Source organism: Ranitomeya variabilis, chromosome 4 (genome assembly GCF_051348905.1).
Source record: "Ranitomeya variabilis isolate aRanVar5 chromosome 4, aRanVar5.hap1, whole genome shotgun sequence".
Lineage (NCBI taxonomy): Eukaryota > Metazoa > Chordata > Amphibia > Anura > Dendrobatidae > Ranitomeya > Ranitomeya variabilis.
Window position 1 is genome coordinate 680,977,319 of NC_135235.1, and position 72,089 is coordinate 681,049,407.

At 46.8% G+C, this 72,089-nt stretch overlaps 1 protein-coding gene across 1 annotated transcript; it reads left to right on the top strand.

Moving 5' to 3' along the window:
• Positions 1-2,842: 2,842 nt before the first annotated feature.
• On the top strand, positions 2,843-36,458 carry LOC143766350 (uncharacterized). The gene is made up of 7 exons (XM_077253973.1): positions 2,843-2,896; positions 15,992-16,138; positions 16,268-16,447; positions 16,531-16,654; positions 16,738-16,835; positions 17,034-17,124; positions 33,845-36,458. Exons 2-7 carry the CDS (start codon positions 16,061-16,063, stop codon positions 35,200-35,202), a joined length of 1,929 nt encoding a protein of 642 aa, XP_077110088.1. The 5' UTR covers positions 2,843-2,896; positions 15,992-16,060; the 3' UTR covers positions 35,203-36,458.
• The last annotated feature ends 35,631 nt before the right edge of the window (positions 36,459-72,089 follow it).

The window sequence follows — 72,089 nt, forward strand, 5'->3', positions numbered from 1 at the left end:
AGAGAGGACCTGTCAGGGATGGGATCCTGACAGATTCCTAAGAAAGGACAAGAAGCGAGGTTTATTGTGCTGAGTGAGAAAAGCAGGAATACAGCAAAGAGGCAATAGGACCAGAAGGAGTTGTGCTGTAAGACCGAGGCAACATCCTTCTGAGGCGCAACAGTCGGTGGCCGGAACGCCGAGAAAGTAAGAGACTTTAAGTATTACTACAAACCACGGCAGGACAGCCAATTACAGGTTGGCTGTCTCACTTAAACACCTAAGCAGACAACGGAGGCAGCTGCGGGAGAGGGGCGACTCTAGAGTCCCGGAAGAACTCCAGGCCTACCCCGTCATACGGGTGCGTCCTGCCATATCATCTGGGGGACGGAGAGAGAACGAACATCAGAGACAGACAGAGTCAGTTGTGAGGACTATCCCGGGGTGCTCAGCAGGGAAGGACTACAACACATAGGCGCTAGCAGGTAGACACTGATTCCCACCTGTTAAGGGGACTCCTGATGTGCCTTCAGACCGGCCGGTCTCAGACAGCCCGGTTAACAGTGCCCTGGAGTGGACACCTCGAGACCTTCAGTAAAGAGGTAAAGAGACTGCAACCTGGTGTCCTCGTTATTTACTGTGACCAGTACTGCACCGCACTACCACCACCATCCACACCTTTCATTGGGCGCCCCTCAGCAGGGTCACGGGCCGGGTCTAGCCACCGTGACAACCCCAGAGCAGAGACTCAGAGGCCCGGTACTGGGTACCCCTCGGCCCTGCGGCAGTGGGGGCGCTGCAAACTTGCTTAACTGTTCACAATAACAGTAATTTTGACCAGGGGTGCACAAACTTTTACACACCACTATAAATGCTTCATCCAGTTGGTGCTCAATATTTAATAGGATCATGTATTAAACTCAAGCTCCATGAATTTCTTTGAGCTGTTATACCAAATATTTCCCAGTTATTGATGATCTCCTGGTCCTCAATAAGAGAAGAAGGTCTCACACGTATCCGCCGTCCTCTCAGGATTAATTGTTGGGGAAGATCATTTCCAGGAAAGCTTTGTTCCTCCAGGTTTTGTTTCGTCTAAAAAGTAAATAGTTTTATCAAAACTTTAAAATCCTTCATACTCTGAGCCCCAGAGCCGCCAGTTGTTGGTGCTTTCCTGGGCTTTGTAGTCCATGGCCTTTATCAAGACGCCCTGTGCGGAGCAGAGTGTAATATTAGGAGGAAGGAAAAGACACAGGACGATAATACACAGATGGGAATAATAGGAAATATTGGGGAACAAAACATGGAATATTCAGATGGATCCAATCATTGATTTATAAAAAATCTTATTAAACGAGCCAAAACATGGTGGAACAAAGCTCCGCTCCGTACACCTCGTACACACACGGCTCCGCTTCATACACCTTGTACACACACGGCTCCTCTCCATACACCTTGTACACACACGGCTCCACTCCGTACACCTCGTACACACACAGCTCTGCTCCGTACACCTCGTACACACACGGCTCCTCTCCATACACCTCGTACACATGTATAAACCTACAAAACTAAATATGGCTAAAGGACAATAGTAAGTGTCCAGAAGATCTAATCGTATAATGGTCACAGATAAACTATAACCAAAGATCCGCCTCCTGACGAAGCCACGACGGTGAAACGCGCGTCGAGGCTCCCCCCCCACTGCACAGCATGCCGGCACTTCTGCCACAGCATGTCTCAAGGTAATCTAGCACCCTTCTAAAGTGATGTACACATTTGCTGTGGCTGCTCGGATTTGTTACACCTATCGGAACTGCCTGGTTAAATCCTGGCTTAATATCTAAAATACCTTATGTTATACTCACTAATCACTACCTTCTGGATTGATCATATATGATGCAGTTTCCTGCCTTAATCAGGTTTATTTAGCCATGATCACATCCATTATGACTATGAGTATATAACATTTGCCGGTCTGTTGTCGTTGTAGCGGGGTTCTTTTACACGGACTCATTTGCGTCCTGTTTCAGTATCACCCTTTACCATCTGTTTATACTGGATGTCTTCTCTTGTTGTTCTCCATTCACCATTTTGTGTTCATATGTTGTTTTTGATATGTATTGATATCCTAATAAAGTTTGATATTGTTGATATAACCTCTATTTTCTGGCGCGGATCTTTGGTTATAGTTTATCTGTGACCATTATACGATTAGATCTTCTGGACACTTACTATTGTCCTTTAGCCATATTTAGTTTTGTAGGTTTATACGTTTAGGCCTAGAGGTATGCCCCCCGCTGGCCTAGAGGGCATTTTTTGTATAGGTGTTGTACCTCGTAGACACGTCTCTGCTCCGTACACCTCATATACACAAGGCTCAGCTTCATACACCTCGTACACACACGGCTCCGCTCCGTACACCTCGTACACACATGGCTCCGCTCCGTACACACTTGGCTCTGCTCCGTACACCTCATACACACACAGCTCCGCTCCGTACACCTCGTACACCCACAGCTCTGCTCCGTACACCTCATACACACACAGCTCCGCTCCGTACAGCTCGTACACACTCTGGCTCTGCTCCGTACACCTCGTACACACACAGCTCCGCTCCGTACACCTCGTACACACACGGCTCTGCTCCGTACACCTCGTACACACACGGCTCCTCTCCGTATACCTCATACACACATGGCTCTGCTCCGTACACCTCGTACAACTACATCCACACTGTAAACCCCTCCTGACCCCACACATAAACTTCCCCTCATCCAGCACCATGACAACCAGCACAGCAGAGTCCTGCATACACTGAGGCCCCTGATCATGTGACCCCTGACTCCTCCCCTCCTGTGACCTCATCACAGGTCCTGTGCGCACAGAACAGCCATATATGTGGGGTGCAGCTCTGCAGGTCAGTGATGGGCAGTCCGTCTCTTCTTGCAAATAACGCTACTTTCCCCACTGTTATCCCTCCAATCCCTTCACTATAAAGCCTGGGCCTCATTATACAGCTGTACAGGGGCCTAGTGGAGGCTTTTTAGCCATTTCTCAGACTGTAGCTCCTGGGATCAGGCCCTCGCTCCAGTCCCTTCACTATAAAGCCTGGGCCTCATTATACAGCTGTACAGGGGCCTAGTGGAGGCTTTTTAGCCATTTCTCAGACTGTAGCTCCTGGTAACAGGCCCTCGCTCCAGTCCCTTCACTATAAAGCCTGGGCCTCATTATACAGCTGTACAGGAGCCTAGTGGAGGCCTTTTAGCCATTTCTCAGACTGTAGCTTCTGGGAACAGGCCCTCTCTCTTCGTCTGTATTGTGACTTGTGTTATTCTCTAATATCTGATATTTGTGGTTTCTCCATTAGTCAGTGCTGTGACATCTGGAGAACATTCTTATCAGTAAATCCTTGGAGATGTGCTCCAGGCTCTTACAGATAACTCTGATCTCTGCACCGCACACATGCAGATTACAGGATGGAGGCAAAGCAGATTACATAGGAAAATGAGTTTATTTCACCTGAAATAAAAATGTCTAAATGCTCCCAACTTTCCCTGCTGGTTGTGCACAGCACTACAATTCCCAGCAAGTCATATGGCTGCAGCACTGGTTACATCCAGACTCTAGTGACAGTGAGGTTATAGTGATGGTCATTGAGGTAGTATTGTCTGTAGAGCAGGTTTACAGAGGTGTCCATGACTTCATCATTGATGGCCTTAGGGTCAGTGTCTGTTCTGTGGTGATGTGAAGCCTGGCAGCCGCCGATCAGCCGGAACTTTCATCTACAGTCACTGAGCTGCTCAGTCTACAGCGGCCGCGTACTGCACATCCAGGAGAGGGAGCAGCTCCATCACCAAGCAGTGCTGACTGCAGCAGACACAGGACAGCTGTTCAGTCGGGGATCGGGTGTCACAGTCCAGCCATTGATGACCTATTCTAAGGATAGACCAATGCTACAATTCTAGGACAACCAACTAAAGCCAGCTAGAGCCCTCATCAAAGCGGGGGTACTGCCATTAGACATACTATCCCGTCCAATGGCAGTAAGGGGTTAAAAAGTTTCTTGCTGGGGGCGTGGCCTGATGGTGAAGGAGAAAGGACGCACCTCACCGGAGCTCCGGACACCGAATGATCCCCAAAGAACCCAAATAGCCCCAAAGATTCTTAAAAGCCTCTATCATCTGGCAGAAGATATAGCAAGCACCTGGAGAGCAACAAGGGCTCGTTTCCCCAGCGGAGGACCAGCAATACCCCGTGTGGGGACGAAGAAGTGATACAGGAGCCGCCATCTTGAGGGCTCCGCAGGCCGGGAGGGCGGCGGTCTGCTGCGACGCTGAGAAGGTACACAGCGCCCCCTTCCTGAGCTGCCTCTCCGACGCCCTGTTCCCCCGCTCACACCTGTGCGAACTTTCACTCGCCGGCGCCGGTGCCGCTACAAGCCGGCGAGCGCTGCAGCCTCTCGCCCGGAGCGGGTCTGTGTGGCGCGAAACCCCGGCCGCTGCCCCCTGTGGACGGGGCCGGACGATGGAAGGATCGCGCACGCTGGATGAGAATCAGGCGAACTTACTGTGTCCCCCATCTGATCTAGCGACCCTCCGGCTGGGGCAGTGAGACTCTGCAGGCGGAGTGGGTCCTGAGGGGTTCCCGCCATACCCAGCGCCATCTTGTTGCTCCTGCTGGGGACCACAGAGAACATAAGCGTGCGCCTTGCTCCATTTATAGCCGCCTCTCCTTCACAACTCGGCGCTGCACCTGACTTGCTGCAGCCCTTCCTCCACCAGATTCTGAGCCAAGCCCGTGGAAGACTAATTACACACTTAACACCTTAAAGTACAACAAGCACTCGTATGGTATCCAGACTACGACCCCCTGTGTCACTAATAATCCCCTGGGACCTATATGTTGGCAGCATAATAGCCCCCTTTGCCACTTGGAGAGTCTGTTTTTCTATTTGACTTTTGAGCATCTTACTACTTCAGATTCATTTACATTGAGACAAAGAGGGTGCTTTGGAAGACAAACGTATAGTGACACCTAGTGCTCAATTCAAGAACTGGTGATATATTCTATAATACACAAAAAAGGCTAAACTGATTAACAGTCGTCTTCACTGATACAAGAGCGACACCTAGTGCCCGTACTGAGCTCTAATTCTGTGCACATTATGAAGGCTACTTAAAATAGCCCCCCTCTCAGAGGCGCATGTGCGGTCTTCGGCGGTGACAGTCATGTCTTGCTGATCTCCGCTACCCGACTTATCTATTTAGGCCCTAATTAGCACCTGAACTACACCAAACACACCATAATTGGACCCACTGTTCTACTAGGCGACCCTCTCCCTGGCGATGCCTAAGAAGGGAGGCGTGACACAACCACCAGGCCGTAACATCGTGGATCTTCTTCAGAGCGGCGGCACCTCTAAGATGGCTGCTGCGACTTCTTTCCCCTCGGCCTCTGCAGGGAGCGCGGGAGATATCATAGACCAGGACGAGACCGGTCCCCACATCGAGACAACGATCTCCACAGCAGCTCTTACCAAATCCTTGCAAGAGACTTTCCGGTCAGAGCTTACCTCAGCTATGCAGAAGATCTCCCAGATACAGGACATTATGCAGCGTACGGTGGCCCTGGAGGAAAAGATGGATGCTACTGCAGATGCCCTAGAAGAAGATCGTGAAACCCTCAAACTACATGCAGAGCGTGTCGCAGAGCTGGAACTCCGATGCGAAGACTATGAGAACAGATCACGTCGGGGTAATCTGCGGATTAGGGGACTCCCCGAAAATATTATAGCTCTCAAAGACACTGCTACCGCTCTTTTCACAGCGCTACTCCCTGACACAGATCAGTCTATGCTACATATCACCAGAATCCATAGAGCCCTGGGCAGGCCACGCAATAATGATATGCCCAGAGATGTGATCTTAAAACTACATTATGAGGAGGCACGAGATCTAATCCTGAATGCTGCACGTGATAATCCAGATCTACCGGGACTGCCGTCTTCAGTACATATCTATGCGGATATCGCATCAACCACCCTCGCCAGAAGGAGATCCCTCAAACCGGTGACATCAGCCTTGCAGACGGCACAGATTAAATACAGATGGAACTTCCCTTTCGCTCTCAGCTTTACATACAACTCTCAACTATACACCTGCCGTTCACTAGAAGAAGGGAAACAAGCCATGCTTAAAGCTGGGATCCCAATCTCTATAGAGACTTCAGCCATGCCACAGAGAAAACCAAGACCACCAAGAGAATGGCAAAACACCCCCAGAACGAGGAGCCAAAACGCACGGATCGTCTGATATGTCTAGCTTACAAATTTGTCTACCTTGTTTCCTGGGAGGCGGAGTAGGTTGATATTGTTCATCCTGATTGCTCCTGGAGTTGGGAGAAAGACGATAGTTCCTTGCCGTCTCTCCTCTCAGCCTCCCAGACTTAGTAATGAAATACTAATTGTTTATATAGATAATCTATTCTGACTTTAAATGCAAGAGGTCCATCAAATTCCTACATCTCTAATCGACCCTATTTCTTCCGTACCTCTCCCCTCTCTGATTCCCCCCTGCTTTTCCCCTCTTCCCCCAACAATTCCCTGTCTGCAATTTCCCCCTTCCCCTCTCCCTTTCCCCCTCCTTCCCCTTTTCCCCCTTTCTCCTCCTTCCCCTCCCCCTCTCTTCCCCCATCCCCCCCTCCTCCTCCTCCTTACTTTTCCTCCTTCCTTCCCTCCCTTTCTCCCTTTCCCCCCTCCTCCCCTCCCCCACACCTCTCCTCCCTCCCCTCCCCCCACCTCTCCCCCTTTTCCCTCTCCTCCCTCCCCCCCACCTCTCCCCCCCTCCCTCCCACCCCTTCCTTCTTCCCCTCCTTCCTTCTCCCCTTTTTTTTTTTTTTTTTTTTTCTCTCTCTTCTCTCTCCTCCTTCTCTTCTCCCTTTCTTTCTTTATTCCCCTTTACACCTAACTTTCTATCAAGGGCCTAAATGTCGGGTTTACAACATGCTGCCTAAACTTGGCGATACCTGGTACTCCACCTAATATGGTAAACCAGATCGCCATATTTTCCGGATTTGATATCCGTCTGTTCATATTAATTGTTATGTTTGTCCTTGTCTCCACCCAGTCTGTTTCCTTCCTACTGTTTTCCCACAGAGATCGTCACTGCACTTACCAATCACCTCAACAACTGCTAATCGGGAACACAATTCTGGACCCTGCTCGAGTCTCTTCATTCTTTAGCGTTAAATATTCAATGAAAAATGTGTAATGTTATTTCTCATAATGTCCGAGGATTCAATTCGCCCATTAAACGTAAGAAAGCCTTCCTTGATTACTCAAAGCACGCACCAGACATTATCTGTCTCCAGGAGACCCATTTTTCCACCTCTTCCCACCCTAAGTATTTTGACGCCAACTATTCACAACACTATATGTCAAGCTGGGATAAAAAAAACGAGAGGTGTCGCCACTTTCATTAGAAATAGCTTCCCATTTCAACTCATCAGCACACAGTCAGACCCTGAGGGCAGATTCCTCATTACTCTTGGAACATCACGAAACCAGACAATTTGCATTGTTAATAGCTATTTACCCGCAGCTTCCCAGAGGTCGGTTTTTCAGCTAATTACATCAAAACTAGCCACTCTTACGTATGACCACCTTATCTGGTGTGGCGACTTTAACTTCATCATTAATCCTAAATTAGATAGCAGTGCTCAGAAGCGCTCGGATATAACAAAGGCTGACAAAAAGAAAATCCAACACCTAATGAAAGTAAACTGCCTGGTCGATGTATGGAGGGAATTAAATGGTCCTGTAAAGGGTTACACATACTTCTCACCTGCACATCAGTCCTATTCGCGAATAGACCTACACCTAACTACAGCAGGAACGATCCCATCGGTCCTATTCTCCCGTCATATTCCATCATCATGGTCTGATCACGATGTTGTCCTATCAACATTTAAATTCAATGTCACCACCTCTAAATTATTCAAATGGAGACTGAACGAATCCTTACTTACTGACCCTACTACTCTCACTAAAATTAAAGAGGAGTTGGGACTGTACTTCCAGACCAATTCCACTGATGACACTTCCCCTGGACTAGTGTGGATGGCACATAAAAAATTTATTACCGGCTCACTAATCAAAATTGCATCTAATAAAAAGAAACAAAGATCTGAATTACAAACACGCTTAGAGACTAAACTTATGAAACTTGAACTTGCTAACCAAGCCACCACTACCCTCTTTTTGATTAAACAAATCAAAGACACTAAGCTACAATTAGACACTATTCTTACAAATAAAACAGAGAGAGCGTTAACATGGACTAAGTCAACTTTTTATAAATACGCAAATAAACCCTCTAACATGTTGGCGCGTAGACTCAGAAGCAAAGAATTTTTAAATAATGTCACCTCCATCAAAGATTCCAAAGGCAGAATCTCCGCACACCCGGATATAGTATACGAAACATTCCGAGACTACTATCAGAAACTATATTCCTCCCCACAGACACCCTCACCACAATCCTTATCCTCTTTCCTTGATGAACTGAATATACCTAAAATCCCCAACTCTACTGTAGACCAACTTCATACACCAATATCTGAAGACGAAATCTCTGCGGTAATTAAAAACCTAAAGAGAAATAAAGCCCCCGGACCTGATGGCCTCACGACATTATATTACAAGAAATTTACAAACATCCTCACACCGCACATTAAAAATTACTGTAATGCTCTACTAAATGGCACCCAGATGCCACCTGAATTCTATATAGCTCATGTGACGGTAATCCCAAAACCAAAGAAAGACCATCTCCTTCCCAAGAATTATAGACCTATATCGTTATTAAATGTTGATCTCAAACTCTTTACATCCATCATTACCACTAGACTCAACAAATTTCTACCTACCCTTATTCACCGTGATCAAGTGGGATTCATGCCCAATAGACAAGGCCCCGACAACATTAGGAGAAATTTAAATATTATACATTCAGCTAATTATCACAAACAACCCCTGCTATTATTAGCTTTAGATATAGAGAAAGCTTTCGACTCAGTCTCATGGTCCTACCTATTTGAAGTCCTATCCAGATTTGGCATCCCTCGCACCCTTATTTCATGCCTCCAACTACTGTACGACAGCCCTACAGCTTATCTGAAACTCCCGTCAACTAGACCTACTCCTATCAACATACAAAGGGGGACGAGACAGGGCTGCCCACTTTCTCCAGCTCTGTTCGCCATGGCCATGGAGCCACTGGCTGAGGCAATAAGGCTTAACCCGAACATACTTGGGCCTGCAGGATTTGGCGCACAATATAAGGCAAGTTTATTTGCGGATGACTTACTGCTGACTTTGTCCAGTCCACTTACCACTCTCCCAAATTTATTTTCAGTTCTACGTAGATTTGAGTCGATCTCAGGACTCAAAATTAATGTTGACAAATCCGAAGCTCTATTTCTTAACACCGCTAAGGACATGCAAACAAATATTATCTCCCAGTTCAAATTTGTTAAAAATGAACATTACATAACTTATCTCGGAGTCAATCTTACCTCTCATAAGTCGACCTTACTCAAATGGAACTACCTCCCGTTAATAAAAAACCTCCGAGCTGACTTAACCAGATGGTCTGCCATGAAGTTGACCTGGTTGGGCAGGTTGCATGCAATTAAAATGGTCTCTCTGCCTAGATTTCTGTACTTATTCCGCTCTCTCCCTATTCCGTTGCCTCATGAGACCTTACACGAAATTCATTCTATGATTTCAAAATTTATTTGGCAGGGGAAAAAACCCAGAATCCGTCAAAAAACTATGTTCATACATAGAAAGCTGGGAGGACTTTCCATGCCTAACTTCACACTGTATTACAAGTCGGCTCAGCTGGCCCAATTGACAAATGCCTGCGCTGCCACTCAGGCTCCGAGATGGGTTGACCTGGAATCGTCCCTCTTGCTACCATTTTCCTTGCCTGGCCTTATGTGGTCTACACAAAAACTACCCAAAGGCCTACACATTACAGCACCTTTCACAGCACATTCCCTGATCCTTTGGAGGAAGGAAAGGTTTAAATTTGAACTCCAATCTAAGTCCGCCCCACTGACCCCCCTCTTCTGTAACCCCATGTTCCCACCGGGTCTTGACTCGCGCTCTTTTGCTTGGTGGAAACTTAATGGAATTACCACACTAAAACACCTCTGCTCACCCTTTAATATAATTCTAACTAGACAAGAATTCCTACATAAATACAATCCACCCACTAATGAAACCTTTCGTATCTATCAGGTTTTCCATTTTGCGGAACAGCTTCTACAACATAAAATCCCTTTTCGCGCAACTAGCTTTGAACAGAGGTGTATGGATGACCCACTGGGAAGGGGAACCATTTCTCAGCTATACGGATCTCTCAATGCGGCACATGGAGTTGACAAACTACATTACATGAAACAGTGGGAGGAGGACTTGGGTATCCAATTAACCTTGGAAAATTGGAGGCGATGCTGCGACACAGTTTCCAGGGGTAGTCATCAAGCCTCCCTGGCAGAGACATCCATTAAGGTCCTGCACAGAACGTACCTAGTCCCAAGTAAACTCCACACTATATACCCCAACATTTCAGATAAATGTTTTAGAGGATGTGACGCAGTGGGAGATATGAAGCATATTTGGTGGGAGTGTCCGATAGCCTCGACCATGTGGCGGGAAGTAAGATTAATAATTGAAAAAATGTATGGCGGGACAATACAACCTGACCCGGCCACATTCCTCTTGGGAGCCAAATACCCAGGATTTTCTAACAAATTCCTCAGGCTGATAAGCCAGTTGCTTATGGCCGCTAAGCTGCATATAGCTACCAACTGGAGGACGCCATTACTCTCTTTCCAAGCAGTTAGAGACAAAATGAATTCAATCCTCTTATATGAACGTATACATGCAACTAGGGAAGATGTGTGGGAGGCCTTCTACCAGATTTGGAAACCATGGATGGATCTTAACACGAACTTGAATCTTACACAAACCTTGACTTTATCTATTTGAGACTACATTATCCTGTGAGAGATTTAGATGACACTGGGGTTGAGCCTGCGTTGGGTGGGGTGCGGGGAGGTGGGAGGCGGAACTCATAAAACGGAACAAAGTATAATCTTGTCTTGTAAATATACTGCAGTCTACCACGAAGTAAAGTGCAGAATCTCTTTTTCCTCCCCATTTTCCCTCTTTTATGTCTCCCCATGTTCTTGTCTCGTCATATCTGTATCTTTGAATTTGAGTTAATGTATGTATGTTTTTTTCTCTTTGTTTGGTTTGAAACCTACTGAACTCCCTTGTAAGGGAATCTGTTGTTTAATTGATATATTATTGAAAATAAAAATTATTGAAACTAAAAAGTTTCTTGCTATATGCAGCAAAAAGTTTTCTATTGGATGCAATCAGATGCAACTGGAATTGCAGAAAAAGTTTATTTTTTAGGGTTTTTTTAGTTGGTTCTCATTAATATTTTGACCTCATTTTGCCTTATCAAAAGAAAAAGTTTTTTTCCTACAAGAGTGTAATTACAGCAGGAGAGGCTGGGGCTAGTACAGGCTAATTTGCATATTAAACAACACTAAAAAAGACCCACCCACTATATACACAACAGCTAATTCACAAATAATTAAAAAGGGAGGCTTCTAAATGGTAGATCAGAGAGGAGACACATACAGGAGCAATAGGGGTACTGGCCCTACTTGTGACCTAGTGGTTACCCCACCTTGCCGTGATATGGCACGCCCACGTGATGTCAGCTTGCCCTCACTGACCCTAATAGACCCTGCAAAAATAAAGATAGCACCACTGTGACTGTAAGTAGCCATAATGATGGAGACACTAAATGGATGTAAATCTTATCTAGTAAGGTACTCAATTCACAAATATTTTAAATAGTTGGGATCAGGGGTATTAGTTGCTAAGAGCAAGCCATAATTGGGTCTAGTTTGTCAAACAGATATATCACATGCAGGGACACCTGGGAGACTGACCCTATTTTTTGTCTGGTAGTATCCCTACCATGCCGCAGAGGTTGGGGGTTGCTGAGATCACCAGCGGGGACCATGATGAGGGTAGTGTCAGCTCCCACAGTGTCCAACTGTAAAAATAAGAATAAAATAAAAAATCCATGTACTCACCTGTCCTAATCATCCCCCCTGTAATGCTCTTGACAGCTCATGTAGCGGAGCCGGGGAGAATGATGCAGCGAGCGGCCTCGGACCTCAGTGAGTGACAGGACATCGCTCGCTAAGCGCAGCAGAGGTCCAGAGCCACTCGCTGCAGGCGTCATTCTGCCCGGCTCCTCTGCATGATTGTTCGCAAGGATTACAGTGGGGGACAGTTAGGACAGGTGAGTATAAGGATATTTTTTATTTTATCCTTATTTTTACAGGTGGAGACAGTGGGAGCAGACTACTACTCTCATCATTATCCCCTGCTGGTGCTGGGAACCAGGCCCGGATTGCTAATCTGCCCTGCGGGCCGTGGTGTGCCACCTCTTGGGGTGCTGCCAGCCCATTTTCCAGCTGCCGGCCCCTTTAATTTTTCAATCACCTGGTGGTGGAGGTGGAGCATCATTGGGCGGGCAGGACGCACAGCGCCCACATGTGGCTGCAGCCAAGGTCGGCTTCAGCAATGTCCACGCAATGGTGAGAGGGGGCAGCTCCGCTACCTGGCACACAACTAAGTAGAGGAGAAGGAGGAGGGTGCATTACTTACATAGTGATCGCACGCAGCATCCTCCTCTTCTGCGTGCAGATCTGTCTCTGATGTCCGATCAGCCAGGAGGGGGAGGGGCGTCAGCGTGCGGAGCAGCAGCACAGGACAGCGAGACATGGTGAGATAACCATTTCCGGTGACTACCTCTTGAAGCTCATCAAGAGAATGCCAAGAGTGCAAAGCAGTCATCAAAGCAAAAGGTGGCTACTTTGAAGAACCTAGAATATAAGACATATTTTCAGTTGTTTCACACTTTTTTTTTAAGTATATAATTCCACCTGTGTTAATTCACAGTTTTCATGCCTTCAGTGTGAATGTACAACTTTCATAGTCATGAAAATACAGAAAAATCTTTAAATGAGAAGGTGTGTCCAAACTTTTGGTCTGTACTGTAGGTGCTGGAGGCTCCATTATTCTCTATGGAGTGCGGCTCTGCGGGTGGAGGTCGGTGCTGGAGGCTCAATTATCCTCTATGGAGTGCGGCTCTGTGGGTGGAGGTCGATGCTGGAGGCTCCGTTATTCTCTATGTGGAGTGTGGCTCTGTGAGTGGAGGTCGGTGCTGGAGGTTCCATTATTCTCTATGTGGAGTGTGGCTCTGCGGGTGGAGGTCGGTGCTGGAGGCTCCATTATTCTGTATGTGGTGTGCGGCTCTGCGGTTGGAGGTCGGTGCTCGAGGCTCCATTATTCTCTATGTGGAGTGTGGCTCTGCGGGTGGAGGTCGGTGCTGGAAGCTCCATTATTCTGTATGTGGTGTGCGGCTCTGCGGGTGGAGGTCGGTGCTGGAGGCTCCATTATTCTCTATGTGGAGTGTGGCTCTGCGGGTGGAGGTCGGTGCTGGAAGCTCCATTATTCTGTATGTGGTGTGCGGCTCTGCGGGTGGAGGTCGGTGCTCGAGGCTCCATTATTCTCTATGTGGAGTGTGGCTCTGCGGGTGGAGGTCGGTGCTGGAAGCTCCATTATTCTGTATGTGGTGTGCGGCTCTGCGGGTGGAGGTCGGTGCTGGAGGCTCCATTATCGTCTGTGTGGAGTGCTGCTCTGTGGGTGGAGGTCGGTGCTGGAGGCTCCATTATTCTCTATGTGGAGTGTGTCTCTGCGGGTGGAGGTCGGTGCTGGAGGCTCCATTATTCTCTATGTGGAGTGCGGCTCTGCGGGTGGAGGTCGGTGCTGGAGGCTCCATTATTCTCTATGTGGAGTGCGGCTCTGTGGGTGGAGGTCGGTGCTGGAGGCTCCTTTATTCTCTATGTGGAGTGTGGCTCTGCGGGTGGAGGTCGGTGCTGGAGGCTCCATTATTCTCTATGTGGAGTGCGGCTCTGCGGGTGGAGGTCGGTGCTGGAGGCTCCATTATTCTCTATGTGGAGTGCGGCTCTGCGGGTGGAGGTCGGTGCTGGAGGCTCCATTATTCTCTATGTGGAGTGTGGCTCTGCGGGTGGAGGTCGGTGCTGGAGGCTCCTTTATTCTCTATGTGGAGTGCGGCTCTGCGGGTGGAGGTCGGTGCTGGAGGCTCCATTATTCTCTATGTGGAGTGTGGCTCTGCGGGTGGAGGTCGGTGCTGGAGGCTCCTTTATTCTCTATGTGGAGTGCGGCTCTGCGGGTGGAGGTCGGTGCTGGAGGCTCCATTATTCTCTATGTGGAGTGCGGCTCTGTGGCTGGAGGTCCTTGCTGGAGGCTCCATTATTCTCTATGTGGAGTGCGGCTCTGCGGGTGGAGGTCGGTGCTGGAGGCTCCATTATTCTCTATGTGGACTGCGAGTGGAGGTCGGTGCTGGAGGCTCCATTATTCTCTATGTGGAGTGCGGCTCTGCGGGTGGAGGTCAGTGCTGGAGGCTCCATTATTCTCTATGTGGAGTGCGGCTCTGCGGGTGGAGGTCGGTGCTGGAGGCTCCATTATTCTCTATGTGGAGTGCGGCTCTGTGGCTGGAGGTCCTTGCTGGAGGCTCCATTATTCTCTATGTGGAGTGCGGCTCTGCGGGTGGAGGTCGGTGCTGGAGGCCCCATTATTCTCTATGTGGAGTGCGGTACCAGGGATCCAAGTTCTGCATTACAAGACCAGACCAAGGAAAGCCTGTAACGCCTTTGGAGATGATGGAGGAGTCATTTTCTCCACAGTTGCTGCTCCGCCAGGTAGTGTAGAAGGGACAAGGAATGGGCTGTGCAGGCAATCCTCGGACAGTTCTGACAAACACAGAAAAGTGCCCCTTTATGGAGGTGACAGAAAGTCTGTTTAGTCCCTTTAGCTCCATAGTATCAGCTCTAATCCAATGGTGAGAGAGCGATTTACCCTGAAGAGTCACAGATTGTGGGGTTGTTATCAAATGTTATATTTAGGGGGGTTTTGTGTTGTCTCCTTATAAGGCCGGGATCACACATGCGAGAAACACGTCCGTGTCTCGCATGTGAAACCCAAGCTCTGGCGCCGGCACTGTGGAGCGGAGCGTGCGGCCGCATAGGAACACATGGAGCTGCACGCTCCGCTCCCAAGTGCTGGCGCTAGAGCTTGGGTTTCACATGCGAGACACGGACGTGTTTCTCGCATGTGTGATCCCGGCCTAAGAATCACAATGGTTTTGTTCCTTTTCTGCTGATAGATACAAACGACCCAACTATGAAAGACGGGAACCAAGGAAACATGTATTACTCATAGTATAGTGCTCCTTTCTTGGCCCCCACACACAATGTTCCCACAGTACCTCCATTCCCCCACACAATATGCTTCCACCCAAGCCTCTAAATAAATCCTCACTTATCCCCATTCTTGATACCCTACAGTGCCAGTTTCCTGGTTCCCACACACAGTACAATGTTCTCACAGTACCTCCATCCCCATTTTTTGGGGGGTGTTTTTCATGTAATATATGGAAGCCTACAAGAAAGTGCTAAAAAAAAAACAACATAATATAAAGAGAAAATAAAATACTGTGCATGGAGACATTGTTATCAAATATCTCCTGTCTTGTTGTTCTTACAAAAAAGCTTTTATAAAAGTCTCAAAGTTCTGTGTGTGAATCAGTCATGTGATCTAACGTAATAGAAAATTACAGTGCGGGGAAGACGGGAAACCTTCATATAGACGGCCGGTGGTGATGGAGTCAGTGACGGACTCTGGACTAATATGTTTCTAGAGCCGTAGTAGAAGATGAAGATGTCACGTGTAATGAATATCTCCTCATATGTTTCCTTTAATATTCCCAATAATTGTATTATTACACAGGATTTTTATGACATTACTTCAGCTTATCTTCTTCTCATTCAGGTCTCTACAATATCGGATCCTCTCAGTGAAGATCTATAGAAGAGAATTTTCCTGATTTACCCATCAAAGATGGATATGGACAGAGACAAGATGGCGGAGAGAATATTACACCTCACCCTAGAGATCCTCTTCCGGCTTACTGGAGAGGTGAGAGATTCTAATGATGTCACATTACATCATTCCCATCTATGGGAATAACAGATGGACAGAACTGGAGAGGTGAGGACTCTGGAAATGTCTGTAGTGAGATTTATTAATGTGTCTCTCCATAACCAGGATTACACAATAGTGAAGAAGACCTCTAGTGAGCCCTGTCAGGACCCTGTGTCTGAGGGATGGGGAAGACCCCTGAGCCCAATCATGGGGCCTCCACCTCACCCCCTAATATATGAGAACATCAATGACCAGAAGATCCTAGAACTCACCTACAAGATGATTGAGCTGCTGACTGGAGAGGTGACACTGCTGGGAATGATGGGACATTACACAGTAATGCTATGAAGGGATCGGGGGGATGACGGTATCATTGTATGTGTCAGGTTCCTATAAGGTGTCAGGATGTCGCTGTCTATTTCTCCATGGAGGAGTGGGAGTATTTAGAAGGACACAAAGATCTGTACAAGGACATCATGATGGAGGTTCCCCAGCCCCTCACATCACTAGGTAATAGACCGGACTAAATACACATGGCCTATAATTATCTGTATGTAAAGAATGAATTCAGTCCCTGTATGTGTTTCCTCCAGATGTATCCAGTAAGAGGACAACACCAGAGAGATGTCCCCGTCCTCCTCTTCCACAGGACTGTAAACAAGAAGATCCCAGTATTCCTTTGGATCATCAGGTAGATGGAGAGAAGGTGTCATGAGATCTGTCCTATGATGTGTAGATGGCTGTGAAGGTCTTGTGCTCAGTCTTGTTTTATCCACCAGTATTATATGTTTTATACTTGTGTAGTGAGAACGGTGGAGATGACAGGATTAGAGCTGATCATAGATGTGACTTCTCCATCTGCCTATGACTTTTACAATATTTGTTTCAGGGTGAAGGTCTGACCCATATTAATACTACAGAGAAATATGTGAGGGGTGATGAGTGGTGTAAGGAAGAGATTCCTACATATGACTACCCAGGTGAGTAGTAGTAATAACAATAATAATCTTTATATAGTGCCAACATATTCCGCAGCGCTTTACAGTTTTACAGTTTCAAACGCAAGTCATAAGTAGCAACGTTAACAATACAATAATTAAAGCAAAATAAGATGACCCTACTCGTGAGAGCTTACCATCTACAATGAAATGGGGGAGATACAAAGTACAGGAGCATATTTACAATGTTGTATTTACAATGATGGTCCAGCCATCTTCAGGGGGTGGGGGATAGATGGAGATAGTGAATGGGCTACACACGCACACTTACACATAAAATTACTTTGATTAGGGAATTTGATTTTAGGACGTGCCTAAAACTATGCAAATTGTGGATGGTCCTAATTTCTTGGAGTAGAGCATTCCAGAGGATTTACGCAGCATGGGAGAAGTCTTGGAGACGGGAGTGGGAGGTGCGGATTAGTGCAGAGGTTAGTCGAAAGTCATTTTCAGAGCGCAGCGGTCCGTTAGGCCGATAGACAGAAATAAGGGAGGAGATGTAAGGGGGTGCTGCACTGTGAAGAGCTTTGCGGGTGAGAACAAGTACTTTGAATTGGATCCTATAATGAATGGGCAGCCAGTGTAATGGCTGGCGAAGAGCGGCTGCATCTGAATACCGATTAGCCAGGTTGGTGACCCTGGCTGCTGCATTAAGGGTAGACTGGAGAGGGGAAAGTCGAGTAAGGGGGAGGCCAATTAATAGAGCGTTACAGTAGTCCAGGCGGGAGTGGATCAGGACAACAGTGAGGGTTTTTGTTGTTTCCATGGTGAGAAAAGGGCAGATTCAAGAGATGTTCTTTAGGTGTAAGCGGCACGAGCGGGCAAGAGTTTGTATATGGGAAGTGAATGAGAGTTTCAACAGAGTTTCCCTTCATCCTGAGTTTTCAATTTCTTTTAAAACCAACTAAATTCAAGAAGGATTGTGATAAACTGCATTAAAAATATTACACTTTTCCAATAATATATCTCTAAGCTGTGCATGCCTGATGGCTGAAATACAGGGATTTTTGTGTACTCACGTAAAATCCTTTTCTCCGAGACACTCATTGGGGGACACAGGAACATGGGTGTATGCTGCTGACACTAGGAGGCTGACACTAAGTGAATACGAAAAAAAAATTAGCTCCCCCTCTTGCAGTATATACCCTCATGCTGGCTCCATAAGAACCAGTTTAGTGCAAAAGGAGTAGGAGAAAATAATATTTAATACAAGGCATAACACGTGTAAAAAAGATCCAAAATCTCAAAACGGAGCCATCAGGCCAAAGGGTGGGAGCTGTGTCCTCCAATGAGTGTCTCTGAGAAAAGGATTTTATGCTGAGTGCACAAAAATCCCTGTTTCTCCTTCACCTCATTGGGGGACACAGGACCATGGGACGTCCAAAAGCAGTCCCTGGGTGGGAAAATTGACCCAACTGAATAAGCTCCAAATGTCAACTGTCTACAGGTGTGCTACTGCCGCCTGCAAAAATGTTTTTCCCCCAGACTCGCCACAGCTGAGGCCTGAGTGTGGGCATTGTAATGTTTTGAAAATGTATGCAGACTAGACCAGGTTGCAGCCTTGTAAATCTGTTCTGCCGACGCCTGGTGCCAAAGGGCCAAGAGGCGCTCACCGACCGTGTGGAGTGCGCTCTGATCCCTGCTGGAATAGGTTTGCCTCTGACGCGATAGGATTCCTAAATTGCTGACCTAATCCACCTGGCTACTGTTGACTTTGATGCCACACATCCCTTCTTGTGACCTTCGGGGAGCACGAACAAGGTCATCTGTCTGGCGAAAAGGTGCTGTCCTTGACACATACCTCCTGAGAGCTCTCACTAGATCCAAAGTGTGAAGGGCCTTTTCCACCCGATGTACTGGTGCTAGTCAAAACGATGGCAAGACAATGTCCTCGTTAATGTGGAAGGAGGAAAAGACCTTTGGGAGAAACGGAGGGGCTGGCCTTAGAACCACCCTGTCCTGGAGAAAAATCAGAAACGGAGCTCGGCAGGAAAGAGCAGCCAACCCCGAAACCCGTCTGATAGACGTTATCGCGACAAGAACAACTACCTTCCATGAGAGGTAAGCTAACGAGACATCCTGTAGTGGCTCAAAGGGAGATTCCTGTAGAACACCTAGGACCAGGTTAAGGTCCCAGGTGCCCAGGGGAGCTCTATAGGGCGGTACCACGTGGGAGACCCCCTGAATGAAAGTCTTCACCTGCAGATTGGAAGCAATACTGCTCTGAAATAGAATGGACAAGGCTAAGATCTGTCCCTTGAGGAAACTTAGCGCTAGATCGGAGTCCAGGCCAGCCAAAATGTTAGGAATGGAAAAAGTAAGTGAAGGATGATCGTGGTCTCTGCACCACGCAAAAAAGACTTTCCAGATGCGGTGATAGATGTGCGCCAAAAGCGGACTTTCGAGCACTAATCATTGTGGTAACTACGTCCCGGGAGAACCCTGCCTGAGTCAGGGCCCAGCATTCAACGGCCAAGCCATTAAACACAGAGTCCCTGAGTTCGGGTGGTAGATCGGATTATGGCAAAGTAAATGCGGACGATCCGGTAGCAGACGGGATCTCGGCAACTAGTTGCATTAGCTCTGCATACCATGCCCAATGAGGCCAGTCCGGGTAGACCAGGATTACTGGGACCCCTTCTGCTTTGACCTTCCGGATGATTTTCGGAAGCAGCGGCAATGGGGGAAACGTATGGTAACCGGAACTGATTCCACGGAATGACCAAGGCGTCCACGCCGATGGCCTTTGGGTCTCATTATCGAGCGATGAACTCGGGGACCTTGGTGTTCAACCTGGAGGCCATCAGATCCACATACAGGGGTTCTCAAGCGTTGACAAATTTGCTGAAAAACCTCTGGATGTAGATACCATTCCCCTGATGAGAGACCCTGTCGGCTGAGAAAGTCCGCTGCCCAGTTCTCTACTCCTGGTATGTGAACTGCTGAGATTACTGAGGTGTTTTTCTCTGCCCAGCGAAGGACATGTTCTACATCACGCATGGTTGCTCTGCTGCGGGTGCCCCCTTGGTGATTTATATAAGCCACGGCTGTGGCATTGTCCAACTGAATTTGGACATGGCGCCCCACAAGAAGATGATGGAAGAGTCACAAAGCCCACTGAATTGCCTGTATTTCTAGGAGATTGATAGGAAGGCGTGACTCCCGAGGTGACCAACGCCCCTGAGCCGTGTGGTGATGGAAAACATCTCCCCAGCTGAGGAGACTGGTGTCAGTAGTGACCACCAGCCAATGGTCTGGGGGGAAAGGTTTCCCCTGAAGAAGGGAGGAGCTGGGCGGAGAGACGGCATGAGCGGTCAAGAGAAAAAGGACTCTTGTTCCAGGTTGCCAGCAGCGCATGCTGCAAGGAACAGAGGTGAAACTGGGCAAACGGAACAGCTTCCATTGCCGCCACCATTTTTCCTAGGACCCTCATGCCGAAACGAATGGAACGAGGAATAGGCCGACGGAGTTCCTGGATTCCCAGACGGATGGCTAGGACCTTGTCTCAAGGGAGAGTCACCAACCCTTGAGAGGTGTCCAAGAACATTCCTAAGAAGGAAATTTTCTGAGCTGGGACGGGAGAAGACTTCCGCATGTTTATGAGCCACTCCAGGTGAGACAGTGTATCCAAAGTGATGTGGACACATTCCCAAACAAAGCAGTGGGGGCACCACGATCAGTGGGACTCAACCCAGGTCTAAAACAACTGGGAATAATATGAAGAAAGAAAAGGTAGACCTGACAAAGTGGGAGTCACCACCATATAAATGTAAAATATAAGAAAACCACCTTTATTACACACTTATGCAAAAGACAGAACAATTAAAAACATTTAAAAAGGGATCACACATATCCCTGAACCAAACAGCCTATGATAAGGCCTAAGCACCGCACCCCCTAATGAAGGGTTAAATACACATGCCCAATAAAGTGAACAAAAAACGACCCTGCACACTAGCACAATGGCTACAAATCAATAGTCCCCCGGTCCAAGTAGTGGCTAGCGGTGCCTGTCTAATGACAAATGTATCAGCACCCCATGATGGCGTAAAACCTGAAAAACAGCAATAATTAGCACAATCCTAAATATTTAGAGTGTGTTCAACCAAACAGAAATGCTGTGACCATACATGGATAAAATACCCACCAAAGCGGAAAAGACCGGTGACCTGGAGTATAGGAGCAAGCAATGAATGACCCGTAAATGCCAGTCATGAGCACAATAGCATACAAGGGCATGTGTACCCTAGCACAGGTGAGTGCGGGCAGCAGACACCCAACGCGTGTCGCCACAAAGCGGTGGCTTCGTCAGGGGTGATGTCTGTGTGTGCTGCCTTCTGCTTAAATAAAGAAGCTGCAATAACTTACCAAATAGCAGCTGTGTGGGCGAACGGACCACATGGAAAAGCCAGAACGGAGTTCCTACCTGCCGGGCCCGGCGTGTAGTTACTGCGCATGCGCCGGCGTCCTAGAGCGGAAGTGAAAACTCCGCTCGTGGTTGCCGTAGCAGCGCATAAACAAAAGTGAACAGCGCTTGCGCGAAGGTAACGGAAGGGTTGCCGTAGCTGCGCATAAACAAAGATAAACCGCGCTTGCGCACAGATGACAGAAGGATTGCCATAGCAGCGCATAAACATAGTGAACAGCGCTCGCACATAGGTAAAGAGATGGGGGGGGGAAGAGGAAAAAAAGGGGATAAGCTGAAACAAAAAAAGAAAACCTGTGAAGGGTAAACCATGATAATTAAGGCAATGGACAAGTGCTGCTCCAAGATGCGAGATAATAACGCTGTGGCCCAAGTACATGAATAGATGAACTTAATCATTAAAGAGAGACAGTGGAAAACCCTGTCCTACATTAGTAATAAGCTTGTACCAATCTTTGGCCCCCAGGTGCCGGATGATAGTGCAAAAGCCAGAATCTATAAAGTGGGTAATCTATATCATTCAAGGAGGAAGAACATTAACCCTATCCAATACTTAAGAGGAGCTTACAACCGCCAAGGGCATTAATGCTATCAGCACACAATACAGTGGAGTATGGTATACGCTATCCTTAAAGGTGGCACATCCAGGAAGAGATAAACTCAAAAAATGCAAACAATACAGAAAAATGTATAACCCTTAACATGAGCTGTTAATCAAAAATCCATAGATACAAATCTACAACCATATAGAACATGAAAAAAAACAAAGCTGTATACACAGCTAATAATCCATATTATTGTTTATAGAAGCCAGTAAACAAAAGGTCTTCATTGATACCAAAAGGGACGACACAGTTCAGGTCAAAGATCCACTTGGATTCCCGTTTTAAAAGCTCAAGGATGACATTTCCACCTCTCATATTCATATTTACTGCTTCAAGTCCTAGAACCTTCGTGCCAGCCCACTGTGAATGATGTTCAGCCAAATAGTGTGTTGCCACTGATGTGAGGGTTTTCCCCTTGGCCTTGTCCCTTTGTGCTGTAGTCACATTGGAGAGATGTTGTTGTACACGTCTCCTGAGCTCCTGTGTGGTTTGGCCCACATAGACTTTTGGGCATGGGCATACCAACGCATAAATCAAGTTCCGGGACCTGCAATTGAAATGAGTCTTGGTAGGGGTCTGCGAAGACAAGAAAGGCACCATAATTTTCTCATTACGACTGGTGAGGGGGCAAATACTGCAGTTACCGCATGGGTAAGTACCCCTAAGCCTAACCCCTCTGCCCAGTCTGGTGACTGGTCGTTGGAAATGGCTATGGCTCAACTGGTCCCTAAGGCTCCTAGCCCTCCTAGCCACCAAACTAGGTTGGGGGGCAATGTGGGGAAGAAGTTTCGACTCACTTTGTAAGATACCCCAGTATTTAGACAAAATCCCTCGTAAGTCTTGCCACTGGTTATTGAAAGCTGTGATTATACCAAGCGGTTTGTCATTGGTCCTGTGTCTACCTTGTAGTAGACTGTCCCTATTGCTATTGTTGGCCACCGAAAAAGCCCGGGAAATAACCCGTTTAGGATAACCCCTCTCACGGAACCGTGTGGTAAGCTCACGAGAATGTCTAGTGAACTCCCCATGTTCACTACAGTTCCTCCTGACTCTTAGAAATTGTCCCTTAGGGATACCAGTTTTTAAATGTGTGGGGTGGAAGCTGTCAAAATGGAGGAGGCTATTTGTAGCCGTGGGCTTCCGATAAAGGGTTGTCTGAATTTGCCGACCCCTCACCTGCAGTTTCAAATCCAGGAAGTCAATCTCCGTCTGAGAATAGTTAGATGTGAGGCGGATATTCCAAGGATTGTCATTAAGGGTATTCACAAAGTCCTTGCAGAGTTCCTGAGTACCTGTCCAGATAAAGACAACGTCGTCAATATAACGGAACCACTTCATGACATGTTCTACAAAGTGTTCCGAACAGTATACCCTTGTGGCCTCCCACCAACCCAAAGCGAGGTTGGCATACGCAGGGGCACAGCGTGCCCCCATAGCAGTGCCCCTTACTTGCCTGTAGTAGACACGGTCAAAAGTGAAATAGTTTTGGTCCAAGACAAACAGTAATAGGTCCAAGATGAATGAGTCATGTCCTCTGTCTCCCGTGGTCCTCAGGTCCAGAAAATATGATACAGCACCAATGCCCCAGTCGTGTCCAATACACGTGTACAACGACTCAACATCAAGTGTGACGAGCCATGCCCCTGATGGGATCTCGAGGTCCTGAAGTTGTAGAATAAGAGATGTAGAATCCTTAACATAGGACTTGAGAGACAAAACTAAAGGCTGAAGGAAAAAGTCAATATACACACACGGCTTTTCAAGTAACCCACCTATCCCAGACACAATCGGCCTACCGGGAGGGGCCTGAATGGACTTGTGTACCTTGGGAAGCATGTAGAAGGTGGGAGTCCTGGGATATTGGTTGGTTAAAAAATCCCTTTCACGTTTGTTGATAATACCGTGTGTGTACGCAGCCTCCAGTAAACGATTCAGTTTGGCCTGAAAAACACAAGTAGGGTCTGAGGGCAGTACTTGATAGCATACTGTGTTGCCCAACTGGCGCCTGGCTTCTTGAACATATAGATCAACTGGCCAGATGACAAGGTTACCCCCCTTATCGGCTTCACGGATAACGAAGTCCCGGTTAGAACCCAATCTAGCCAAAATGGCCTGGTCCCGTTGACTAATGTTCCTCCCCCTAGTGGTATCCAACCTAAGATCATGTACCTCTCTGCAAACGGCATTGAAGAAACTTTGTACCGCAGGGGACAGAGTAAACGGGGGGGGTGGCCTGTGAAGGCAGCCTTCCAGTAAATTTTCTTCTGGGCTGGCACTCCTCACCCTCATCCAAGAGGTCCAGGAGGTCCCTCAAAACGAGTCTATCCGCCATGGGCAATTCATCCAGAACTGAGGGACGATGATATAACAATTTAAACGTAAGCTGTCTGCAGAATAAATAGACATCCTTGATGAAAGTAAATTTGTCAAGTCCACTGGTAGGACAAAAAGAAAGCCCTTTTTCCAGTAATATTTTTTCTCGTTCTGAGAGTACATAATCGGACAAATTGATAATATGTAACTTACCAGTGGGACAAGGCGGATCTAATATTGGTGTTTCCTTGTCTGCCGCGTTTCCCTCTTGTGTCTGGGTGACCATACTCTGCGGTTCCGGACACGTCTCTGTTGGAATGTGTCTCCTCCTCCGACCCCTCCTCCTGCGCCTTCGGCGTCGCTCAGTTCGGATGATAAAAAACCATCACTGGAGGGTATATCCGACACACTGGCCGTGTTGTTATCCACCTGATCCCGCCCATAGCCAAACCTCTTATTTCCCTTGTGTGACCATTTGTATGCACGGCCATTCCTAAAGTCCATCTGATCCCTTTTAAATTTTTGTCTCTTCTTAGTAGTTATTTCCTTTTCAAAACTGTCCAGGGTACTCTTAAGTTGCCCCTGAAATGGTTCTACCAACAATTTCTGGTCAAATCCATTTAGTTTAACCTCAGATGACCGTATTTTGTCCTTTAAGGACCTCAGGACCCCCTGATCGTGTTCAATTAGCATGTCTAAAATAATATAAGAACATTTGGACAGACCCATCTCCCAGGTTTTTTGAAAGCAAGCATTGGCCTCCCAGGCGGGAAAAATTTGTACCCTGAGACCCCTGGGGATAATCCCCACTCGCTTATATTCTTCCAAAGTTTTCAAATTCCACCAGGTCTTAGCATAAGCTTTGTGAAAATTGACCAATTCCCTAGCCACCTGTTGGAAGTCATCTGCGCCAGACCCGCTGACGGTGATATCAACAGTATCCTCTGAGAATAAATTCAAAGCCTGGCTACTCCATGCAGCCTCTCTAGCCGCCAAGTTCACTCCAAGTTATGTTTTCAATCCTAAGGAATTCAGATTACTGCACAATCTCTCCTGAAATGGGGAGCACTAATACTTTTTCTACTCTTATCTTTGACTATCTAATATATCTTCTTGAAACTCATCTGGCAGAAAATATTGGTCCTTACGATAGATTAGATTGCCAAGAATCAACAAGCCCCATTCTGTAATTACTTCAGAGAGGTTTCACCACTAGTTACTCATTTTTTACTGATGAAGATTGTTGAGTTTGATAATTTCAGTAGCTATGTTGTCTATAGTCACAGTTTTTGCCTACAGTAGTTAGTGCCCAAAATACTCAACCAGTTCCTGCAGCCAGGTTTGTGTTTCTAATCAGGGCCCATTTTTCAAATCTGACGCCTGTCACTTTGTGGTGATAATTTTAGAATTCCAAGCCCTAATTTTCTCTAGTCACCGTCCACGACAGCAGTATCGGAGGATGTCTCCCCGCCCTAATTGGGGACAGGAAACACAAGTTAAATACCCCTCCCCTTCCTACAACCACCAGTGTTTTTCCTGTCCCCTATGGGGCATGAAGAGATTTCCTGATGGTGCTGCTGTGGTCGGCCATCTGGGGCATCCAGGCTGATTTACTTGTTTCCAGGCAGCTGAGGTTTCCATGGTCTTCATACGACTCGGGACCTTTACCCCCTCCTGTGCCTCCTCGGGAGGTAAAGTGGGGTAGTGATGTGGCAACGGGATCCTCTTGCAGCTCCCCGGCTTGCTCCTCTCCTCATGCCGGCGGAATCCGAATGCTTACCGGAAGTGACGTTAGGCCGAACTTCCGGTTCACTCCCTGTGCGTTCCATGGTGGAACGTGAGTGCTCCTGGCATGAGTTGGGGTTGCTCCAGATCTGTTGGCATGTTGGGGCGTTCCCTTCGGGGTTCCCCTCAGGCGACCTGGGGGAGGAGAATCAGAAGTATCGAATGCTCCACTAATCTGCTAAAAACAAACGTGGCTTCCACCTGTGTCACTAGATCTCTATTCCGCTGGCTCTGTACATTAGAAGACCATCTCACTCTTCCCCTCCTTCAGAACGCAACAGGGTTCCTTGTCGATGCCTCTGCAGAATCTGTACGTGTAGCAGCTAAATCTGCAGTCCTTTTCAACTCAGCTAGGAGAGCTCTGTGGCTGAAATCATGGAATGATGAGCGAGTATACCCATTGCTCGGGTGTCCTCCGAGTATTTTGGCGTGCTCGGAGATTTAGTTTGTGTTGACGCAGCTGTATGATTTGCGGCTGCTGGACAGCCTGAAGACATTAGGGGGTTGGCTGCTTGTTAAGGAATCTCCACATGTATTCAGGCTGTCTAACAGCCTCAAATCGTGCAGCTGTGTCTACACAAACAAAATCTCCAAGCACCTCTAAGGCTAAGCTTTGCACCATTCCCTTTCAGGGTCACTATGTTTTCGGTACAACTCTTGATGAGATCTTGGAGAAACCAACAGACAAAATGAAAGCGCTCCCTGAACAGAAAAATCCTAGGAAACATTTTTTTTCATCCCTCCCAAGATCAGTCTTCCCAGAGGAAATACAAAGGGAAAGGCAAATCAGGTCGTTGGAGCTATCCAAAAGGTGGAAAGGATAAAAATGTCCTTTTCCCCCTCCACCAGCAAGCTCTTGACAAGCAATGACTGCCTTCCTGTCGGGGGTCGACTCTCGGGATTCCTCACTCATTGGCAGTCCACAAACCAGTGGGTCCTCCGTGCCATTTGAGATGGATTGAGTTTGAGAGTTTTCCCCCCTCAATGCCTGAGAATAACCTCACTAAAAAATACACACCTTCAAGGCTCCTTACTGTTAGGTCTTCAAGGTCTGCTTCAAGCAAAGATGATCTCACAAGTACCCCTACAAGAGATAGGCAGGAGCCACTAGTCTCGCCTCTTCCTAGTCGAGAAGCCTTCAGGGAAGCACAGAATTTTCATCAATCTGAAACCCCTGAATTAAGTGATCACATACAAGCGGTTCAAGATGGAATCGATAAAATCAGCAATCCCACTGATTGCACAGGATCGGGTAATGGATATGATAAATATGAAAGATGCCTATTACTATGTGCCAATCTATTTAGATCATCGGAGATTTCTCAGATTCGCAGTTTCCCATGGTCACCGGGTCAGCCATTACCAATTCAATGTCCTCCCGTTTGGCATTTCATCAAAACCACGGGTAGTCACCAAGATCATGACAGAAGCAGTAATTTTCATCAGGGGATTTGCATCATTCCGTATTTAGACAACTTCCTCATCATTGCACCATCTATTCCCCGTCTAAATCTAGATGTGGCAAAAACTTTGGAAATTTTGGAATCCCAGTGCTGGGTCCAAAATCTGGAGAAGTCAGATCTTCATCCTTCACCAAGGAAGAAATTCCTGGGAATCCTCCTGGATTCAGAAAAAGGAGCATCCTTCTTGCCCGAGATGGTCAACTTGATCTTTTTCAGAGGATCTCAAAGTTCAGAGATCAGAGGGCTCCTACCCTGAGGGACTCAATGTCAATCCTGGGATCACTGACATCATGCATCCAGGCAGTGTCCTGGGCCCAAGCGGATACACGAGTACTACAGACTCATGTTCTCTCCTCTTGGGACAGGCATCAAAATTCTCTGACCAGGAGAGTTCACCTTCCCGGTCATGTGAAGTCTTCCCTTGCATGGTGGATAAATTACCGGAACCTCCAGTGGGAGGTCAGCTGGGATCAGCTTCCACTGAAGATACTCACTTCAGACGCCAGTCAGGCTGGGGCGCTGTGGTAGAGAAAACCCACTTCCAGGGTTTATGGTCCCCAGACATCAGGTCCAGTTCCTCAAACCTCAGAGAACTGAAGGCGGTAGAGGAAGCGTTGAAAGCCGCATCTACCCTTGTCCAAGGTCATCATGTACGTGGCCTACCTCCGTCACCAGGGGGGCACGAAGTACATCAGATTGATATCGAGATTTTTTTCCTGGACAGAGAAACATCTTCTGTCCATCACAGCTGTCCATCTGAAGGGCTTCACCAATGTTCAGGCGGACTTCCTCAGCAGAAGGGACGTCCATCCCGGGGAGTGATGCCTCGACCAAGCAGTCTTTCTATCCCTAGTGACAAGATGGGGGATTCCGGATGAGGATCTATTTGCCAATGGCCAGAACGTGAAGGTGAAGACGTTCTTCTCCCTGAGTCCTGCAGACGGGGCATTGGGTATAGATGCCTTTTCTCACCCTTGAAGGTTCAATCTGGCCTGTGCCTTCCCACCGATCCCTATTGTGGCAAAAAAAACATTACAGAAGATATAGTCCAATAGGGTCACTATGATTCTAATCACTCCCATGTGGCAAGGAAGAAGTTGGTTCAGCGCTTTGATGGACATGGACCTGGAAGGTCCACTACCGCTATCTCAGAAAGATGACCTCCTTCACCTAACGTTCCCTGTTACATCCGGACCTTCACAGGTTAAACCTTGGGGCCTGGCTACTGAAGCCAGAGTCCTAAGAGCTAAAGGGCTTTCGGATGAAGTGATGCAAACTCTCCAGAAGAGCAGTAAGCCAGTGACCAATGCCATTTATAGCAAGGATTGGTTGAAATTCTCTTCCTTGTGTTCTCCGAACATTCCTGATCCCTTCCATAATAACATTGCTCAGATTTTGGACTTTCTTCAAAAGGGGCTTGATCTAGGTCTTACACCTAGCACCTTAAAGGTGCATGTGTCAGCTCTTAGTTCTTTCTTTGACCAGAACTTAGCTAGTCATCGCTGGATAAAGCATTTCATGACCTCAGCAGCTAGAATCCGGCGTAGACTTCATAGCCGGATTCCCCCTTGTGATTTAAATCTCAGGCTTAATAGCTTAACCAGAGATCCATTTCAACCTCTATCATATATGAGTTTAAGAAACCTTACCCTTAAAACTGTCTTTCTGGTAGCAATTACTACCGCTAGATGTGTAGGAGAGCTGCAGGTCCTATCAATGCATGAGCCTTACTTAACAGTTACTTAAAGGGAACCTGTCACCTGAATTTGGCGGGACCAGTTTTGGGTCATATGGGCGGGGTTTTCGGGTGTTTGATTCACCCTTTCCTTACCCGCTGGCTGCATGCTGGCCGCAATATTGGATTGAAGTTCATTCTCTGTCCTCCGGAGTACACGCCTGCGCAAGGCAATATTGCCTTGCGCAGGCGTGTACTCCGGAGGACAGAGAATGAACTTCAATCCAATATTGCGGCCAGCATGCAGCCAGCGGGTAAGGAAAGGGTGAATCAAACACCCGAAAACCCCGCCCATATGACCCAAAACTGGTCCCGCCAAATTCAGGTGACAGGTTCCCTTTAACAGTTACTGCAGATAGCATTATCCTCCACTTAGATCCCTCCTTTATGCCTACTAAGGTAGTCTCGGACTTTCATAGAGGTCAGGATATTGTGCTACACTCATTCTGCCCAAATCCTTCCAATACAAAAGAAGAAGCCTTTCACACCCTCAAAGTTCATAGGGTGGTTCTCTACTATCTCCAACAAACCGAAGGTTGGAGGATTGACCGAAACTTATTCATTCAGCCCTCAAGACGGAATAAGGGCAAGAAGGCAGCTAAGAATACGATCACCAATTGGATGAAACAAGCTATCTGTCTTGCATACTCATCACAGAGATCATCTCCTCCTGCCTCACTGAAGGCTCATTCTACACATTCAATATCAGCATCGGGGGCAGAGAGAGGGGATGCATCTACTGAGCAGATATGCAGAGCCGCCCCCTGGTCTTCTGTCCATACGTTTACCAGACACTACAGACTAGATTTTAATAGTGACTTAACATTCAGCAGACTAGTTCTGCAGGCTGTGGTCTCTCCCTAAGAAATTAGTTGTTGGTATTACTCTGATACTGTTGTCGTGGAAGGTGACTAAAGAAAAAAGAATTAGTCTTACCAGTAATTCGGTTTCTAGGAACCTTCCACGACAGCACTAATTTCCCTCCCTATCTGATGTTCTTATTGGATGATGCCTGCTCTTTGATGGTAACTATTCATGCTAGTGTATTTGGAAAAACACTGGTGGTTGTAGGAAGGGGAGGGGTATTTAACCTCTTTGTTTCCTGTCTCCCATTAGGGTGGGGAGACATCCTCTGATACTGCTGTTGGTGAAGGTTCATAGAAACCGAATTATCAGTAAGACTAATTTTATTTTTTCACTTTCACAAAGGGTAATAGCAAACAGATGGACTTCACAAATTATTGTACAACTTCTCTTGTATCCGACAAAACCTTTTCTACGGTTGTACATTACTGTTTGGGCACATTTCAGGGTTGAGAAGGGAAGGAGCGTCATTTAGCTATTTAAATCCAGATCTTACTGGAATAATTTGCAGGCACACTGTATTGGGGGCACTGTTCATGGTCATCTGGCAGCTCAAAAGATGGCCACCACGAACATGCTTTGCGCTATCTTCTCCATTTTCCTGATCCCAGGGATTGTCTTGCTCATCACCCTTCAACACCTCTACATGTTTCTGGACTTACAAAGAGACCCCCTCGCTTGGGCCACAGTGTTGCCTGCCCTTCAATGGTGTGAAATGGGAAGAACAATAGTCAGGTAGCTGGGTCTGAACCAGTAAGGCAGAGAAAATACTGAATCGGAAGATGTAATAGTAATCCACAAAGAGGCCAGGATCACAACAGGAAACAAATACACAAACCGTGAGCTGAGCATAGAGGACTGAACCAAAGGAGAACAAGGCTGTATCTGGCAGCTTCTGTCACGCCGTTTTGTCTGTAACTGGTTTTCGGCGTGACAATGCATATGTTTGCTTTAACCCTTTACTCTTTTCCCCCTAATATTTTCCCCCTAATTTGAGCTGGGATACTGTTGGCTGTTACCTGGATGGAGCCTTTTCAGTTCCCTGCTCTGCTGCGCAGCCGTACATGGGTGGTTAGGTCTTTGCTTTGCTGCATGACCATCCGCTTGTGTGGCCCCTGGTTGCCACTGTGGAAGCTGTCCGCGGGTTGTGAGGTCATTTGCAGCTGGTGCATGACTTTCCACGTGTGTCAGTGCTTGCAGTCGCAGCCAGGTGCGGTGCCCTGAGCCTCAATTCCTGCACTGATTGTGCTGTAATGGTTTCTGTTTGTGCTTAGTGCATGCGCGGCCACCCCTCCCCTGCTTTTATCAGGGTTTGGGTGTGTACTTGAAATGCTGTCCCCAGCCAATTGCTGAGGGGCAGCTCCTATATAAAGTTCCCCTGCCCTATGGGTGGGGCCTGAGCTACTCACAAAGCTCCTGAACTTTGCCATGTGTGTTTGTGTTCCTGCACCTCTCCTGTCTATGTTTTGGTACCAAAGTTCTTGCCTTGTTCCTGTTTTGTCCTGTTCTGGTGCCTGTCCTGGAGGCAGTATATCCAGGCCTGAATCCTTGATCCTGTCCTGTACCTGAACCTGTCTGAACTGTGTCTGCTGTGATTATGTTTCTGGAATTCCTCTGCATCTGGAGCCTCACACCTAGTGACTGAGTCTCCTGTAACCGGTGTTTCTGCTGAGCATCTACTACTCTGTGCTCTGACTACCATGCGGTGTTAACCCCGTCTGGCCCACGTCCAGTATGGCGGTGCTTGCACCATCACGCTTGAGTTCCTTCTTAGGTCCGATGCCCGGAGCCTGACGACCACAGTCTGGAACCTGATGACCGCTGTCTGGAGCTTGGAGCCTGATGACTGTGGTAGTGCCTGTAGGTCGTGTCGGATGTCCGGAACCGAACGACTCCTGTCTGATGTCTGCCGGTGACCCTGGGTCCAGATGTCCTGTCTGTACCCTGATGTCCTGTGTCCCATGTCCTGATGTAACTGATGACCTGGGCTGCCACGCCAGTGTCCCAGCTGATGACCTGGGCTGTCACGCCAGTGTCCCAGATGTCTATCCGATGTCCTGATGACTTTGTGTACCCTGATATCCTGATGACCTCATGTGTCCTGATGACCTGATGTCCTGTCTGTACCCTGATCTCCTGCCTGCATCCTGATGACCTCGTGTACCCTGATGTCCTGCTTGTGTCCTGATATCCCGCCTATGTGTGCCTCGGTGATCTGTTGGTGCCTTGGGGTCCACTGGTTGGTACCCTTCTGGGAGGTGTGGAATCGGGAGCCTGGCATAGTCTTGTTTGGTTTATGTACTGTGTGACTTTACTTTAGTAAACTTTACTTTCTCTATACCTGAAGTTGTGCGGTGTAATCAAGTCCTACGTGTTTCTGTCCTTGTCCACATGCTCAGCTGCCACAGAACCCCAGTCTCTGCCCTCCCCTAGTTTGGGTAGGCCCGGATCCCCCTATGCGGTACAAAGGGTCCGTATTGCATCCCCAGGGGACGCACGCCCCACGCCTTCTGAGGTCGGTCGGCTTAAGGGTGTCTATGGGCTGGGCCGCATCGGCGGCTGCAGCTGACCGTGACAGCTTCCTTCAATATGCTTTGAGCTTTCAAAGAATATGGTGATATCCAGTTGGCTGAATCAGGGAGCAGATTACTTCAGCCCATGTCATCCAGAGCTTCTGGTTCCGATGTCTACTCCATTACCAGCCCCACCTGCCATATGAATAAAGGCATGCCTGGTGACGTCATAGGAGCAGATCCCAGAAGATGTGTGACACACGTTCTGCAAAAGCCCTAATATGACAAAATTTCAGAAAATCAGAGCTGTAAAAATCCCCATAAAATTACTCCATTTTGGAAATTCAAACCCTCAAAGAACTATTCTATTGGAATAGTGACTATTTTTGATTCCACAGGAACTTTCCGGAAATTTGCATACAGTGGATGTGGGAGAAAAAAATTGCAAATATGCCATTTTATTACACAACACATAGTGCCCTGATTGTTCTCCAGGAGACACACACACCGTAAATTAAGTGGGTTCTTCTCACTATAGTAATGCAAAATACATGTGATTTGGGCACACTTAAAGGCTCAGAAGCGAGGGGGAAATTTGACTTTGGGAGAGTGGTTATTGCTGGATTGGTTAATGGAAGCCATGTTACTTTTCAAGAGCCTTTGAGCCACTAATAATGTGGAAACCTCTGTTTTTCCACTAACAGATGATGGACCTGAGTGGGGACTTGTTTTTTTGTTAGATGAATAGAAATTTTTATTGGTATTATGTTCGTCAACATTATGTTTCTTTGTGTTTTTTTATTCCATATTTGGGAAGCAGAATGAAAATACAGTTGAACACCACACTCCACTGGTTCATCATATGAGAGTTTCTATTAGACTGTGAACTTTCATTGTGAAGAATTCAATATTTTTACATAACTTGCAATTTTTACAGACAGTTTAAGTAGAAATGTTAAATGACATTCAAATATAATAATTGGTTTATATCTTGGCAGATGACTGTGCCAGGAGATCAGAGAAACCGCTGACATCATCAATTTTTTTTAAATCGGGTGATTTTGAGATGCCATTGGATACAATTGAAGTTAATGCCATTACTCCAGATATACTATCATCCCTTCACAGCAAATATCTCTCATCTGATCATTTTAAACAAGTCCTGTCTTCTGATTCATTAGCAACAACTAAGGAAATTCAGAGTCACAAAATAAGCATTAAAAACAGAAATACTACTAAATCAAAGAAGCCATTTTCATGTTCAGAATATGGAAACAGTTTTCCCATTAAAATGTCTTTCCTTAAACATCCAAAAATTCACCCAGTGGAGAAAAGATTTTCTTGTTCCAAGTGTGGAAAATGTTTTAAACACAAATCACATCATGTTAGTCACCAGAGAACTCACACAGGGGAGAAGCCCTTTTCCTGTTCAGAATGTGGGAAATGTTTTACACAGAAATCCGCTTTGGTTAAGCACCAGAGGACTCACACAGGGGAGAAGCCTTTTTCATGTTCAGAATGTGGGAAATATTTTACACAGAAATCAGATTTGGTTAAGCACCATAGAACTCACACAGGGGAAAAGCCTTTTACCTGTTCAGAATGTGGGAAATGTTTTAACGAGAAATCAACTTTGGCTAAGCACAAAAGAACCCACACGGGGGAGAAGCCTTTTTCATGTTCAGAATGTGGGAAATGTTTTACACAGAAATCAGATTTGGTCATACACCAGAGAACTCACACAGGGGAAAAGCCTTTTTCCTGTTCAGAATGTGGGAAATGTTTTAACTTTAAGGGGAATCTTGTTATACACCAAAGAACTCACTCATTGGAGAAGCCTTTTTCCTGTTCAGAATGTGGGAAATTTTTTAACTTTAAAGGGAATCTTGTTATACACCAAAGAACCCACACAGGGGAGAAATCTTTTTTATGTTCAGAATGTGGGAAATGTTTTACACAAAAATCAGCTTTGGTTAAGCACCAGAAAACTCACACAGGGGAGAAGCCTTTTTCATGTTCAGAATGTGGGAAATGTTTTAACCGGAAAGCGAATCTTGAACGCCACCTAAGAACCCACACAGGCGAGAAATCTTTTTCATGTTCAGAATGTGGGAAATGTTTTACACAGAAATCAGTTTTGGTTAAGCACCAGAGAACTCACACAGGGGAGAAGCCTTTTTCATGTTCAGAATGTGGGAAATGTTTTACACAGAAATCAGATTTGGTTAAGCACCAGAGAACTCACACAGGAGAAAAGCCTTTTACCTGTTCAGAATGTGGGAAATGTTTTAACGACAAATCATCTTTGGTTAAGCACCAGAGAACCCACACAGGGGAGAAGCCTTTTTCATGTTGAGAATGTTGGAAATGTTTTACACAGAAATCAGATTTGGTTATACACCAGAGAACTCACACAGAGGAAAAAGCCTTTTTCATTTTCAGAATGTGGGAAATGATTTAACTGGAAAGCAAATCTTGATTGCCACCTGAGAACCCACACAGGGGAGAAGCCTTTTTCTTGTTCATAATGTAGGAAATGTTTTACACTAAAACCAACTCTTTAACATCAGAAAAGTCACAAAGTGGTGAATCCTTTTTCATGTTCAGAATGTGGGAAATGTTTTAAACAAAAAAAAATGTATTTCTTAAAGGGGTTGTCCATTACTAGGACAACCCCTTGTCATTCCTCATGTTTGGCCTATTTCAAATAAAAATATTCATACTCACTTTCTGTGCCAGTGTCGTTCCAGTGATCTTGGCACTCACATTCCCAGGGCTCATGTGAGGTTGTTACAAAATCAGCGCTGGCTTCACTGTTCCTGCCTTCGGATATATTGAACATCAATAAAAAGCTATGGCCACCGCTGCTCTATGACTTACTCTTATTGTTTGATATGTCCAAAAGTGGAGACAATGAACCAAGTTTAAGAACGCACTTGCTTTCGAAATGCATTTGGTATTCTAATAGTCTTTTCCTTGTGTTCCCTATGATTTTTAAATACATTTTTCCTACATGTTTGAACCAAGAAAGAAAAAAAGACTGTTTGATATGATTATATTTTAACTTACAAAAATAAAGAATTCATCATTTTGAACATGTCTTGAATTTGTAGAGTAGAAGCTGGATCAATCTTTCCTTGTCCAGTGAGAAGGGTTTGTCCGAGTAGTGGACATCCCTTTTAAACATCAAATATCCCACACAAAGAGAAACCATTATCATTATCATATTTTCACAGTAGAGTGTGAAAAATAAGTTACTAGAAAATCGTATTTTGTTGACCATCAAAAATTACTCACTGTTAGACACTACATATGTTATTGACAAACTGCACAAAAACATAACACATAGTCATATAATTAAATGAGATGGGGTAATTGCTATGGATGAGCGAACGTGATCGGTCATACTCTGATATCACTTGAGTATCTGGGTGCTTGGAAATACTCGGTGAGCATTAGCTGTTGCCCGGATTTGAAGTTCGAATCCCCACTCCACATGGTTGGTGTCTGTTACACAGCCAATAAACATGCAGGGGATTGCCTGCCAGTCACTGTAATGCCGTAGCCATCTTGGTAGTGGCATTACTGTGATTGGCTGGCCGTATTATATAATTAGGTATTATAAAAGAACAGGTGCTGCCACGCTCGGCACACTGACGTCAGTGCATAGCTTAGGGACAGTTCTTATTTGAGGAAGAAATTGGTTGTACAGGCCTATGTGTGCGCACAGTATAACGAATCAGAGTCTTGTAGTGTTCATACTGGTGCTGAAGCTGAACCATCATATTAACAGTCCTTGTTAGGGCTAATCTTGTGCTTTGTTGTTTGTATCAGATACATTCTGCATTTAGCCTAGTGAGGGACAGTTGCATGAGGAGGGGGATTGGCTGAGTACAGTCTCTAGAAAGGGCTTAGTGCTTTTCAGTTCATTGCTAAATATATAGCAGTTTGATCACATTCTTTTTTTTTGGGGGGGGTGAAAAAATAGGCTTTAGTTTTATCCATAGAGTATTACATGCTTTGTGGTGCTTTTCGGTGGTATATAACACTCCAAATAAGCGTTGAGAAATTTTTCTGGATTGAATTTGTCATCCATACACTTTTATGTGCTTTGTGTTACATTATGGTGATATTAAACAAAAAAAACGCTGTGACTGCTGCAGGTGACCAATTTTTTTTTTTTTTTTTAAATAAAAATTAAACTTGGTTTCCAGAGACCTAGCAATTAGAAAATTCGTAATGTGTGAGGTAAGGGACAGGGAAGTGGAGGTGCTAATGATGGCGCATGTAGATACCGAGGATGTGGGACATATGTGATTACGCCTGTTGCTGAAGCACAAGAACTGCGTACATCCACATCACATAGGTTCCTGTCCCACTTTGCAGCAAGGTAAGGTAGACCACTTCTGAAGACATAACAGTGCGAACAGGTGGTTGGTTGAATAGCAGATAATGATTCTAGCATTCTGATCCTCCTTCCATTGAGTCCCAAGAAATTAGTGATCCCATACTAGGATACCCCGAGAAGCTCTTTACAACATAATTTCTTGATTGTGACCTCTCAGCCTGCATATTACAAGGGGGACAAGAGGATATTCTGTTTAATGATGCACAAAACTTAGAGCACCCACATTTTGTCTAAAGAGGAAGATGATGATGAGGCACAGTTGTCGACAGGTCAGGTTATTGTTAAGTCAGCAAGTCAGGAGGATCAAAATGCAGCTATGGAAGATGAGGTGGTGGATGATGAATTCGCTGACCCAAGGTGTCATGCAGATCGAGGCCAGAAGTGCTGAGGGGGATAGATTTACTGCACCGAAACAGGCAGAGGTAGTGGTGTGAAGAGGGAGAAGGCAGGTAACTTCCGTAGAGTTCCTACACTTGTGAATTTCTCCATCAAAGATGGAGTTCCCCGGTCTAGGACTTTCCTAACGAGCGTTTTGAGACCTAACCACTAAGATCCTAACCACCATTAGCATGATCAAGTACGTCATCTACACTAGTGGCCAAAATTGTGGATACACTTGAAGTTTTTAAGAATTTTCGAGGCTTCTGGAACGTTCAGCGATCTTGCTTGATTACATAATTATATTTGTAGCCCAGACACGCAATCTATTAGTAACGATATCGGGAGACTTCTTTTTGATATTTTGTTGGTAGTTTTTTATAATTTTGACAAGAAATACTGGAGTTAATTCTCTGTGAGTAAAATTCATAATTTTTTAGTTGAAGTCTTGTTAAATCAATGCCAAGGAGATGCAAAGCTGTTATCGATGCTAAAGGATACCCTACATGCTACTAAAGAAAGAACACATAGGGATAGCCTAAATTAACATTAGGACATGATATTTTTATTCAGCCATTCCGCTGTTCTAGTAAAAGTAATGAGATATTTTGTATTATGGTAACCTTTTTTCGATGTAGAGGTGTTCTAATCTACCTTAGACTACTTGTGGCATTGTTGTTATAAACACTTTGTATGATTGCATGCTAAAAACTTTAAAAAAATGACAAAAAATGTGAAGTGTATCCACAATTATGGCCACTAGTGTAAGCACGCGACGCCTGGGTCTGGGTCATTCCATATCAAGTGATCCAAATATGAATATTTTTTTTACCTTACGTCTTTAGATTTTTTTTATTTTTTGTTTTTATGAAGTGCAACTTTAGTTAATTACAAATTAAAAGTTTAGAATTTTTTTCTTCATCAGTTAATTTTTTACAGATTTTTAAAGTTTTGAATTTTGGATTTTGGCCTGGTATGGCTTTACATTTTTTATCTTATCTCGGGCTAGAATTAAGATATAGAGGTGGGAGAGGCATCATTTTTCTCAGAACTGTACAGGCTTTCATTTGATATGTCACAATACTATGTTTCTTTATATTTTGTTTTGGAGAAATCAAATTAAAAATTTTGATGCGCAATTCTGAAAAAAACGTATGTTTTAAAATTGGGAAAACATGCATGTGTGTTACTTGTGTTCTTGTTTATATTTGTACAGGGATTCAACTTGGGATCTATCAAATTTGTATTTTTTTTTAAGCCTTGAATCACCTGATTTTATGTTTGTGTGAGTTTCTTCCTTTTTTCTTTTCAAATTACAACTTATTGCATTCAACATTTATATGTAACAATAAAGAAACACAAAAAACAACTACTGAAGTGCCAGAATAAATACATCTTAATCATCATAACACAACTTGCTCAGCATTTTCAACCTGAATTCATTGAACAAGCCAAAAGATAAAAGGTGATCACATCCTCAAGTGTGGTTTTCTAAATACAGTCTGATCCTAATTATATGTTAAAAACAATATTAAAAGAACCAATATTTCTACCACCTATTTATACATGGAACAATTTTTTTTCTACTATATCACTAAACATGTCATTTCTGAAGTGTTTAAGAAGAATAGTCCAGTAGTTAAATCCTCGTACTATAAAATATGAACTAATCAAACAATTAATAGTAGGTTTTTACACTGGCCTGTTATCATCAATGTGTCCCTTCTAGTGGGTGAAATGTCATCTGTTCCATAAGCACTTACTAGCAATGGCCACTTCCTTTTGTGTCAGAGTATGTGCGGCTGTCATGGTGCTCGGCTCCACCTGAGTTATATCTGATTTTTGTTCACTTTTATAATGTCTGATTTTCTTGGATACACAAAGGATGGCGCTGGACCAGAAGGTGCAGAAAAGTCACTTCTACGTCTTCATTTTCACAATCTTTGGAGAGTCCAGTAGCCGCCAGCACCGATCATATTCACAGGTCACATCACCAGTTCTGTCATCCATTGCCGATCTTGTGCCGCCTTCTACCACTTCATGGACGTCACGGTCTTTATTTCCACTACATGGGATGACAGTCCGGTATTGCTGAGTCCCTGTGATGGGTTCTGCTTCCTGTAACCGATGTTATAACAAACTCTCCTCCTCTTCATAGTCCTGGTTTGTACAATACATGAACTGGATGTTAAGAATATTTTTCTCCCTCCATTTGAGGAGTTGCCTGGGTGATAAGACTTGGTGTGAATATGGCCTGTGGAGGCCCGAGCTGCCGGCCTGTCTGCTCTGTAGTCACCGTCTACCCCTGGTCATTCTCAGCTCTAACAAAGCTTCCTCCTCTGTCCTCTCCTGCTTCTAAGTGGTAACATAATTAAATAATACAGTAATATCTAGCAATCATGGATTATTTGGTAAATCTAGACCCCACACTGTTAGACCTCAGGCTGAACAGATCTGAAATCAAGATTTTTGAACTGACACTGTAATAGTTTTATTTTTTAAAATATGATCCCATCACGATCCCAGCTTGTATTTTGGTACAGATGTGGCTAGGAGCATAACAGGCACATGTGCAGTTTTTGAAATTTTTAAATTAAACGTTTTTTTTCGGAAATGCATTTTATAGTTTTGCGCTTGCGTTCGCATAGGTAAAATATTATCAAATATACTCTTGTGACATATCTGGTGAAAGCCTGTACAGTTCTGAATAGAATGGTGTTTATTTTGTTTCTCTATCTCTTTTCTAGCCTGAGTTATGGGGAGAAATGTAAAGGCAGGCAACACCGAAATTCGCACTTTTTCCGAAGTTTGAAAATCAATAAAAAATAAAAAAAAATATTTAGAATTTTTTCTTCTTCACATTTTGCATTCTCTGACACCCTATTACCAAATAACAAAATCTCAAAAGAATTAAAAATATAGTGGTAAAAATCATTGGTTCACTTGATATGGAATGACCCGTCTATGATTGGCGCAAGCAGTTGACACCACTGCCTCTTCTGTGCTAGGTGCTTTCCAATCCCCTGTTTATGATACTGATGCAGATTCTGTTGTGAATTCTGTTCTCGAGCTCCCTCCTGTGGTTATGAATGGTACTTCGGTGAGTTCTGTTCATGGACTCCCTCTGGTGGCTGTGAGTGGAGCTGCTGGCTCTGAGATTCCTTCTCCAGCTGATCTCGTTCAGGCCTTGGCTGGATGCTCTATTTAACTCCACTCAGATCTTTACTTGATGCCAGCTGTCAATGTCCTAGTACTGGTTCAGTTCTCTTGGATCTTTCAGATGACCTGTCTATTTCAGCAAAAGCGAAGTCCCTGCTAGCTTATTTGTTACCACTGTGTTTTTGTCCAGCTTGCTATTATGATTTAATCTTGTTAGCTGGAAGCTCTGGGATGCAGAGTGGCACCACCGCGCCGTGAGTCGGTGCGGTGGTTTCTTTTGCACACTCTGCGTGGTTTTTTGTTAGTTTTTTATGCTGACCGCAAAGATACCTTTTCTATCCTCTGTCTGTTTAGTTAGCCTGGCCTCCTATGCTGAAACCTATTTCATTCCTGTGTTTGTGACTTCCATCTTAACTCACAGTCAATATATGTGGCAGCTGTCTATCTCTTTGGGGAATTTCTCTGAGGCAAGGTAGGCCGTATTTTCTGTCTTTAGGGGTAGTTAGCTCTTAGGCTGTGAAGAGGCATCTAGGCAGAGTCAGGAACGCTCCACGGCTATTTCTAGTTGTTGTGATAGGATTAGGGGTTGCGGTCAGCAGAGCTCCCACTTCCCAGAGCTCGTCCTGTATTGCTAGTTTGCTCATCAGGTCATTCCTAGTGCTCCTAACCACCAGCCAAACATAACAAGATTCCTCCTGGCCTGCATCTGTCCTTGCACATTATGATGCTCCATCATTAGGCAATTCCAAATTGTTGTCCTAGCACAGCATTCAGCCAGATTTGCCAGAGCCTCTGATCAAGGTACGCTGTGTCAGTGCCCATTTCCACAAGACTGCTACAGCTGCTGCCAATCTGGCAGTGCTGTAGCAGCACATGCAAGTGTCTGCTCACCGACTGGTATACTACGTGACCACATGCTAAAACTCCACGCTGCACATACTGGTAAGGATTTCTGAGCAGCAGAGGCCAGTTGTGCAATACAAGCTCCAACACTCCCTTTGGTACTGTGCCTAAAGCATGGGCATGGATGTCTGTCATTTGTGCGGTTCTCCAAGACTGAAGAGTCCACAATGATGGTGAGCGGCGATGACGCCATAGTCAGTGCAACATGAAACTTTGCATGTGGACCAGGTGGAGATGGAAGAAGACATGAGACAGGGAGATACTACTTAGTCCACCCTCATTTCATCTGCTCAGCCTGATTGGATAGCAATGAAGAGGAGGAACAGGATCTGGTTGCTAGCACAACATAGACTAGTACCCACACAAGCATCGTCCTGTCTCCTATGTGGATAGGCTGAGGAGGAGGAGATGGAGCGTAGTCATCATGGTAGAGACGGAAGTGTTGGCTGTAGGGAGCTTGGCACATATGGCGGATTTTATGTAGAGCTGCCTTTCCTGAGACCCTCGCGTTATATTTACCTTGGCCAGAAAAGAGTACTGGTTGTTTTCCCTGCTAGACTCACGCTTCAAGGAGAACTTTGCATCTCTGCTTACTGAGGAGGAGAGGTCTACTAAAATGCTGCTATACCAGAAGGCCATTGTGGAAAATATGTTGAAAAATTTTTCATCAAACAACGTTAGCAGCAGGGGACAAGCTTCCTTGCCCAACCAAGGAAGAGAGGTGATGAAGACACACAGCAGGGGTACACTGTCAATGAACTGGTCCAATTGCATTACACCATCCTAGCATCCAGGGCCTGATGACCAGGTATTTTTGACAAGGAGGGAATCGTTTTTAAAGATAGTAAAGCAATACCTGGCTAACCAAACCAGCATGCACCTTAATTCCTCTGTGACCTTCAACTATTGGGTCTCAAAGCTATATACCTGGCATGAGCTGTCCCGCTATGCTTTAGAGGTATTGTGCAGCCCTGCCGCGTGCGTCTTGACCGAGAGGGTTCTTAGTGCTGCCGGGAGGGGTCATAACAGACAGGCTTTCGCTTGTCAACAGAGAATTCTGACAGGCTCGCTCTCAAAAATGAACAAAGCCTACACTTTATTAATTTTTTCATCAGGCACTCGGTGCCTTCAATGATGTGACGACACAGTATTTTATCTTAATTAACCAGATGTCTATTTTCAGTAAGCCATGAGGCATTGACTTGCATATATATGTTGAGTTTTTAATTTATTATTATTATTTATTTATATAGCACCATTGATTCCATGGTACTGTACATGAGAAGGGGTTACATACAAATTACAGATATCACTTACAGTAAACACACTAAGGGTACCGTCACACAGTGCCATTTTCATCGCTACGACGGCACGATTCGTGACGTTGCAGCGTCGTATAAGTATCGCTCCAGCGTCGTATACTGCGGTCACACGTTGCAATACACGGCGCTGGAGCGATAATTTCATGACGTATTTGCGATGTAGAAGCCATTGGTTACTGTGCGCACATCGTATACAACCTGTGTCACACAATGCAATCATGCCGTCACAGCGGGACACTAGACGACGAAAGAAAGTTTCAAACGATCTGCTACGACGTACGATTCTCAGAGGGGATCCGGATCGCAGTAGCGTGTCATACACAGCGATATCGTAAATGCATCGCTGGAACGTCACGAATCGTGCCGTTGTAGCGATCAAAATTGCACTGTGTGACGGTACCCTAACAATGACAGACTGATAAAGACTGGAGGTGACCCTGCCCTTGCAGGCTTACATTCTACAGGATGCTGGGGAAGGAGACAGTATGTTGGGGGGTTGCAGCACCTCCAGGGTTGGTGAGGCAGTAGCTCCGGTAATGGTGAGGAGGCAGTGGGGTCATTGCAAGCTGTAAGCTTTCCTGAAGAGGTAGGTTTTCATGTTCCATCTGAAGGATCCGAATGTGGTTGATAGTTGGATGTGTTGGGGTAAAGAATTCCAGAGGATAGGGGATATTTGGGAGAAGTTTTGGAGGCAGTTGGGTGAGGTGCGAATAAGTGTGGAGGAGAGAAGGAGGTCTTGGGAGGACGGGAGATTACGTGAGGGGAGATTAGTTCAGAGATATATGGAGGAGACAGGTTATAGATGGCCTTGTAGGTCAGTATTAGTAATTTGAACTGGATACTCTGAGGGAATAGGAGCCAGTGAAGAGATTTGCAGAGGAAAGAAGCGGAGGAATAGCGAGGAGAGAGATTAATTAGTCAGCCAGCAGAGTTAAGGATGGACTGGAGAGGTTTCAGGTTGTTAGCTGGGTGGCCACAGAAAAGGATGTTTCAGTAGTCGAGGCTGGAGATGAGTGCATGCACAAGCATTTTAGTAGATTGAGGGTTGAGGAAAGGATGGATTCTGGAAATATTTTTGAGCTCGAGGTGACAGGAGGTGGAAAGAGCTTGGATGTGCGGTTTGAAGGACAGGGCAAAGTCAAGGGTTGCTCTGAGACAGCGGAATTCCAGTACGTGGGAAAGCGTTGGGTCGTTAATTGTGATAGGTCAGGTAAGGAAGATCTGTGAGATGGAGGAAAGATTATGAGTTCAGAATTGTCCACATTACGTTTGAGGAAGCGAGAGGAGAAGAAGGAGGATATGTCTGATAGACACTCCGGGATTCTGGACAGCAGGGAGGTGACGTCTGGGCCAGAGAGGTAGATCTGAATGTCATCAGCATAAAGGTGGTACTGGAATCCATGGGAGTTTATGAGTTGCACCAGGCCAAGTGTATAGATTGAGAAGAGTAGGGGGCCTAGAACAGAGACTTGGGGGACTCCAAAAGAGAGGGGGTGGGATGAGGAGGTAGTGTGGGAATGGGAGACTCTGAATGTACGGTTGGAAAGATATGAAGAGATCCAGGATATGGCGAGGTCTTTAATGCCAAAGGAGGAGAGAATCTGTAGAAGGAGGCAGCGGTCAACTGTGTCGAAAGCCGAGGACAAGTCTAGAAGGAGTATAGAGTATTGTCCCTTAGCTTTTTGCTGTAAATAGGTCGTTAGTAATTTTGGTCAGGGCTGTCTCAGTGGAGTGGTGGGGGCGGAAACCAGATTGTGGATTGTCAAAGAGCAAGTTATATGAGAGGTGGGAGGAAAGTTCAGCATGAACATGCTGATCCAGGAGTTTGGAAGCGAATTGGAGCAGCAATATTGGGCGATACCAATACTGGCATCCATATCCCCACTCCACGACACAGACAATGCTTTCTACAATGCCACTCTCGCATCAGCTATTGACGCAGTCACCCCTCTCGTTCATGGCAGAGTGCGACGTATCAACAGACAACCCTGGCCCAAAAACACCACTAAAAAGCTCCTGCAAGTGTCCAGGGCTGAAGAGCGGCGTTTGAAGAAAACAAATTCGCAAGACAATTTCACTGCATTCAAACAGGCAACACTCGCTTTCAAATGTACCCTGACCTCTGCTAAACAGGCCTACTTCACAACCCCTGTATCTTCCCTATCCTACAACCCCAAACAATTATTCTAAACTTTTAGCTCCCTCCACTGCCCCCCCCAACCTCCCTTATCTCTGCTGAGGACTTTGCCACACACTTCAAAAATAAGATCGACCAAACAAGGCAAGTATTCATTGTTCAACCACCACAACCCCTTTGTATACCAGACCAATACCCAAACCCTATAACTTCCCTCTCCAACATCACTGAAGGGGAGCTTAATTGTCTCCTCTCCAAATCACACCTCACCACGTGTGCACACGACCCCATCCCATCCAAAATTCTCCCCAACCTCACCACCATTCTTATCCCATCCCTAACCCACCTCTTCAACCTATCACTAACTTCTGGCACCTTCCCTTCTGCGTTCAAGCATGCCACAATCACGCCTATCCTTAAAAAGCCAACCCTCGATCCAACTGCTATGTCCAGCTAACGCCCAATATCACTGCTCCCATTCGCTTCCAAACTCCTGGAGCAGCACGTCCACTCTGAACTTTCCTCCCACCTCTCATCTAACTTGCTGTTTGACAATCTACAATCTGGTTTCCGCCCCATCACTCAACTGAGACAGCCCTGACCAAAATCACTAATGACCTACTTACTGCCAAAGCTATCGGACAATACTCTATACTCCTACTTCTAGACCTGTCCTCTGCTTTCGGAAAAGTTAACCACTGCCTCCTACTACAGATCCTCTCGTCCTTTGGCATCAAAGACCTCGCCCTATCCCGGATCTCCTCGTACCTTTCCAACCACACATTCAGCGTCTCCCACTCCCACACTACCTCCTCATCACACCCTCTCTCTGTTGGAGTCCCCCAAGGCTCTGTTCTAGGACCCCTACTCTTCTCAATTTACACACTTGGCCTGGGACAACTCATAAAGTCCCATGGATTCCAGTACCACCTGTATGATTATGACACTCAGATCTACCTCTCTGGCCCAGACGTCACCGCTCTGCTGTCCAGAATCCCAGAGTGTCTATCAGCCATATCCTCCTCCTCTCGCTTCCTCAAACTCAATGTGGACAAATCTGAACTCATCTTTCCTCCATCCCATAGATCTTCCTTACCTGACCTGTCTATTGCAATCAACGACATGCATTTCCCCGTACCGGAAGTCCACTGCCTTGGAGTAACCTTTGACTCTGCCCTGTCCTTCAAACCACTCATCCAAGCTCTGTCCACCTACTGTCGCCTCCAGCTCAAAAATATCTCCAGAATCCATCCTTTCCTCAACCATCAATCTTCTAAAATGCTTGTGCATGCCCTCATCATCTCCCGCCTTGACTACTGCAACATCCTTTTCTGCGGCCTCCCTGCTAACACCCTTGCACCTCTCCAGTCCATCCTTAACTCTGTGGCCCGAATAATTCATCTCTCTCATTACTCCTCCGCTTCCCCCATCTGCAAATCTCTTCACTGGCTCCCATTCCCTCAGCGTATCCAGTTCAAATTACTAATACTGACCTACAAAGCCATCCATAACCTGTCTCCTCCATATATCTCTGAACTAATCTCCCGATATCTTCCCTCACGTAATCTCCGGTCCTCCCAAGACCTCCTCTCCTCCACACTTATTCGCTCCTCATCCAACCGCCTCCAAGACTTCTCCAGAATATCTCCCATCCTCTGGAATTCTCTGCCACAACACGTCCGACTATCAACCACATTCGGATCCTTCAGACGGAACCTGAAAACCCACCTCTTCAGGAAAGCCTACAGCCTGCACTGACCCCGCTGCCTCCTTATCACTACCGGAGATACTGCCCCACCAACACCGGAGCTCCTGCAACCCTCAACCTATTGTCTCCTTCCCCATAATCCTGTAGAATGTAAGCCCGCAAGGGCAGGGTCCTCGCCCCTCTGTATCAGTCTGTCATTGTTAGTTTGTTTACTGTAAGTGATATCTGTAACTTGCGTGTAACCCATTCTCATGTACAGCACCATGGAATCAATGGTGCTATATAAATAAATAATAATAACGTGGTTTCCTACACAGTTGCTGCTGGGAATGTGCAGGTTTGTAGCAGAACTATGGTCGATGTGTTGTTGGATGAAGTGATCAGGAAAAGGGGCATGGTGACGGCAGGAATGGGAACGTACAGGATTAATAAGAGGGGGGGGGGCTATGGGAGGTATGAGATCCAGGATACAGCCTACAATGATTAGTCTTTTAGCCACCACCAATTACCAGAATGCATTTGATGCCCATCAGAAGATAGGTGTAACAGATGCGTGTCTGAAGCTAGGCATAAAAGATGCCCGACAGAAATTGGTTGCCAAAGACGCACGTTTCCATATAAAAGGTAAAGCGCAAGATGCTCGTGAGATGCTGAATTCTAGAAAGCAACAGATCAGCGTTGGAGGAAAACCAACTAAACTGATGGACGCTCGTGAAAAACTACATTTAAAGAGGAGTGCACCTGCCATACCTATCAACTCACCCGTGGCGCAAGGTTCTTCATCTTCACCCATAAATATTAAAAAGACCATCTAAATTTCACAGCCGAAAACTATTTCTTCAGGTGTAACGAACACAGTTAAAGGAATGCGAGTAAACATAGTTACAGGAAAGATATATATCTTTTTACCGTGTTAGCCAGTAGATAGAATAATATTTGGAATTGAGAGTCCTCAGTGGTTGATACCTTTTAATGGCTAACTGAAAAGATGGTAACAAATTGCAAGCTTTCGAGACTACTCAGGCCTCTTCATCAGGCATAGACTAATACAACATCTGAAGAATCACATATTTATACGCAACACAGCACAGAACTGTCAGTATGGGTGAGTGATAAACAGTTGTGTCCATAAATATTGGTACAGTTCGCAGATAAGGAGTGAATTTTTTATTGTCCTCTGATTGGGGTCTGGTTCTTTGTTATGATGCCCCATAAGGTCTGAAGTGCAAGTTCGTTATTTGAGGTAAAAATACATAAATCCATGTGACACATTCATTCCTGCACTAAATGTGTCAAAGGTCATCATTAGTGATGAGCGAATATACTCATTACTCGAGATTTCCCGAGCACGCTCGGGTGTCCTCCGAGTATTTTTTAGTGCTCGAAGATTTAATTTTCATCACCTCAGCTGAATGATTTACAGCTATTAGCCAGGCCGAGTACATGTGGAGGTTGCCTGGTTGTTAGGCAATTCCCACATGTAATCAAGCTGGCTAAGAGATGTAAATCATCCAGCTGCGGCGAAGAAAATCTCCGAGCACTAAAAAATACTCGGAGGTCACCCGAGATTGCTCGGGAAATCTCGAGTAACGAGTATATTCGCTCATCACTAGTCGTCATATGTTTATACTCCCAGATTCTCCTGTCTCTCTGAGATTTGAAGTTACATTTCAATACAAGTAATTTCAGGTCCATGGTGCTATGATAAGGCATACAAAAATGTTTGGCCACAGGTAGATCCATTCTTTTTTCTCTTATTGTGTGGTGGTGAGAATTTATCCTTGTTCTCAGTTTTTGCCCAGTCTCCCCAACATACAGACCCCCAGCTGGACATTTGGTGCATATAATTAGGTACACCACATTAGATGTGATGCAGCTGAAAGTCCCTGGGATCTTGTAGTCCTGACTCTTGATGTGAATTGGGGATCTTTATCTTGTCCGTGGTCATTATAAATGGACAGGTTTTACATTTTTTCTGGTTGCAAGGAAAGGTTCCTGCAGCTGTTGGAGAGGACAGGGAGCTTCTGACAATGATGCTTCTTAGATTTGGGGGCTGCCTAAAACACAGTAGTGGGGGGTCTGGAAAAATGGATTGTAATTAGGCATCTTTTTGTAGTAAAGGTTGTAATTTCCGTGCAGCTCCCCTTAGCACCTCCAGATTTGGATTGTAGGTGACTACTAGAGGTACCCGGTTATTTTCTTCTTTAGCTTTGTAATGTAGCAGGTTATTCCTTGATATTCTGGTGGCTCTTGTGATCTGGTTTTCAATTGTTCTTGGATGGTAGCCCTGATTCAAAAAGGTCTTTCTGAGGTGACCAAGGTATTCATCTCTATTCATGGGGTTGGAACATATACGATTGTATCTGATGGCTTGGCTGTAGACAATAGAGTTTTGATGTGTTTTAGATGGAAACTGTCCCATTTAAGGTATGTTGGACGGTCAGTTGGCTTCTGATACATGGATGTCTCTATTTCATTGTTCTGCAGCTTAATGATGGTGTCCAAAAAGTTAATTTCAGTACAGGAGTAGTTGAGTGTTAAGTAGTGTTGAGCATTCCGATGCTGCAAGTATCGGGTATCGGCCGATACTTGCTGTATCGGAATTTCCGATACCGAGATCCGATATTTTTGTGATATCGGGTATCGGTATCGAAACAACATTAATGTAAAAATGTGTAAAAGAAAGAATTAAAATAAAAAATATCGCTATACTCACCTGTCCGACGCAGCCTGGACCTCAGCGAAGGAACCGGCAGCGTTGTTTGTTTAAAATTCGCGCTTTTACTTGGTTACGTGAATTCCCGGCTTGTGATTGGTCAGGGCGGCCATGTTGCCGGGACGCGGACCAATCACAGCAAGCCGTGACGAAATTACGTCACGGCTTGCTGTGATTGGTCCGCGTCCCGGCAACATGGCCGCCATTAACCAATCACAAGCCGTGACGTCACGGGAGGCTGGACTTGCGCGTTTTTTTAAAAAGCGCGCGTGTCCAGCCTCCAGTGACGTCCCGGCTTATGATTGGTCACGGCGCCATGTTGCCGGGACGCGGACCAATCACAGCAAGCCGTGACGAAATTACATCACGGCTTGCTGTGATTGGTCCGCGTCCCGGCAACATGGCCGCCATTAACCAATCACAAGCCGTGACGTCACGGGAGGCTGGACTTGCGCACTTTTTAAAAAACGCGCGTGTCCAGCCTCCAGTGACGTCCCGGCTTGTGATTGGTCAGGGCGGCCATGTTGCCGGGACGCGGACCAATCACAGCAAGCCGTGACGAAATTACGTCACGGCTTGCTGTGATTGGTCCGCGTCCCGGCAACATGGACGCCATTAACCAATCACAAGCCGTGACGTCACGGGAGGCTGGACACGCGCGTTTTTTAAAAAGTGCGCAAGTCCAGCCTCCCGTGACGTCACGGCTTGTGATTGGTTAATGGCGGCCATGTTGCCGGGACGCGGACCAATCACAGCAAGCCGTGACGTAATTTCGTCACGGCTTGCTGTGATTGGTCCGCGTCCCGGCAACATGGCCGCCCTGACCAATCACAAGCCGGGAATTCACGTAACCAAGTAAAAGCGCGAATTTTAAACAAACAACGCTGCCGGTTCCCTCGCTGAGGTCCCGGCTGCGTCGGACAGGTGAGTATAGCGATATTTTTTATTTTAATTCTTTCTTTTACACATTTATATGGTTCCCAGGGCCTGAAGGAGAGTTTCCTCTCCTTCAGACCCTGGGAACCATCAGGAATACCGTCCGATACTTGAGTCCCATTGACTTGTATTGGTATCGGGTATCGGTATCGGATTGGATCCGATACTTTGCCGGTATCGGCCGATACTTTCCGATACCGATACTTTCAAGTATCGGACGGTATCGCTCAACACTAGTGTTAAGTTGATGGTGGGATGAAATTGATTAAACTGTTCATGGAATGTCTTTAGTTGTTGCTCAGACTCAGTCCAGATGATTAAAATATCATCAATGTAGCAGTAGTAGGCCAGAGGCCTGATGGGACATGAGGACAAAAAGTCACTTTCAAGCTTGGCCATAAAAAGATTTGCATACTGTGAAGCCATTTTAACATCAATTATGGAATTTGCGCTTCAGACCTTATGGGGCATCATATCAAAGAACCAGACCACAATCAGGACAATAAAACATTCACTCCTTATCTGCGAACTGATCCAATATTTATGGCCACAACTGTTTATCACTCTCCCATAATAGCAGTTCTGTGCTGTGTGGTGTATAAATATGTGATTCTTCAGATGCTGTATTAGTCTATGCCTGATGAAGAGGCCTGAGTAGTCTCGAAAGCTTGCAATTTGTTACCATCTTTTCAGTTAGCCATTAAAAGGTATCATCCACTGAGGACTCTCAATTCCAAATATTAAACATAGTTAACCATGAACCTGGGAAATCACAGATTTCCTCTTTACAATATATGGACGATGATGTTATTGATGACTAGGGTTGAGCGACTTTTACTTTTTTGGGGTCGAGTCGGGTTTTGCGAAACCCGACTATCTCAAAAGTCGAGTCGAGTGCAATTGGCCGATTATCGCGAAAAGTCGGGGATCGACCGAAACACAAAACCCAATGCAAGTCAATGGGGAAGCATAGTCGGCAGTGAGTGGGGGCCAGGAAAACACCTACTGTTATGGAAATATTAGGGTTGGATAAATATATCCCTGTGTGTGCTGTGGCCGCTCCCAATTAGACTGAGTATTTTGAGCGCTCATCAAGAATGGACTGTACACAACTGTGACAGAACAACATTCCATCAATACTGATACTTTATTGTACATACATAGTTTTATATTTTCACATAGAAAGGAGTGGTTAGGGGTTGTCAGGGGTGGTTAGTTAATTACCATATTGTCTAGCTCCTCTGTCATTGGTTATCTAAACATATATGGAATATTGTGATTAATGCTCATATGACTGCTGATTAAGCTGAGACATCTGATCAGCAGTCATCAGACATCTGACATTATTCCGCTTTTAGGGATGGAAAACCCCATATGATCTGTCTGGTTTATATTAGTTTGTCAGCCATTTTAAACCATTGATTATAATATATATATTAGCTGTGAGCATATAAGTATATATTTGATTATAGAGGAGTATACATGCAAGTGAGATCTACATGATATATATATTTCTATCACAAGCCCCCCTTAGATATCACTTGCCCTAATCCTAGCCTCCTGTCCCAAAGCGCTGCAACTCTTTTGTGCTGTTGGCGAACTGACACAAGCCTAACGCCTGTGCCCCACTCCATACAGACTTTTCGCAAATGGGCGGTCAGGAGATCTGTCCCTAACGGGGGTTCATTGCAATCAGTCTCTTAGTCAATAGCAGGTGTAGTGAGCGATGTGCAGTCTTTATCAGGTAGGTCATCTGTTCGGTCAGGCAGGGCATCCACGACATCATTCTGGCTTGGGTGTCATCTTCTGGTAGGGGAGCTTTCTTGCCATGCGATGAGTGGATCCAAGCGAGTCTTCCCTCCAGTTTCACAGAGTTTGGTGTCATCAGCAGCACTTGAGCAGGACCATCAAATCTGGGATCGAGTGGTGTTCTCCTTACAAGCTTTTTCACCAACACCCAGTCTCCTGGCTTCTAGGAGTGCATACCGGACACTGAATCTGGATCTGGCAATGAAGAAAAAAACTCGAGAATGGATGTTAGCAAGTTTCTTGGTGATTTCAATTACATAAGCAGACAAAGTATCATATTGCATAATCAGCTGCTAAGGGAAAGGATACCCCTAACCTGGGACTAGACACAAACAAAATTTCATATGGTGACAGCTTTTCTGGGCCTCTGGGAGTGTGCCTGAACACTGAGTAGTGTGATTGGGAGTGTGTAGGCCTAAGTCTGACCCTACTGCTGACTAGATCTCTCATGTGAGGTTTGCTGTGAATGCAGGTCCCTGGTCACTCTCTATCACTTCTGGGACCCCATAGCTGCATATCTCGTCTCTGAGAGTAGCTTCTTTGCAGTAGTCTTTGCTGACTGGTTCCTCACTGGGAAAGCTTCTGGCCATCCTGAGAACACGTCCGCGACCACAAGGGCATATTCGAATCCTCCACTTGGCGGCGTCTGGATGTGGTCTATCTGGATCCTCTGGAAGGGGGTACAGTGGTCTGGCAAGTTGATGTGTGGGAACTTTCTTCATTCTTCCAGGGTTGCATTTGCCACAGGTCAGACAGCTGTTTATGAACTTGGCTGTTAGGGTGGAGATTTCTGGAGCGAACCAGTAAGCACCAATCGGATCATTCATCTGTGTCTTTAATCTGTGTGTGGGCCCATGTGCCCACTGGACCACCATAGGGTACATGCTTCGGGGTAAACAGGGTTTGTAGTCCATTTAGTATACCCTTCCTTCTTCATGTGTTGCTCACTTCTGCACCCAGCATTCCTTCTTGTCCTTTGGGGCTTGCTCTTGCAACTTTTTTGAGCAGATCCCAGGATGTCATCTTGTCAGGTTTCCTGTCTTCAGCCGTCCTGTAGTAGCCGTCCGGCTCTACGACCTCTTCCACTTGTCCATATTGTCTTCCCTTGACTGTTTCTTTGGCTGCCATATCCGCCATGTTGTTGCCTCGTGCCCCTACTGTGTTCAGTTTTCCATGCGCTTTGACTTTTAGCATTGTCACCACTTTTGGAAGTTGAAGTGTGTTCAGCAGGTCCTTAATGGCTCCATTGATGCTTCACGGTTGTTCCGCTTGCTGTGAGGAAGTCCCTTGCAGCCCAGATGGGTCCGAAGTCGTGTGCTATGCCATGCAAGTACCTTGAATCGGTAAACATTTTCTCAGTCTTGTCTTCTGCCATCTGGTAGGCCTTCATCAGCGCTATCAGTTCTGCTTCCTGGGCTGACAGACTGGGCGGCAGACTTCTGGACCACAGGATCTCTTGATTGCTGGTCGCTGCACCTCCCGTGTGGAATCTTCCTTCATCATCTGCAAATCTGGAGCCATCCACATAGAGGATCAACTCTGGGTTGGTCAGTGGCTCTTCTGCCACCTTGGGTAGTCCTGCTGTTTCCTGTTGCATGATGCTGAAGCAATCATGGTCATCCGTCCGGAGCAAATTCAGATCCCTGCAGAAGGTATCATGCAGATTTTGATCAGACTTTTTAGCTGAGGATCCGTATCTGTATCCCCCCTTGGGAGTGGGAGTAGAGTGGGCGGATTGAGGACTGTGCATCTGGAGATGGTGACATTGTTGGGCAGGAGTAGAGAGTACTGGAGGCGAAGATGCCTGGCGGTGGAGAGATGTTTTAGCTGGGTTTGGTTGAGGATTGCTGAGATGTCATGCAGAGTCAGGATTTCCAATGGTTTTTCCACTGATGTCAGTAGTCCTGTCCAGGAGGGCGTGTGCTGCAACTGCTGCTCTCATGCGGGAGGAAGAGGCTTCCCTTGCAACTGGATCCAGGCAAGCTGAAAAGTAGTCCGAAAGTCTCTGCTTTCCCCCCTGAAGCTGTGTCAGGACTCCAGCAGCAAGGCCTTCTCTTCTCATCAAGTAGAGACGGAATGGCTTCTTGTAGTCAGATAGGCCTAGTGCTGGCGCTGAGACTACAGAGCCTTTTAACTTCTTGAACGAACTGAAGGCCACATCTGTCTGGAGGAACGGGGTCACACTGACGTATTCACACAGAGGCTGCATTAGGACGGAAGCATCAGGGATCCAGGATCTGCAATATGAAACTAGACCAAGGAAGGCCTGTAGCACCTTTGGAGTTGTCGGAGGGACCATCTTCTCCACTGTGGTCTTCCGGTCATCTGTCAGGTGTTTCGCCTGGTGAGCAATACAGTGTCTCTGGAACGTAACTTGCTTCAGACACCACTGGACTTTGTTCTTTGAGATCTTGCAGTGCTGCTCCGCCAGGTAGAGTAGGAGATACAAGGAATGGGCTTTACACGTGTCAAAGTCAACTGCACAAAGGAGTAGATTGTCCATGTATTGTAGCAGGGTTACTTCTGCTTGTTCTGTGACTCAGTTGGTGAGAACTGTGGACATTGCTTTGGTGAACTGTGAAGGGCTGTTCTGGGCCCACTGTGGCATCACTGTCCATGTGTGGTGTCCCCCCTGGTGCATTAAGGCAAACAGGAACTGGTCATCCGGGTGAAGGGGGAACACTGGAGAAAACCTTAGTCAGGTCGGTCACTGTGAACACTTTTGCTGTGGCAGGCACATTCGAGAGCAGAGTGTGCGGATTCGGCATAATTGTTTCAAACTCTGTGGCGTCATTCACAGCTCTCAGGTTATATACCATTCTGAACTTGGCTGGCTCTCCTTTTACAGTCTTTTTCTTGACGGGGAAAAGCGGGGTATTGCAAGGCGATGTGCGAGGAACAATGATTCCTATTTCCAGGTGGACCTTCAGTTGGTCAGAGGCAGCTTGACTCTAGGCCTGGCCTGGGCCTTACGAGGGTACGGGGTACATGGCTTGAGTGACACCCGTACTGGGGCAACTTGAGGTTTTTCTCACGTGCTGGGGTCCCTTAGACCATAGACTTTCTGGTACTACATCCAGTACCTCCTTGGGTAGGCCTCATCGATTGTTTAATGTTCTTGTAGCGCTGCCAGCATGACTCTTCTCGGGTCAGGGATGAAGAAAATGTCACTGTCCCATCTTCCTGGAACACTGTGGTTGCCTTCAGCTTCTGCAGTAGGTTCGCTCCCAGCAGGTTGAGTGGCAGGTCCTTTACACCACAAACTGGGACAGGATAGAGTGTCCTGGCTGAGTGCACACGCTCAGTGGCTTTGTAAGCTGAGAATGTCTGACTTGACCACCAATGCCCATGCGAGACACAGAGGATTCTGATAGGCAGGTGGGATCAGCGAGTTCCACAGGTGTCATCACACTTCTGGCTGCACCACTTTGGATCTGACAACGCCATCCATTTTAAGGGTAATTTGAGGTACTGGTCTTGCAGATGAAGTTTTACATGTCAGGAGCGTAGTGTCTTGCAGACCTGGCTTGCTTGCCTCTGTCCTATGGACGGGGTACTTCACTGCTTTCTGCACTTCCTCCTTGACCTGTTTCTCTGGACCAACTCTTGGATTGCATGGGTCCAGTCTCTTCGGGGGCGTGAGTGCTTTGCACTGGTTCTGGAAATGGCCAAACTTGCCACAGATGTAACACTTGACACTTTTTCTGTCTTTGTAGGGTGGTTGCGCTTTCAGGTCAGTGGTCACCATGAGAGGGGCTGTCTTCTGCACCCCTGGTTGGGACTCAATCCCTTTGGCTACTGTGGACAACGGCATGATGGGTACTGTAGCGGCAGCGGGGTCCGGCCTGCTGATTGAAGCTGCGGTGGTAAGACGGGGCCTGCAGGTGCATTTGTGGCGAGGCCCGGGGGTGCCATGAGACCGGCGGCTGCATCCAACCCAAGGTCTTGGGGCATTACAGGGGCTGCGGCTGCATCTGCCGTCACTTCTTACCCCTGGTCTGACATAGCTTCTCCCCTTTGCTAACCTTATTGAGGTCGGTGTCTCCTCTCTGGAGTCTGCAGCGGCTCTTCCTGTGTGTTGATCGGCACTTTGCAGCGTCTTCACCTCTGGCTCCCCTTCTGGTGTTCTCAGCAGCACGGCACCCGTTTCCTGATTGGCTGTCTCAGTCCATGCCCAAAGGCCTGTGTATCTGGTCATGAATGGTAAAGCCCAAGTCTTGGGATACTTGCATTACTCTGCCATGAAACTTCTTTACAGACTGTCTTTTCTTGGCTCATGTCATGGCTCACTCTCTGAGCTGTTCAATTAGCTGTGGCCCTGACTCCCAAGCGTGTATGTCTGATTCTGCTGGAAGTTTGAATTGTTCCTTCATGATTGGCCAGAGTGCATCACCTGCTTCTATTTTCATTCATGGCCCAGAGATCATTCCAGCTGGCTGCATATGTTTACTGCTTCTGCTACTCTCTTCGGTAAAATGGCATGGGATGCATCCCTGGGTCTGGAAAATTGTCACCTGACTTGAAGTGCAGTGCACATAGTGTAATGGTGGTGCCTCTATCTGCCCTTGCATTCTTGGTGCCTGTGGGTTTCTTTTCTAGTACTGGACAGCATGTATGATGTTCCCTCTTCATCTTCATCAGAGGAATAGTTGTGATAGCTTGTACTGGGGTCGTACACTGACTGATTTTGGACTTAGAAGTTGCTTTTTTTTTTTTTTTTTTTTTTATGTGAGGATGTCTCCCCCCTTGCTGAAGCTATGATGGATTAGGATTATAGTTTCATGTTGGTGTGAATGTGGATGTAGGCAGCTCTGACCAGTGCTGAAGCTGTACATTATCAATACATAGTGATATCAAAGTTCATGTAAAACCTTAAGGGTTACAATATTGTTGACTGTGAAATGAGGTAACGGAGGATCTGTCAGTGAGCTCGTTCTGATATCACTCCTCCCCCCTCTGCACCCAGGGCTGAGCTGACTGCTGCCTGATATGTCTGGGGCTGCCCACTGTAGGGGGGGCTTTCACCTTCTTTCCCCGATATCACAACTGGCAATGGCTGGACTGTGCCAGGGACACCTTGTGCTGTAAGCACCATATTGTTTGAATTGGGCGTTGGCCCAGCCGGCAACACGGAGGAAAAAAAGAGGAAGAAGAAGGAGAAGGGGTTGAGGAGTGAGACAAAGGAATAGTAGGAGGGGAGAGAGAATGTGGAGAGAGAGAGAAGAAAGGTGTGGTGGGGGAGTGGATAAGGAGGGAGGAGAAGATGGAGGGTGGAGGGAGGAGAGAGGGAGGAGAAGAGAGGAGTGGAGAAAGAGGGGAAGAGAGAGAAGAGAAAAAATGTGGAGGAAGAGGAAAGGAGAGAGAGAGAGAGAGAGAGAGAGAGAGTGCGGAGAGAAAAGACTGACAGAGGAAAAAGAGGATAGATTAGAACAACAAGAATAATAGAGAGGAGCAATTATGCCTTCTCCCTGTAGGGAGAGACGGGGCGCACCACATACTGTGCAAAAATAACTACCTATACCATGGATTCTGCTAAAAGCAGACTGCGCAGATTCTCCCGTCTCATACCCACAAAAATCACTTCCTGGTTTGCTCACATAACTTTCTGTACCATCTAAACGATGTAAGCTCTGCTGCCACTTCATACCATGTATTAGTATTCAGCAATCTAACATCAGCTAACTTCCCTTATTTTCCTTTCTACGTCATGCCACTCTGCAGCTTGAAATCTGCCATTCTAATGAATTTCACGTACTTTATACCTTCCAAAAATCTTCACATACTTAACACCTTCGTATTCTGCCACTATCTAGGGGCTGTTTTCTCATCAGGAAGTAAAAAGACTTTCCTGTTGCTCGGCCACTTTGTTCCCCATGGCAAAAGCAAAAAATGAAAATGAAAAACACATAAAAATGAAAAAAGAAAACAGTACTAAAAAAAACTTCTAAAAATGAGTATATAAAACACTAAGTAAAACTCAAAACGATAAGAAAAACCTTCAAAAACTTAGTTCACAACCAAAAACTCAAAACTTTGATACAAGAGTAAAAAAAAACTTTTTTCAAAAATAAATAAATAAAAAATAAAAAGGTAAAGAGATTGAAGATTGAGGAAAACTTAATTAAAAAACTTTAAAATGCCGCAAAAAGAAAGACCCTTTAAGAGAGTAAAAAAAATTAAAAATGAAAACGGCTTTTCTCTTTTTTTTTTTTTTTTTCCTTTAGAATCTCTTTAGGTCACATCAAAAAATGATAGATACAATTTAAATTTCACTTCTTCACAAAAAAAACTACACATAGCCAGCATTGCAAAAGAAAAAGGAAAAAACAGATATGACAGTGTGATTTACAATGCATATCTCCGCTTCAGCTGAAAAAAGAGGAAGTTTAAGAGAACTATTTCTGCTTCTTAAAGCGGCAATAGTACATGACACAAACAGACACAGATAGACAATCCGAGAGATGCCCTTTTTTATTCTGTGACACATGCAGGTTGCGCTGGTAACAGACTACTGCCAATCGCACTGGCACGCATATGCCGGGTTCTACCACCCTCCGCTCCGGTCGTCCTGACTGGCCGCCGGCTACGGGAATCTGCAGTAGCCCCTCTAAGTTATCACTACCCGTGCCTGGAACATGGGACTACCTGTCCCGAGACCTCCTGTCTCTCCTATGCACGGGAATCCTGCAATAACTTATCGAGCGATTTGGCCTCCTGCGGTCTGTTTCTCAGCAACCACAAACAAAAGTCACTTTTTCTTCCTCTCTCGGATTTTACACAAAACATATACACGGTCCACAGCAGACACCTCCCAGGGTGGATTCGTGGCTACGGATTTTTTACACTACCTGGGAATTCGTGACCACACCTGACCGGCAAGAGGCATAGACAAGGACTGGGCACAGGAGACTTTCAGGTAAGATGATAACATTTTCTTACCTTACTTATGGAGCTGCGCAGTCTCCTGTCCCTGTGCCCAGGCCACGCCCACAACCTCCGTATCTCCGGTGAGAAGGATCCCGTGCGTTCATCCGTGCCTCGCTGTTGGGGGCCATTAATGTTATGGAAATATTAGGGTTGGATAAATATATCCCTGTGTGTGCTGTGGCCGCTCCCAATTAGACTGAGTATTTTGAGCGCTCATCAAGAATGGACTGTACACAACTGTGACAGAACAACATTCCATCAATACTGATACTTTATTGTACATACATAGTTTTATATTTTCACATAGAAAGGAGTGGTTAGGGGTTGTCAGGGGTGGTTAGTTAATTACCATATTGTCTAGCTCCTCTGTCATTGGTTATCTAAACATATATGGAATATTGTGATTAATGCTCATATGACTGCTGATTAAGCTGAGACATCTGATCAGCAGTCATCAGACATCTGACATTATTCCGCTTTTAGGGATGGAAAACCCCATATGATCTGTCTGGTTTATATTAGTTTGTCAGCCATTTTAAACCATTGATTATAATATATATATTAGCTGTGAGCATATAAGTATATATTTGATTATAGAGGAGTATACATGCAAGTGAGATCTACATGATATATATATTTCTATCACACTACAGTGCCCATTTTAATGGCAAAAACATCCATTCTTGTTTCTGAAGCTTGTCAATCTTAATTAACTTTATAATAATAGTTGGGCATTGGAAATTGGGAGTCATTTGGCTAAAGTTGTGGGGGGTAGGGCTGGTTCAAGTTTTTAGTGGGCCCAGGAAACGTGGACTACGTCACGGCGGTGGAACAGTGAGAGGTAAGTATTTCAACTTTGCAAGTGCTGTGATCCTGAGCAAGCAGGGGGGGCCCACTCGTTCGCAGTGGCACTGGCACAGGGCCCCTCAAAGTACGGCGGTGTGGCACCACCCACCGGCAGCGACACTTCTGCGTACTCTGAGGGGCCCTGTGCCTGTGACGTCGCCAACGAGTATGCCCCCCACCTGATGAAGAAACCTGCACTTTCATCTGCACCTTCCTCTTTGTCCCTGTATAAGGTGGTATAGTATGCGGGAAGGGGAACCTGACTTTCAGCAGGGTCAGATTGTGGCTGTGTAGGGTGCAATGGGAATGTAGTGGTCTGGGTCAATGTACCACAAGACTCATCTAGCACTGGCTGGGCAATGGGCAGGATGAGGAGGAAACACAGATATAGACCCAAATAATAAAGTGGGCTAAATGCAGTTCAAAATTGGTAACAGAACTAACCAGGCGGCATTGGTTTGTTCAGTGGAGTAGAAAACCCAGGAGCAGCAGACACCGTTTTAAGGGCCCAACCACACTAGTAGGCCCAATGCAGTTTAATATTACAAATCTAGCCTGAAAGCCTGAAGATTGAAGCTCTGGAAAATAACAGGACAACACCAAAGTGCGTCAGACACCGTTACTAGGCCCAACCAAAATAGTAGGCCAACTGCAGTGTTATATAAACAACAACTTAATGAGAGCCTGAAGATTGAACATCAGCTCTGTTCAGTGGAGAACAGAAAGCAGCGGCAGACACACTTGTAGGCCAACTGCAGTGTTATATTAACAACAACTACTTAATGAGAGCCTGAAGATTGAAGCTCAAGAAAACCAAACAGGAGAAAACCAAGGAGCGGCAGACACCGTTAGTAGGGCCCAACCAGACAAGTAGGCCAAATGCAGTTAAATATCTGATACTATAGGCCGAAAGCCTGAAGACTGAAGCTCAGCTTTGTACAGTGGAGGACAACACCAGGGAGCGGCAGACACCGTTAGTAGGCCCCAACCACACTAGTAGGCCAACAGCAGTGTTATATTAACAACAACTACTTAATGAGAGCCTGAATATTGAAGCTCAGGCAAGTAAACCTGGAGAACACCTTGGAGCGGCAGACACCGTTAGTACGCCCCAAACAAAATAGTAGGCCAACTGCACTGTTATCTTAACAACTACTTAATGAGAGCCTGAAGATTGAAGCTCAGCTTTGTACAGTGAAGGACAACACAAGGGAGCGGCAGACACTGTTAGTAGGCCCCAAACAAAATAGTAGGCCAACTGCACTGTTATCTTAACAACAACTACTTAATGAGAGCCTGAAGATTGAAGCTCAGCTTTATACAGTGGAGAACAACACCAGGGAGCGGCAGACACCGTTAGTAGGCCCCAACCACACATATTAACAACAACTACTTAATGAGAGCCTGAAGATTGAAGCTCAGCTTTGTACAGTGAAGGACAACACAAGGGAGCAGCAGACACTGTTAGTAGGCCCCAACCACACATATTAACAACAACTACTTAATGAGAGCCTGAAGATTGAAGCTCAGCTTTGTACAGTGGAGGACAACACCAGGGAGCGGCAGACAACGTTAGTAGGCCCCAACCACACATATTAACAACAACTACTTAATGAGAGCCTGAAGATTGAAGCTCAGCTTTGTACAGTGGAGGACAACACCAGGGAGCGGCAGACAATGTTAGTAGGCCCCAACCACACATATTAACAACAACTACTTAATGAGAGCCTGAAGATTGAAGCTCAGCTTTGTACAGTGAAGGACAACACAAGGGAGCGGCAGACACCGTTAGTAGGCCCCAACCAAAATAGTAGGCAAACTGCACTGTTATCTTAACAACAACTACTTAATGAGAGCCTGAAGATTGATGCTCAGCTTTGTACAGTGAAGGACAACACAAGGGAGCAGCAGACACCGTTAGTAGGCCCCTGTCATGATATGGTATGAAATATCATATAGGTTTAGTTTCTCTTGTCAGCCCAGGATGTGGGCTAAGAAACCCCCCCTTCTCTTTTACTTCAGAGTTGAGCTGCCTTTCCACTGTGCATGGGGGAAGAGGGTTTTATTGACGAAAGGCATTTACGACCGGCATTTCCTGTAGTAGAAAGTGCTCAGCTTTAACTGTTAGAGAAGATTCTAGAATCATGAAAGTCCTTTGTTCTGTTTTTGAAAGACATTAGGCAAACTATTTAAAATACGAACACAAAAATATATCGTCATAATCACACTCGGAGGATCTACCCATCCCTCGAAACACAGGCTTCTAGCTCCATCTGGTACAGAGGTAGGGATTTCTCTGTCAGTGTGCGTGACAGGTGGGACATGTTTGGTCTCACTGGAATGCCGGCGATGATACGAGATGAATGAGGGGTATCGTGCGATTATGATAGGTTCAGCAGCGGAATTACAAGTCTTAGAAAGATTTAGCTTATACTTAGTCAGAATGCAGAGAGAGGAGGGACTGGGATAGCCAGCCTTTTTGGTGATGTCACCAGGTTAAGCTATAACTGTTTTGGCCGGACTCCAGCAGTCAGTCTGCTGCTGGAAGAACATGTGGGTCTGACCTGAAGAGCTGTACCTCATGCATTGGGATTTTTGGGAGCCCCTCCCCCTAGCATGGTGTTTGCCTGAACTGATATGAACTAAGAACATGTGAGTGTTATCTTTTCTTCCTTTAATCCTTTTATTTTCATAATTACCTTGTACATATTTGCAATTGTCTCATTTATAACATCTTTGTAAAAAATTTTGATAAACACTGCATAAACTTTATGGGTATATTATTTCATGCCATTTCTCCATGCTCTAAAAACGTACCCTGTCTTTGAAGGAAATTTACGCTACTGTTTTGGGGTTAGCTTCGGACCCGTTTAATCGGAGCTGGTGGCAGCTTACCTTGTGCCGGCTTTTGGGGGGTCACTGTAGCGACTGCGGCTTGATAATTATTGTTCCTGCCTGAGTGGGAGTAGTTATCGCGTCGCTGCAGCGCGCCCAATAGCCAGTACATAGCAGGCAGCCTTTCTGGCGACTAATTACCCAGGGTGCAGTACCTAATCTGACCTGAGAGTAAGGGGGGCGCCAGAGAGCTGCAAGTGTTAAGTGGAACTGTAAGCGGGATAGACACAAATCCCTGCAGTTCATGGTATATTGAAGAGCAGTGGGATACCTAAAATAAGCCCCTGCTGTAAACTAAGAGGTCAATAGCCTCGTGTGTGTTTTTCCATCACATTGTGGCAGTGGAGGGATAACTAGGATAAGCCCCCTGCACATGTGATAGCCGTCTGTTGGTTTAAAGTCACCCCAAACCGTGACATATTGTGGGCAGCGGCTAAGGGATCTTGACAGTCACGGTGTGAATCGTGACATATTGGTGGCAAGGCGGTGGGATATTAGAGCATTAGTGATTTGGTTTGAGCAATCATTCCTCTCACTAAAAACTTGCAGAAAGTTCTTGCGAGAACTCTGCGCAAATAAGTTTGGAGAAAGAACTCAGTGTTTATTAGTTGTGAGACAATTGTGTACTTGTAATTATCCCTTCCCTTTTTCTTCGTTTTTCTATCCTATCTTTTATTTGGCAACCATGGTTGTGCTGGGAGAAACCTTTTATGAGCAGCAGACCAAAGACACCCTTGTGGCCTTGTGCAAGTCACAGCACATTGACTATGCAAACAAAAACAAAAGCCAACTGGTCGCAGTCCTGATGCAATGGGAAGCCGCTCTAGACCACTCACAGAGCCCAGAGGCCGCAGATGCCAGCACCAGCGAACATGGTGCTGCAGCAGAGGTCCAACCACTGAATGCTCGCCCCGTTAGCAATCCGGGCGAATTGGACCCCCACCTGCAGGCGGCCTTGAAAGAATTCCCCACTGACGACCATGAGGGACGTCGGCAGCTGATTCAGCAATACCGGCAGGAGGCCGAGGCCCGAGCCGAGCGAGAGGCCCAGCGAGAGGCAGAGAGAGCCGAGCGAGAGGCCCAGCGAGCCGAGCGAGAGGCCCAGGCCCAGCGAGCCGAGCGCCAAGCCCAGCTAGAACATGCACTGGAGATGCTCCGGCAGGGGGGGATGCCTTCCACCGCCCAGAGCCGTGAGCCCAGCAGCGCTCAGACACCAAAGCCCCGGCCCGACCACTTTCCTGTTATGGAAAAGGATGGGGACTTGGACACTTTTCTGCGGGCCTTTGAGAAAGCCTGCAGGCAGTACCAGCTGCCTACACCAGAATGGGCACGATACCTGACACCAGGGCTGAGAGGCAAAGCTCTGGAGGCGTTTGCTGCCCTCCCTCAAGAACAAGATGGTGACTATGAGGCCATCAAGCAGGCTCTCATAGCTAAGTACCAGCTTACACCCGAGGTGTACCGTAAAAAGTTTCGGACCCTCCAACGTGGCCCACACGACAGTTACAGTGATGTGGTGCATGGACTGGGGACCCACTTTGACCAGTGGACCCAAGGACTGTCAGTGACCACCTTTGCACAGCTGCGAGACCTGATGATCAAAGACCAGTTCTTCCATCTTTGCCCAACTGAGGTGCGACAGTTCGTGATGGACAGAGAACCCAAAGACGTGACGAAAGCAGCGCAGATTGCCGATGCCTATGAGGCCAACCGTAGATTGGAAGTGTGGAAGCCAGTCACCACCAGCTGGAGAGGGGGTAAGCCTGCAGCCAACGCCAGTACCCCTGCCAGCCAACCCACCAGAGGTCCTGTCCCCGTGGCCAACAGCACCAGACCAACCACCGAACTTCGCCAGTGTTACCACTGCAGGCAGACTGGACACCTCAGTCACCAATGTCCAGCCAAGCAGAAGAACCCCTCATCCCAGGCCCCAGAGCCTAATGCAGCAGTTCTTTTGGTGGGTGGTGTGGCTGGGAGGGGGTGTGATAACGTACAGCCTGTCATTGTGGGAGGTCGTGTTGCTACAGGCCTCAAGGACACCGGGGCTGAACGAACCCTCATCCGACCCGAACTGGCGGCCCCTGAAGAAATCATTCCGGGGAAAACCCTAACTGTCACTGGGATTGGGGGCATCAGCTGTCCCTTACCGATGGCCCGGGTTTATATTGATTGGGGTGCCGGGAGCGGGGTGAAGGAAGTGGGGCTGTCTGATAATTTGCCCACTGATGTTTTGTTAGGGACTGATTTGGGGAGGTTGTTTGCATACTACGTCATTGACACCCCTCCCCAATCTACTAATGAGGGTAAAGTTAACCCTGATGATGATGATGATGATGATGATGATGGGAAATCGCATGTGTTACCTGACCATGCTTTATCTTGTAGTGATGCATCTGTTAACCATTTTTTCCCTAGGATTGATGGTGAAAATGTTGTACCTGTGCCAACTGTATCTGATAATGATGTTTCTGTGAAAGTTGATGTGTCCATAGGTACAGGAGTGCTCAGCCACGTCGCTCTGCGGAGTGAGATGGCTGAGGAACCCCTAGCAGGGGCAAGTGTCGGTGCTACAAGAAATGGGGAGATACATGGGAACCGTGAGGAAGGTGATGCCATGCAATTGACCAGTGCCACCGAGGAAGGTAACTGGCCCATAAGTAGCAATGCTCCTGAGGTAACGGGGGTGGATGGGGAGGTAGAGCCCATAGCAGCATCGGCTGTTGGGTCTGTAGAAATCCCCGGGGAGACAGCCTACGTAGCTGCTGTCACCCGCAGTCAGAGTGCCCGGAACGCAGATACCTGTCTGCCTTCCGGACCCTCCTCAGTCATCAGTGTGACTGAACCAGAGGTGGACCCAGAGCAGGTCCAAGAGGGTTCCCGTGGGGAAGGGACCCTGACATCGCTTTTGGCTTCCCCTAGCCAGGAGTTTCAGGCCGCTCTGCACACAGATGCGAGCCTAGAGAGTTTGAGACAACTCGCCGGGACGTCATTCTCCGAGACTGATAAGGAGAAGGTGTTCTGGGAAGGAGGAAGGTTGTACCGGGAGACAGTACCCGGAGAATCCCAAAAGGAGTGGTTGAGGGAAAGACAGCTGGTCGTCCCGCAGCAATTCCGGGGTGAGTTGTTGCGGATTGCCCATGAGATCCCGCTAGCCGGACACTTGGGGATCAGCAAAACTAAGGCCCGGCTGTCTCAACACTTCTATTGGCCTAAGATGGGGACAGATGTGTCAAACTACTGCCGCTCCTGTGTCACCTGTCAAAGAGTGGGGAAGGCGGGGCCTGCTCTTAAGGCTCCCCTGATCCCTTTGCCAGTGATAGAGGAGCCTTTCCAGAGGATTGTGGTGGACATTGTGGGCCCGCTGGCCGTCCCCAGCAGCTCTGGAAAGCAATATATTCTTACTGTGGTAGACTACGCTACCCGGTACCCAGAGGCAGTAGCTCTGTCGTCAACTAGGGCAGATAAGGTGGCGGATGCCCTGTTGGCCATCTTTTCACGGGTAGGATTTCCCAGGGAAATGCTTACTGATCGAGGGACCCAATTTATGTCTCACCTAATGGAGGCTCTCCGTAAGAAAATGCAGGTGAAGCACCTGGTATCGAGTGCGTATCACCCACAGACCAATGGCTTGTGTGAACGCTTCAATGGTACCCTCAAACAGATGCTACGCATGCTGGTTGAGACACAAGGGCACGACTGGGAGCGGTACCTCCCACACCTGCTATTCGCTTACCGAGAGGTTCCGCAGGCCTCGACGGGGTTTTCCCCCTTCGAGCTCCTGTACGGCAGGCGAGTCCGGGGACCCCTTGGGTTGGTAAGAGAATCCTGGGAAGAGGAGCCGAACCCTTCTGAAGTGTCCATAGTGGAGTATGTCATGCGCTTCCGTGACAAGATGCAGACCTTGACGCAGTTGGTGCATGACAACATGACGCAGGCTCAGGTTAATCAGAAGCACTGGTACGACCAGAATGCCCGGGAGCGGACCTACCACGTGGGTCAAAAGGTGTGGGTGCTGGTTCCTGTACCAACGGATAAGCTTCAGGCAGCCTGGGAGGGCCCGTACGTCGTCCACCAACAGCTCAACCCGGTCACCTATGTGGTCACGCTTGACCACACTCGGGGTAGGCGAAAGGCCTTTCACGTCAACATGATGAAGGCTCATCACGAACGTGAACCTTTCGTCCTACCGGTCTGCAGCGCACCCGAAGATGGGGAGGAAGACGCCCTCCTGGACATGCTGGCCCAAGCCAAGGCCCGTGGGTCCATTGAGGACGTGGAGGTAAGCGCCTCGCTAGATGAACCACAGCAGTTGCAGTTGCAAACCACACTGGAACCCTTCCGGGTCGTGTTCTCCAACCGGCCTGGAAGGACTGAGTTAGCGGTCCACGAGGTGGACACCGGGAATCACGCCCCACTACGGCGAACACCCTATCGAATCTCTGACCAGGTGCAGCAGATTATGCGCCAGGAGATCGATGAGATGTTACAGCTGGGGGTGATTCGACGGTCAAAGAGCGCGTGGGCCTCACCTGTAGTTCTCGTGCCAAAGAAGGACCGGACCACCCGGTTCTGCGTGGACTACAGGGGGCTCAACGCCATTACAGCCTCTGACGCGCACCCAATGCCGCGCATCGAGGAGCTGCTTGAGAAGTTAGCTGGCGCAGAATACCTGGCAATAATGGATCTGAGTCGCGGATACTGGCAGATTCCCCTGAGCCCCGAGGCGCAGGAGAAGTCTGCCTTTATCACCCCCTTTGGACTGTACGAGTCCACGGTCATGCCCTTCGGCATGAAGAATGCCCCTGCCACTTTCCAGCGGATGGTCAATCTCCTGCTTCAGGGACTGGAGAAGTACGCTGTGGCGTACTTAGATGACATTGCCATCTTCAGTCCCTCCTGGGATGAACACCTGCAGCATCTCGAGGAGGTGCTCGGGCGAATTCACTGAGCAGGACTGACTATCAAGCCTGGAAAGTGCCAGATGGGCATGAGGGAGGTTCACTACCTGGGACACCGGGTAGGCGGAGGCACCCTGAAACCGGAGCCTGACAAAGTGGGTGTGATCGTGAACTGGCCCACTCCTGGGACCAAGAAACAGGTGATGTCCTTCCTGGGCACTGCAGGGTACTATAGGCGCTTTGTGCAGCACTATAGTAGCCTGGCAAAACCTTTGACGGACCTCACCAGGAAGAAGCTACCCCACATCGTCAACTGGACAGATGGCTGTGAGGGGGCCTTCCAGGCGTTGAAAACAGCACTGTGCAACGCCCCTGTGTTGACAGCAGTCGACCGTTCTTGGTACAGACCGACGCCAGCGAGTTTGGCCTCGGTGCTGTGCTCAGCCAGGTTGACTCGGAGGACCAAGAGCACCCCGTGTTGTACCTGAGCCGGAAACTTTTGCTGAGGGAAGTGGCCTACTCCACCATTGAGAAGGAGTGCCTGGCCATAGTCTGGGCCCTGCAGCGCTTGCAGCCCTACTTGTACGGTCGCACCTTCACTGTGGTGACCGACCACGACCCTCTGCGCTGGCTAAGCACCATGTGTGGAACCAATGGCAGGTTGCTACGCTGGAGCCTTGCCCTTCAGCAATTTGACTTCACCATTAAACACAAAGCGGGCAAAGAGCATGGTAATGCAGATGGACTCTCCCGCCAGGGTGAACCCACGGAGGTGCGCATGGAGGCATACCGAGAGGTTCTGCCGCCGTAGCGCACGCTAAAAGGGGGAGGTGTCACGATATGGTATGAAATATCATATAGGTTTAGTTTCTCTTGTCAGCCCAGGATGTGGGCTAAGAAACCCCCCTTCTCTTTTACTTCAGAGTTGAGCTGCCTTTCCACTGTGCATGGGGGAAGAGGGTTTTATTGACAAAAGGCATTTACGACCGGCATTTCCTGTAGTAGAAAGTGCTCAGCTTTAACTGTTAGAGAAGATTCTAGAATCATGAAAGTCCTTTGTTCTGTTTTTGAAAGATATTAGGCAAACGATTTAAAATACGAACACAAAAATATATCGTCATAATCACACTCGGAGGATCTACCCATCCCTCGAAACACAGGCTTCTAGCTCCATCTGGTACAGAGGTAGGGATTTCTCTGTCAGTGTGCGTGACAGGTGGGACATGTTTGGTCTCACTGGAATGCCGGCGATGATACGAGATGAATGAGGGGTATCGTGCGATTATGATAGGTTCAGCAGCGGAATTACAAGTCTTAGAAAGATTTAGCTTATACTTAGTCAGAATGCAGAGAGAGGAGGGACTGGGATAGCCAGCCTTTTTGGTGATGTCACCAGGTTAAGCTATAACTGTTTTGGCCGGACTCCAGCAGTCAGTCTGCTGCTGGAAGAACATGTGGGTCTGACCTGAAGAGCTGTACCTCATGCATTGGGATTTTTGGGAGCCCCTCCCCCTAGCATGGTGTTTGCCTGCCTGAACTGATATGAACTAAGAACATGTGAGTGTTATCTTTTCTTCCTTTAATCCTTTTATTTTCATAATTACCTTGTACATATTTGCAATTGTCTCATTTATAACATCTTTGTAAAAAATTTTGATAAACACTGCATAAACTTTATGGGTATATTATTTCATGCCAGTTATTTCTCCATGCTCTAAAAACGTACCCTGTCTTTGAAGGGAATTTACGCTACTGTTTTGGGGTTAGCTTCGGACCCGTTTAATCGGAGCTGGTGGCAGCTTACCTTGTGCCGGCTTTTGGGGGGTCACTGTAGCGACTGCGGCTTGATAATTATTGTTCCTGCCTGAGTGGGAGTAGTTATCGCGTCGCTGCAGCGCGCCCAATAGCCAGTACATAGCAGGCAGCCTTTCTGGCGACTAATTACCCAGGGTGCAGTACCTAATCTGACCTGAGAGTAAGGGGGGCGCCAGAGAGCTGCAAGTGTTAAGTGGAACTGTAAGCGGGATAGACACAAATCCCTGCAGTTCATGGTATATTGAAGAGCAGTGGGATACCTAAAATAAGCCCCTGCTGTAAACTAAGAGGTCAATAGCCTCGTGTGTGTTTTTCCATCACATTGTGGCAGTGGAGGGATAACTAGGATAAGCCCCCTGCACATGTGATAGCCGTCTGTTGGTTTAAAGTCACCCCAAACCGTGACATATTGTGGGCAGCGGCTAAGGGATCTTGACAGTCACGGTGTGAATCGTGACAGCCCCAACCACACATATTAACAACAACTACTTAATGAGAGCCTGAAGATTGAAGCTCAGCTTTGTACAGTGAAGGACAACACAAGGGAGCGGCAGTGTCAGGGAGAGACTAGGTGAGCGAGAGCTAATGACCGGGCCCCTGCAGTTTCCCTCAGACTAGGGAAATCCTGACTGACCCTCTACCTGGAGTTTACACTGAAGGTGTGCATGTCCAGGCCTCGAACCTCACCCTGTCTCCTGAGCTCAGCCCTAGGTTGAAACCACCGCCCACCACCCAGTGAAGATGTTATTCCCCAATACCCACAGTTAGCACAGACAAGGATAAAGGAAAATATACACCATGCCGCAGTAACTCAGGAATACACTATAAATGTGCAGGGCAAAATAAATACAAATATAGGAAGGAGTAAATAAGACAAAGGAAAATACACCACCAGCAACGAATCTCCAACCACCAGCTCTCCTCACCAGACCGAGATAACAACGCACAAGACAGAAGCTATAATCGGCGACGCCCAAAGATCAGAACTATTTAAAGGCAGTGCGCATGGCCCAGCTTCCAATCCAAGGATTAGGTAAATTAACCCCGGAACAGCTAGATAAAATCTAGCAGACGCCAATGAGCAAATAGTGGTCTAAAGCGGAATTACCGCTGTCTGTCGGATGACATGGTCTGAACAACGTCCGACATGACAGTACCCCGCCTTCTACGAGGGACCCCAGGGCCCTCACGGCTAATAGGACCCGGCTTGTCCGGATGACGGCAGTGAAACAACCTGACCATCCGGTCAGCATGAACGTCCGAGGCTGGTACCCAGGACCTCTCCTCAGGCCCATAACCACGCCAATGTACCAAGTACTGTAAAGTGCGACGCACTACATGAGAGTCAACCACCTTGGAGACTTCAAACTCCAAATTACCATCCACCAAGACTGGAGGTGGCATAGGCGCCGCGTCCACAGAACCCACCACCTTCTTTAGAACCTGTGGAACACGTTGTGTATCTTATACACCGTAGGGAGCTCCAATTGGTACGCTACTGGGTTAATGACGGTGGTGACCCTAAATGGACCAATAAACCATGGACCCAATTTAAGGGATGGTATTTTGAGTCTTATGTTTTTTGTGGATAACCACACCCAGTCATCCACACTCAGATCCGGACCTGGCACACGCCTACTGTCAGCCACACGTTTGTACCTAGCACCCACACTCACCAGGCGCTGTTTAACTCTCCTCTAGACTGATGACAATTGTGTTCCTAACTGGTCCTCCTCCGGAACGCCGGAAGAGCCCCTCTGACTCAAGGTACAAAATTGAGGATGTAGCCCGTAAACACAAAAAAAACGGAGACTCCCCAGACGACTCCTGTTGGTGATTATTGATGGTAAACTCAGCCAAATGAAGAAAGGTAGACCACTCCTCCTGGTTATCAGAAACAAAGCAGCGTAAGTACTGTTCCAAATTTTGGTTCATACGCTCAGTCTGACCATTTGACTGAGGATGAAACACACGAAGAATGAGATAACTTGATTCCCAGCCGTGAGCAAAACGCTCTCCAAAATTTTGCCACAAACTGAGACCCCCTATCAGACACGATGTCAGACGGAACCCCATGAAGTCTGACCACCTCCTGCACAAATACTTGGGCCAGAGTCTTAAGGCCCCGTCTCACATAGCGAGATCGCTAGCGAGATCGCTGCTGAGTCACAAGTTTTGTTGCGCAACAGCGACCTCCATAGCGATCTCGCTATGTGTGACACGTACCAGCGATCAGGCCCCTGCTGCGAGATCGCTGGTCGTGTCGGAATGGCCTGGACCTTTTTTTGGTCGTTGAGGCCCCGCTGACATTGCTGAATCGGTGTGTGTGACACCGATCCAGCGATGTCTTCACTGGTAACCAGGATAAACATCGGGTTACTAAGCG

What these genes read in the sequence shown, in the direction of transcription:
- LOC143766350 (XM_077253973.1), top strand. Translation starts at nt 16,061, where the DNA reads ATGGATATGGACAGAGACAAGATGGCGGAGAGAATATTACACCTCACC. An exon ending in CCAGCCCCTCACATCACTAG is followed by an intron (nt 16,655 to 16,737) that starts GTAATAGACCGG and finishes TGTTTCCTCCAG; the next exon opens with ATGTATCCAGTAAGAGGACA. An exon ending in TCCTACATATGACTACCCAG is followed by an intron (nt 17,125 to 33,844) that starts GTGAGTAGTAGT and finishes ATATCTTGGCAG; the next exon opens with ATGACTGTGCCAGGAGATCA.